General features: G+C 39.8%; 2 protein-coding genes across 3 annotated transcripts; both read left to right on the top strand.

The window, feature by feature from the left end:
* Positions 1 to 2,758: 2,758 nt before the first annotated feature.
* slc2a11l (solute carrier family 2 member 11, like) lies at positions 2,759 to 19,634 on the top strand. The gene is made up of 12 exons (XM_088319782.1): positions 2,759 to 2,797; positions 2,889 to 2,987; positions 3,052 to 3,212; positions 3,275 to 3,399; positions 8,903 to 9,032; positions 9,415 to 9,563; positions 10,984 to 11,171; positions 12,679 to 12,789; positions 15,747 to 15,848; positions 15,939 to 16,014; positions 19,236 to 19,363; positions 19,425 to 19,634. The coding sequence occupies exons 1-12, from the start codon at positions 2,759 to 2,761 to the stop codon at positions 19,632 to 19,634; spliced, it is 1,518 nt and encodes a 505-aa protein (XP_088175908.1).
* A 2,583-nt stretch (positions 19,635 to 22,217) lies between these two features.
* On the top strand, positions 22,218 to 40,118 carry nt5c2l1 (5'-nucleotidase, cytosolic II, like 1). Of its 2 annotated transcripts, XM_088355778.1 has the most exons (19): positions 22,354 to 22,424; positions 24,722 to 24,795; positions 30,633 to 30,687; positions 30,967 to 31,084; positions 31,165 to 31,260; positions 31,327 to 31,418; positions 31,656 to 31,713; positions 31,802 to 31,895; positions 31,977 to 32,030; positions 33,293 to 33,376; positions 33,444 to 33,479; positions 33,584 to 33,688; positions 35,490 to 35,556; positions 35,637 to 35,807; positions 35,890 to 35,941; positions 36,148 to 36,208; positions 37,639 to 37,815; positions 37,892 to 37,965; positions 39,947 to 40,118. In XM_088355778.1, the coding sequence occupies exons 4-19, from the start codon at positions 31,020 to 31,022 to the stop codon at positions 39,966 to 39,968; spliced, it is 1,308 nt and encodes a 435-aa protein (XP_088211904.1). In that variant the 5' UTR covers positions 22,354 to 22,424; positions 24,722 to 24,795; positions 30,633 to 30,687; positions 30,967 to 31,019; the 3' UTR covers positions 39,969 to 40,118. The 2 variants fall into 2 exon arrangements, with proteins under 2 accessions (XP_088211903.1, XP_088211904.1); XM_088355777.1 differs by lacking the exon at positions 30,633 to 30,687 and having other exon boundaries at positions 22,218 to 22,424.
* Positions 40,119 to 60,948: the final 20,830 nt, after the last annotated feature.

The raw sequence follows: 60,948 nt of genomic DNA, 5'->3' as shown, positions 1-60,948 counted from the left end.
CCAAGATCGGGCCGTCCCCCTAAACTTTCAGCTCATACAAGGAGAAAACTGATCAGAGATGCAGCCACTGTATCTTTCCCTCTAAGTACTGGGTGCTCCCATTTTCTCCCATTTTCTCTCGCCACTATTCGCTCCATATTGTATCGGATACTTGAAATCCAGTTTGCGTTTGGCGGTGTTGCAACCGACGTGACGGCCATTTACAACTGTTTTGAGCGAGAGATTTACAATCAATCGACCCTAAATGTCTCGCTCAAGGCTATGATGGCGGCATGCAGGATTTGAACTCGCATTTTTACATCCGCTGTCAGACTGATGTATGGCCGCTCTGCTGATGTGTTGCTAAATTCAAGACGCTCAAAGAGATGCTTGAGGCGTGTCCCATCACTGAACTCGGATTTTATGTATCTATTGATACTTTGGCAATGATTATTTACTCCGTATCTTTTACTTACTACTCAGGTTTTGTAATAACACAAACTGTTTCTATGTATAGTCCCAAACCTGACTTGACCTCCAATTTGAAGTTTACATTTTTCCTATCTAGAAACCTTTTGTTTTTTTGGCAGTCAGTGTCACTCATCCCTGAGAGTATAAACTCTTAATGGGTTTAATCATTACCTGGAACCTGGAGAGGGCAATTTGGGACACAAGTCAGGGGACGGATTGTTCTTATTTTCTCTGGTCACTGACTTGAAATACGCAGCAGCGGGGGAGAGTGTAAAACAACATCTTACATTAAATATAAGCGCCGTTTCGCAGTAAACACTTTGATGCCTTCGCATTTTTATTTGGGGAGCTCCAGAAAATGTCGGCTTGACTCCACAATGTAAGAGGGCCTTCTTTTATCTGCTTTAAAAGTGCATGCTCGGCAGAGCCTGCAGCATCGAGATGGCTTCAGCGGCGGTGGTTACGGGCAAACGGGGAACATTTAAGAGAGCACAGCATTTTGTATGTGGGCGGCTGATAATAACTATCTTAATAGTTCTTAAATTGACTTGCATGTTAATGCGTACACTGTGTGGTTATAACACTGATGTTTTTGACATGGTTTTCTGAGGACAGTTGGGTTTAATTTTGGCATGTCTTTGCCTGGTTAAGGACACATATCCATCACTACCCTAAACAAGCACACAAGACATTCAAAACATATATATCTTGCTCATGTATGGAAAAATGGGTTTTGCTATCCTAATAAAGATTTCGACTTACCGTAAATTACGGACTATAGAGCGCACCTGATTATAAGCCGCACCCACCACATTTTAGGAGGACAACTGCTTTTGTACTTACACAAGCCGCACCTGTGTATAAGCCGCATGCGCCCACATTAAAACATGTAACACAATCACAAAATTGATCCAAACCTGCCTTTAAGTCCCACGATTGTAACTGAATATAAAGTGCACAGTCTAAAATCCACAGTCGGCAAACCATACGGAAAATTATACCGGTACTTAAAGTTTGATGCACACCTGCAGAGTCCAGGTCCCGTTGAAAGTAATCCAAGGCATTCCAGCGCGTCAGATGATTACCCCAGGTGGCTCCATTTAGGTAATCATGACAGTGGACTGGTTGTTGGAAAAAAGGAAACCCCTTTGAATCAATCTATTGCAATGAATTTAGTCCTCAGCCGAATTCACACATCCGAAAATTACAAAACAATTATTGAGAAGCAACTTTCAACTTGGGCCACTCTACAAGCACTATCTTTTAAATATTTTGCCTATTAATACATTTATTCCGTTTTTAATATTGCACACCGGCAAAGGAGTAACTATTATGAACCGTTCACATGATTGTCACTATTGGCCAATCATGTTGCTGTTTTTTGAATCCCCGACCTTCAGAGCCGATCTGCTTATGAGAACTAGGTTTAATGAAACAAGAGGGGTCAAGGAAAGGACTTTAGAACAGGGTGGAATCTCTAATCTGAGGGTTTGCCTTTCGCCCTGTCCTGCTTGCAAGTTCGAAATCCATTGATGTCTTCTCTCCTTAGTTCTAGTGTGTTCTAAACTTTAAACTTATCACCTATTTATCCTGACATTCTATTTTCATCTTATTGTTCTCTTTTTAGTATTTATTACGTATTTATCCCGGACTGCCATGTCTAAAGAGGCTGCTCTATTTAATTCTATTCTATTCTATTCTATTCTATTCTATTCTATTCTATTCTATTCTATTCTATTCTATATGTTCTGTTCTATTCTATTAAAACAAGTTGTTTTTTCCCCGCTCTCTCATATAGATCTACTTTTATTTACTACTACTACTTTTATTGTCTTTTAGGCATTGAGTACGTAATTATCCTCGACTGTCATGTCTAATTCTTTTTGCAAACAACGTTCATATTTTTATCAGAAACTATACAAACTATTCTCTTCTATTCTATTCTGTTCTGTTTATTATATTCTGTATATTCTATTTTGTTTTTTCTATTCTATTCTATTTAAAAAATGTGGGGTTTTTTCAACTCTCATCTAGATTCACATGCCTTGACAAACAGAAAAAAAGAAGTGACTTTTTCACCTAAATACATAATTTTCATTTATGTATTTGTGGTTTTTAACGAACAGGATCGGTTTTTGTGTACACAACATTGAATCTAACAAGTTTGTCTTGTTTTTTTTTTACCAGTTGTACAGCCCGCCCAAAAAGGTGCTCATCATCCACGCACAAACAATTGTGAACCCGGCGAGGTTAATCATTCAAAATGTGGAACACCAGATTAGCATGTCAGTGATTCGTCAGGTTGGCCATGAACAGACCGAGGATGCTACAGCACGCCTCACTTCTGGTAGGCTCTCGTACGGAATGAGATTTTAAAAGACATTCGATGTTATCTTTTTGTACATCAGAGAGTCAAATTACTTTTTTTTTCTTGTCAGCTGGACTGTCCTGTTGTTATCGCTGTCATTTTTGTTTCGGGCATCGGTGGGACTTTTCAGTATGGCTTTGGAGTATCCTCGGTGACGGCCCCATCTGCTGTAAGTAGAGCGATTTCCATTTGAGCTATGAAAGGATGTGAGAGAGTGGGATCATGTGTTGCAGTACATCAAGGAGCTGGTGAACCAAACATGTATACAGAGGTACCAAGTCTACCTCCAAAATTGGCAGATCTCGCTCATTTGGTCCTTCACCGTCTCCATTTTTTGCATTGGCGGCTTGCTGGGCTCATTCATGGCAACTCCGTGTTACTCCGTGGCTGGCAGGTTTGTGAGCAAATTAAGACCTTGCTCTCATGAGGGGATTTAAAATTCTCCATCTGATTTAGGAAAAAATGTTTGTTGCTCAACAATTTTGTGGCCGTCATTGGAGCTGTGCTGATTCTCCTGAGCCGAAAAGCTATGTCCTTTGAGATGATCATGGTGGGGAGGTTGCTGTATGGCATTAACGCAGGTAATGTTGACAAGCGTAATTTTCGGACTGTAAGTCGCTCCGGAGTATAAGTCGCTTCAGCCAAAAAATACATAATTAAGAAGGTAAAAGCATATACAGTGGAACCTCGGTTCTCGACCATAATCCGTTCCAGAACCCTGTTCGAAGACCGATTTGTTCGATCACCGAAAATCGTTTTTCCCATTAAAAGTAATGTAAAATCGTTTTAATCCGTTCCAACACCCTGAATGTTTACAATGGACGTAAACATGAAGCTAACCCAGGCTAATCGTACGTTGGCGTTAGCGTAATCTTCCGTACGAAAGATTACGCTAACATGAACGTGTAAAAATTAAAATAAGGATTATGAATAGGATTTCTTACCTTTGTGGTGGACGGTGGGGAGAGAAAAATCATCAAAAGTTTTTCAACCTCTTCCAAAACTTGCGGCAGTTGCTTGCTTATAGGGCTAACTTCCTTAGCCGCATCATTCGATTTCACAGCCTCCTTATTCTTTATTATCGTACTGATAGTAGATTTAGCCATGCTGTATTCACTAGCAAGATCGGAAATTCGTACACCTCTTTCATATTTAGCTACTATGTCTTTCTTAAAGGCAATAGTTTTACGAACAATTTGTCTTTTTTCACCTGTCCTGCTTGCACCGACCTTCTTCGGAGGCATAATTAGGGGCTAAAACACCCGTACGCTGCTCAGCATCGCACCGTAGCGTACCGGCGTTCGAACTCCGATTTTTTGACCGAAAAGCGAAACAAGAATTTCTCGAAATTTTTGGTCGAACACCGATTTGTCCGAACTGAGAGGCGTTCGAAAACAGAGGTTCCACTGTATGAGTCGGAACAGGAGTAAAAATCGCATTTTGGGGGGAAATTTACTTGATCAAAACCAACACTAAAAACACACGTAACATCTTGAAAGGCAATTAAGTGATTGGTATACTAACGTCACACGGATGTGCATATCATCCTCGATTACTTCAGTAACGACGTAACATATTGAGAGATATTCAGATAACTCTGGCATAAAAAATATACTTACCAAACTATCAGCTTCACTCCAAATCACCCAATCCAATGTCCAAATATAAAACCAATTCATCCACTGTGTCACTTTTACCAGTAAAGAACTCCTCCAACTCAGGATGTGGTAGACCATAAGCCGCTTCCTTGCTCCGCTTCGATAAATATCTTTGTCACAGGGGAAGGTTGAAAATATCAACACAGGCCTAGAGCGCCCTCTTACCAATACCAGGTATCTTATCAGTACAGATACTGATTCGAGATACTCACAATGATGGCTGATACCAGTATCGGCTGCTTACTTGTGGTTAGAGGTAAGATCGGGCCTAAAAAAATCCAACCCGACCCAGGTATAAAAGGCCAAACCAGCCCGAGCCCGATCGATTTACCGTAAATTCCGGACTATAGGGCGCACCTGATTATAAGCCGCACCCACCACTTTTTAGGTGATTTGCCACTTTTGTTATTACACAAGCCGCACCCATGTATAAGCCGCGTGCGCCCGCATCAAAACTTGTGGCACGATCACAACTTTAACCCAGACCAGACTGTAAATTCCGCAATTGTAACTGCATAGATAGTATATAACTCTAGATCCTCAGTTGGCATCATGAATGGAAAATTATACCAGTAATTAAGGTATGATGCAGACTTGTAAAGTCCGGGTCCCGTTGAAAGTAATCCAAAGAAACAAAATGTATATTTCCAAAGTTTACCCCAATTCCCGTCAGCCCGCGTTTGCTCCGCCCCTTCTTTTTGATTCATCCGTAGAACACATAACAGAATAAATCTCTAAAATAAATACATTACAAAAATATACAGTTGCAAATACCTATTATACATGGTTACACATATTTCCGAAGAAAGACGGTACACCGAGAGAGTTTTCAAAGCTTTAATAATAATAATATAACTTTCATCCCAAACCGTGCCTTTGAAAGGTACCAACACGCTAGTAGGATCACGCTAGCAATGTATCCAACGTGCCTGTTAAAAAAAAAAGCATCCCGTAATTGTGAAATTCACGGAAGATCGTCCTCAACTTCCGCCTCAAAACTGTCGCCATCAAGGGCGTCTTCCGCATTAACGTACCTTAACTTTACAGACGATGTATGCTTAAACTTAGAGGTTGCAGTCTTTCTTGGCGCACATATTCTACTGGCCTTACACTTACCTTTTATACTCCAGCGCTGCTGGTGGCCGTTAGAAAAATTCCATAAATTGGCCGCTTCACTGAATAAGCCGCAGGGCTGGACATTTGGGAAAAAAATGGCGGCTTATAGTCCGGAATCTACGGTAATTAATTCAAGGGGCCGAGCCCGAAGCAAGCCCGAATTTACCATTTTGTATTTGGGAGGGGGAAAGATGACTTGGATGTCTCTGACGATTTCACATGCGTTTGAAGGTACCTGTAGCAGCAAGATGGCAGAAAATCGTTTCAGTTTCTTTTAGGTGAGCTTCATATTATGTAAAAAAAATGTAAAAAGGATTAACCTACAAGAATTTTAAAAAAATGCACGCTCATATGACAGTTTATGTAATTGTGCTTGTTATTCAAAAACATTTTTTTTATTTGAAGTTTTAGGTTTTATTTTTATCACTAGTAGGCGCTGAATAATACCCAATGTCCCCTTAAGATACTCACAATGGTTGATGATTTCAGTATCACCTGCTTCTAGTGGCCTTTTACTAATCAAGATCCCAAAATTAGAGAAATGGCCGTGCTATTAAATAGAGGCTAACTCAAGAAAGAATATTATTTTTGGACTAAAGGATTGTTCTTAAATGCATATTCAAGATTTAAGGAATTGTTGAAGGTTATTGTTGAGTCCATTACATTACATCTCTGAATAAAACACACAACGAGAGAGACAAGCGACACCAATGCAGCAGCTTCTCTTCTCATGCTAATGGTTGAGATTCAGAAGGTGATAAATCTCTTTTAAGCAAGGAAAATATTTTACTCAATTGTAGGAACCCTAGATAATTAATTGTAATTCTAACATTGAGGTAAATGAATAATAAATGTATTTACAATTATCCCATCAGTTATCGATACTAGCCTTGTTTAAGACATTAGTACTCACAATGGTAGCCAACATCAATATTGGCTGCTTTCCAAAACTAAGGGAATGATAAATGGGCAATAAATACTAAAAGCAATCTTCAGGAAAAATATTATTATGGGATTTAAGGGTTTTTTTTTTGTCTAAAAAGGATGAGTCATTTTTTTTAAGCGAAAAGGGAACTTGTTGTAGTAATGATATATTCATTGATGACTACTCAATATTTGGGGCTTGGTATTAGTTATTTGTCTAAAGGCAGATAAAATATATCCCAGCTGGCTAATATGGTTTAATAGATTTAATACAAATCCTCTTACTTTTCAGGAAAAGGCTATTTTATTACTTGTCGACAGACCCGTTTTCTGAGTTTGTTTAAGTAAAGTTTCCAAACTAAACAGGTATGGTTTGTTACCTGAGCCTTAAGCAACAGTAGCTGCATTTCAATTAAAGATATTTCCACAAAAAGACGACATTTGCATGAATTCAGTTTTTAAAAAAATAGTACTTTTAGTTCTATACGGTAAAGAGTCACTTTCCATGAAAATGTAGAAGAAGGTGGCAGCCAGGGAAAACAACGTGAGAGCTTGTGCTTACACTAATTGGCGACCATTCATTTTTTTCTTTTGTTTTGAAGAATCACTGCAGTGTTGTTCATAAAAAATAAAAGTACATTCGATTGTAGTGACACAAAGTCCGAGCATAAGTCAGCAAAATGCAGCCATGGCCGTTATTCAAAAACCATGAAACAGGACTGTTAGTTTTGTTATATTTCCAGGTATTTATTTTTGTTTATAGATTCAAGTTTTTTTTTTATCGTATCTATCTTCATATTCATAGAAATGTGTCTGCGTGGAAATTCTTCTGACTTACGTGCGTCGTCGGAATGGAATTGCGAAAAAAAAAAGGTTCCTAATACATAAAAGTAATTTGACATCATGTCTCAAAACTCAAACGTTTTTGAGATCTATTCAACTATTTTTTTTCTGAAGGGGCAGTGTGTATCATTAAGCGTCACCAACCATTTTGAAACTGAGAGCTGCTTTTTGTTACTGATTGACACTTCTATAAGGATCATGTTATTACTATGTTGTTAGTATGTCATTACAAGCTAGTAATTATTAGAAGTTGAGTTAAAATGGGCTCAACCACGAAAACATCATGCCTGTTAAGAAATTGAATTTCCTGGTAAATTACAATGACTCATTAGTGGTGAGGTATTTTCAGAACCTGTCTGTGGACCAATCAGGTTTTCTTTGAGGGCCTCTTAGTGCCTGCGGGCACCACGTTGGAGACCCATGATTTAGCGCCTCCTAGAGGTAAAAAAAAAAAACAAAAAAAAAAAACCTCCATTCAATGAAATATAGATTAAAAAAGGCAAAAATACATGAGCAACATAAACTTGCACTTTTAAAACTACTCGTAGGTTGAGAATTTAGCGTTCATTTTACATAAAATGAGTTAACCTGGAACAGGGTTCTCCATCATGGTGCCGGCAGTACCAGGGTCACTGATGATGGGTCATGATAATTATCTAGTAAAATTATTATTTATTATTTTAATGGCTGACTAACATAACTTCCAAAAAATGACCTGGTAATAATATAGTAGCAACATAGTAATAACATGTTAAGTTGTTGTTTTAGAAATGATTATCAACCTGGGTGCCCTTTGCGCTTATTAATACTAAAAAGTAGCTCTCAGTTTCCTTAAGTTTGAAGACCCCTGACCCAGACGGACGTGACATAATAGTCCATCATCTTGCTGCTTTGGGTACTCAAAAAACAAAAACATCAAAAAAGGCTGGTCAAAGAAATGAGAACAAATAGGGTGCAGTCTCATCACTTTGAGTCTCCGTAGTTTGTACAATTCCTTGTGATTTTTAGTAAAAATGAAATGAAAATGAAATGATCTGCATTTATATAGCGCTTTTTCAAGTCAATGACTTCCCAAAGCGCTTTACAATGTGGTCCACATTTCCCAATAGCGGCCTTGCAGCCATGTAAAGCGCTAACTTGATTATTGGGGGTATTAGGGGTTCAGTGTCTTACCCAAGGACACTTTGACATGTGACGAGCCGGGATTCGAAATGGGATCCCTTGATCCCAAGACGAGCGCTCTACCCTCTGAGCTACTGCCGGCCCGTTTTCAGTTGCACGACACAACAGAAACATCTAGTGGTCAAAAAATAAACACTGTGTATTTAAGTTTTACATTTACCGAAAGTAACAGGTTTACTTTCATGCAACTTGCATTTCGTGAAAAGATAGTGTAATGGAAACATTGTGATGTCATTTTCAGTCGACAACAAGCACCAAAATGGCCACCCGTTTGGGGGGGTGGATATAAACAGGCGCATTTGGCACGGAGCTTATACTCAAGAGCGATATCAATAAAAAATGTTCGTGTGTGTACTTGCAGGAATTGGTTTATCTGCTCACTCCCTGTACCTTGTTGAATGCAGTCCAAGGATTCTGCAAGGCATGGTGGGGGTCACTATTGCCGGCTTCCTTGCCTTAGGAAAGCTCTGCGGTCAGATTTTGGGGCTCAGGTGAAACGTTCTGATGGATGCTAACACATATCTGCCCATATTTAACCAATACTTCAAGAGTGAATCCAATAGAATAAGTCGGAAAAAAACGTTTTTGTTATTTATGAAAAAAACCCTACTACACACTCGTAAGTTTTGCAAGGATGTTTGTGCAGAAGATGTAACTGTGATCTTACTGAGAATGAAGGTGACCCATCAAAATGGATGAATGGGTTTGAAAGCTCTTTGGCTTCGCACGTATTGAAATTGGCACCACAGAAAGAAGATTTACATGGTCAATATTTTGTCTCCGAGCCAGATGAACTCATGAAAAGAGCCGTATCTGTCTCGCAAGCGATAGTTTCCATAACCCTGCGCTAACTCACGGACACTCTCAATGCAGGGAGCTGCTTGGCACTGAGGATAGATGGCCGTATCTTCTTGGCTTCAGTGGTCTCGCCGCTCTGTTTCAAGTTCTCACCCTCCCTTTCCTGCCGGAGTCTCCCAAGTACCTGCTTTTGAACCAAGGAGACCAGGAGGCCTGCGAGAAAGGTTTAACATCACATTCTGTTGTCAAGCACAACCGCCAAGTCACTTCTCATCTCATCTTGATGATTTGAGTATCACCTGCTTCTAGTGGCCTTTTACTGATCAAGACCCCAAAATTAGAGAAATGGCCGTGCCATTAAATAGAGGCTAAGTCTCATCTCATCTCATCTCATTAGCTGCACCGCTTATCCTCAGTAGGGTCGCGGGGGTGCTGGAGCCCATCCCAGCAATCATCGGGCAGCGGGCAGGGGACACCCTGAACTGGTTGCCAGCCAATCGCAGGGTCAAGTCACTTCTGTTTCTAGACAATGTTGGGCATGCTACTTTAAAAAAGTCATTATAGTTATAGTCACTCACTACTTCTTTAAACAGGTAACTGAGTTAGTTACTGAATTAAAAGTAAAAGGAATTAGGTACCAGGGAAGGTAACTATTTATGTAATTTAAAAAAAATAATGTGAAACTTTCTGAGCAGTATTTGAGTCAGTTGAGTAGAGAAGAACGGACATATAAGTTGTGTACGAGATTTATCCTACACTTGTCTGATTGGATTGCACGGCGGCTGGGTGGTTAGTGAGCAGATGTTCAAGGGTTCGAGTCCAGCTATCGCATCCTCCCCATGTGGATTTTGCATGTTCTCCCCATGCCTCCATGGGTTTCCTCCAGGCCCTCCGGTTTCCTTCCACATTCCAAAAACATGCAAATCAGGTTAATTAGCCGGCCCAAATTGCCCCTAGGTGTGAATGAGCGAGTGAGTTGTCTGTCTCTGTGTGCCCTGCGACTGGCTGGCAACCAGCCCACTGCCTGAGGACCGCTGGGATGGGCTCCAGCACCCCCGCGACCCTACTGAGGATAAGAGGTGCAGATAATGGATGGATATAAACAGTATATATATATCTATACATACATGAAGCTACAGCTATATACACTGCGCATACACCCCAGTAAAAAAAAGCAAAATCCTCAAACTGATCACAAGTGCCACCTGGTGGTTGTTTGGGTAACTGGTCAAATTTAAATAGAAGAAACGAGGGGATTTAAGTAACAGGTTCAATGACGCCTAATGTAGATGAGAAAGAGTACCGTTTTTTTCTTCACAAATCTACTGAAGTAAAAGTAAAATGTATATTGATTTAAAAATAGTACTAGAAGTACAAAATGTCCCAAAACGTACTAATGTAAATGTAATGGAGTATACACAACTCATTACTACCCATCTATAGTCATGACCTATATTTCATGTTGATGATGTCTGTGTACTGTCTGTTCATTCTCCTCATGCTGATGTTTTGGAATTTTCCCTTGCGCTCATGTGGGAATTAGATCAGGGGATGATGCAATAGTAGTGTGTAGTCTGTACAGCTATTTGAGACCTCTTGTGATTAATGGCTATACAAATACAAATAACTTGACCTCTCTATTAGCTATGAAGAAGCTTTGGGGAAACCTGGACCGGAGAAGAGCGATCGAAGAGATGCTGGCCGAGAAAGCTGCGCAACAGAACATCCAAAGTCGATCTGTGATGGAGTTGTTTCAGGAAAGAAGCTTTCGGTGGCAGTTGATTACCATCATTGTGATCTTCAGTTCGCTGCAACTTTGCGGCCTCAACGCAGTGAGTTTGGTCTTGCAATGCAATGCTTATTAACCTTTTTTCGTTGATGTACTCCCAATAAAATATTTGTTTTCAGTCAAATACTGTCGCTCACCAGAGTTGTATTGAGGATTTTGATATTAAAAGGACCGTGTGCATTATTTCTGCACTAGATGTCTGTAAGGAGTTTTGCTTCAATATATTTAGCTTTGGAATGCACTGTTACGGCAAATGGTGCAGTAGTCAACCGAGTCGCTTTCCCATTTTAAAGGGCCACAGTGACATGTTGTTAAAATCACACCTCAGGGTTGTGAATTTGGTAAGGGGAGAACCTTTCCCTGTCCGCTCGAGTGTGAACCGGTAGAAACGTACCGTAAGATTGTTTTTGAAGTCGATGGGGCGGATCTTTCGAACTGAGTAAGCTTGTATGCCATGAATGTTTTATTTACAACCACACACTTCGTATTATCAGACTTTGTTGTAACTCTCTGAAGGTTTGTGGTTTCTGTTTTGAGACCTGTGTACGTCTGTCTACAATAGGGTGTAGTCATTCCACCTTTTCCATAGGCCTGAGATGGTTTAAATTTACGTAAACGGAGAGGAAATTAAAATGTTCAGTTCGTTCTTCTTGAAATCCATTCTGAAGCATGGATTGCTTATCCAGAAAAAAGGTTTGACTTCATTCTGTCTGTGGTTGTGAACAAAAGGAAAAATAAACAGTGGAAAATGTTGTCCTGACAATTAAAGGCGTAGGTAGTCCAATAATCCAATAGGGAACAAAAAGACAGAGTCTTTGAATACAAATAGCTTCAAGTGTCCTTGGTTGGCATACAGGTAAGAAAGAGGTAGGCTCAAGAGGCAGTCGACCTGGCTGAGTGCTTCCTGCTGCACAGTGATCTGTTGGGAGCCTTGTCATGTGGAGTAGCATGAATTGGGAGTATCTCAAGATCTTCCTGAAACAAGGCACAGGGGAAAAAGAAGTGCCTTCTTATCCAGAGAGAGGTTTGGGCCGAGGTGGAGGAAGAGCACTGCAGCACTGCAAAAGGACAGTAAAAATGAGGCGGTTGGGAACATCGACCAGTTGGCAGCTGGCCGGAAGGGTTTGTGGACAGAGCTATGGCTATCTAAGCCATACCGGATCGATGGTCTGCATTTATATAGCGCTTTTCAACTCAATGAGGACCTCCCAAAGCTGCTGCCCACGAGCATTGGGGCACTTAAGATGCTGGGAGAGAAGGGGCTGCACAACAGGCAAGCCATCAGGAACACAAGCAACGCAGCAGAGAAGGCGTCCATATGGCTGTAGCTCTTAAGACACAACCCTGGCTGGGTCCTCTGGGCGAGGGTGTCTGTTGTGAGAACTGAAACACCCAGTGAACCCTGGTATCAACACTGATGATGTATCTTAATTTGCACAAAAAGTGTATTTCAGCACGAGTTGGGGTTTTTTTGTCTGTCGAAGTTGTGTAAGACGTAAACCCTTTGAAAGTTTTTGGGAGTAAAGAACATCTATTGTCTTTGGCTGCAGGTGTACTTCTATTCTTATGAAGTGTTTCGTGAGGCAGGCATCCACGAATCCCAGCTCGGTTACGCCTCCTTGGGTATGGGGCTCAGTGAACTGATCTTCTCCATAGTGTGTGTAAGTGTCATCCCTTAATATTATTGTTCTGGAATTGTACTCATCGGCATCAGTGATGGTGCAGTGACGTTCGTGTTTAGTAAGGCAAATACATGTAAATGAACCTACACTTTAATTGTCATAAACAGTAGCATAGAAACATATGTTTTATTGTTCAAACCATTTATAAATTAAGTTCAGAAATTGCTCCTTTTAAATAAAAGCATCAGAAGATGGGTAATCCTCTATTAAGAAAAAACAAGAAAAAATACTGGATGGCTTGGCATACTGTTAGCTTGTTAACACTATTACTAATTCTAATGTTTTGGGCTAAGGTGTGCTCCAATTCAGAATCCTTGGTTGTACTGTCATCCTTAACTTGAGAGAGAACTCTGTGCCCCAATCTGCACATGCAGATGCTCAGCACAGTAATACGTTGCACACAAATTGTATTAATAATACTAACCAGGAGGGACGTGAACATAGCAGTGAAATCAAATTTTAGACTCGCGCGCGCCAATTACTTGCATTTTCCTGTCTGCTTGTGAGACATGGACTCTCACAGCAAACCTGGAAAAGAACACCCAAGTCATGAAGATGCGAACCTACAGGAAACATCTAGGCATCAGCTACTTAGCCCATGTGACAAACAAAACGGTGCGCTAAACCATCAGAGCTAAACCCTACGAAGAACTGTTGTCAACTGTGCGCGGACAGAAAATTCAGTGGTATGGTCACGTCATAAGATCATCAGGACTGGCCAAGATTATTCTCCAGGGCACAGTCTAATGGGGCAGGAAGGGAGGAAGACCAGAAAGAACTAAGCAGACAACATTAAGGTGCCATCTTTGCCACGACCCAAAAACAGGCCAGGAACCGTCAGCAGTGGAGAAAGCTAGCCAGAGGTGTCCGACAACCCAGGCAGTTAAGGGATCTCTGAACTGTGACTGTGAAAATTCAGCAATTTTAAAAAATATAACCATTTGATATATTTGCAGTTGCATATTGTCATGAACTCTCCTCGTGTTCATGCTGAAGAACAATGCCGAAGCACAGATTAGTACAATAAAACGCTTGTCCTTTTTTTTGGGCACTGCTCATCACAAAAGCAGGCAGGCAGCATGGTAAATGTATCCAGTGAACCAAAGGCAAAGAAGTTTTACCAAATAGACAGGCGAAAAGTTTAGAGGTCCAAGCAGTGAATTCAACATCTCAAAAGTTTATTAGCCAATATCCGAAGTCCGAAAGGCAAGGTTTCGGTACACAGGAGAGACAAGAGTGCCCTGACAAGGGTACTTGGAACTTCACAAGAAAGGAAACAAGCCATGCGGGAAGAGGACAAGTTGTGATAGGAAGAAAAATGCAGGGAAATCAAGACAAGTGACAACACCTAGAAGGAGGAAAATAGAACCCAGAACTGTGCCAAAATAAGATAAGGTTCAGACTTATTTTATATTTCTTTGATGAGAGGTAAGCACAGCAACCCATGACTGCACGTCACTGATCGCCATTCATAAAGGTATGCAAGGCATCTTGGTTGTTGTATTTTTAACAATAATAATAATACATATAGCGCTCTTCAAAAACAAAAAAACAAACCACGTAAAGATTGTATCTTAATCCCGAAACAAGTGGAAATGTTTCCTGCGGTTGTAAGTCGAGTATTGTAAAAATAAACCCAAGAAATAAAAATTAAAATGCAAAAACACCAAACAGACTCGTTAACTGATCAATCAAACCCTCACTATTTAATTAGGTGAATAATCGATATTATCACTGCGCAATGATGATTATAGCCGAACGTCGCTTCATCAGCAATCTCGAGGACCGCATTAACTACACAGATGGCTCATTGGAAATCAATGGGAGGTCTTTCACTGCAGCAAAAAGTTTTAGGTGGGACTGCCTTTTGATAAGGATCCTGGACAACTGACTCTAATGCGTTTGGAGAAGAAAACCCTCCAACTTGCATCCATTTTATCATTATCTTGAGAAGTTTCATTTAGCACACATCAATCACAGGATTTTCGAGCTTATCAATTGATAGAATGTCTCTGGAGAGAAAGTGCTCATAGGCCAAATCCATCACATTGGACCTGAGAGGCGGCAGTGTAATTATATTGCCGCCTTGTGGTAGTTTTTATGTTATCCAGCAGTCTCAAACTTAATCGACATGGGGGGCCACCTGATGAGGCCAGGTCGAAACAGTTTTTTTCCACAAGAAAACCTCTGATAAAACAAATTCCAATGCTTTCAAATATTTACTCAAAATAAGCTCTAAAAATAAAAGATAAACCATCAAGAATATATATGAAAAACATAATTTGCGTGGGCTGCAATAACATTAAAGGGACAGTGTGTATTATTTGAACATTCTTTGTTGCTGTAAAACAAGGGCTAAAAAGGGAGGAAGGCAAACTAGAGAGACAGTGCAAACAAAGGAGAAAAGGAAAAAAGAAAAGGAAGAGTGGGGCAAAAGACAAAAAGGGTAAAAAAGAAAGAAAAGAGAAAACAAAAGAGAAAAGGGAAAAGAAGAATAAAAGGAATGAAAAATTAAAAGAAAGAGGAGAAAAGAAGCAAAAAATTAAAAAAAATAGATGAGAATAAAGTAAGAAAAGAGAGGGGGGAAACTCCTTTGTTTTGTTTTTGAGGGTACCCGTAGCAGCAAGAGTGCTCCAAATCATGTCATCTCTCTTTAGATTTTAAACGTCAAATAAATGCACATTTCTTGACCTACGAGCATTTTAAAACATACAACTTTATATCATAATTCATGTATTTGTGCTTATTTTATCACCATCATGATTCCCTAAATAATACATGCTGTCCCTTTAAAATGTCATATTGAGAGTGGGGCCTCAAGCTGTCATCCCAGAGGATGCTGTTGGCCCCCAGGCAGTGACTTTGAGACCCCTGATGTAATCTTTTTGTTCACCAACGCTCGCTAATGAAACACTTTACTGTGTTAATGACTGCAGTTCACGATCATTGAGAGTACCGGGAAAAAAGTGCTTCTCTTCGCAGGATATATGAGCATGTCTTTTTTACTATTCCTGCTCACCATCACGCTCTATCTGCAGGTGAGGCACACACACACACAACATGGATTTCTGCATTTTAACGCCTTCAAAGTAAAAGCCTAAATGGACACTTATGTCTTTCTCGCCCAGAATCAGGTCACCTGGTTGTCCTACTTCAGCATGACCTTTATTTTCTTATTCATTGCCAGTTTTTCTCTTGGACCAGGTAAGTTTTACACTTAGCGTAGCACAAACGGATAAAAGTATAAGACGAAAAAACAGGTGTCATGTAGTAAAAATACAGTGCCTAGCGAAATGATTGACCCCTGATCCCTTTGCAACCTTTTGTCATTTTGACACATTACAGGCTTATCACCAAAAACCAGAAATTATTTTCTAAGTATCAACAACATTTAAGATACAAAGTGAAACCAAATTATTTCAACATTTTATATTATATTAACAACAAAGTAACTGAAATGTAAGTGCTACAAAAATATTGCCCCCCTGTTATCTCAGTTCAGCCAACTTACTCCAGAAGTTCCCTGACGACTTTTGAATAATCCAATGTTGACCTAAATGACTAACAATGACAAACGGAGTGCATCTCACCATGAATGCACCTACTCTGCTGTAAGCTCAGAGGTCTGTGAATTACTCGAGAACCAACAGCATTATGACGACCAAGGAACACAACAGACAGGTCAGGGACAATATTGTGTAAAAGTTCAAAGCAGGAATGGATTACGGAAAGATTTTGCAACATTTACACATCTCCCAGAGTACTTTGCGAGCAATGATATAAAAATGGAGAGATCATAAAACCACTCCAAACCTACGAAGACCTGAACATCCCTCTAAACTCCACAAACAAGGAGAAAACTAATCAGAGAAGCAACCAAGAGTTTCATGATCACATCTGATGACCTGTAGGCATACACATCTGTGCAAAAGAAAACTATCAGTTGTACTCTGCATAAAGCTGCCCGTTATGAAAGAGGGGGCAAGAAGAAAACCCTTTCTAAGAAAATACCATAAAAAGACTTTTGGCTGTGATCGCAACAAAAAGAGGTTGTTATTACCTCTTAGGTGGCCAATATTTTTGCAGCGCCTACTTTTCAATTTTTCAATTCTTAGCGTAATATAAAATGTGAAAAAAAAATATGGTCTCCATTCAGTTTTTCCTTTTTACTTTTTTGCCCAGCCTCTCGCAAATGACAGAGAAAAAAAAAGAAAAAAGGAAAAGATTGAGAATGAAAGAAAAAAGAAATAATAGAAAATCAAAGTAAACAATAGAAAAGAGAAGAAAGGAGAGGAAGATGAAAGAGAGGAAACAGGAGACAAAAGGAGGGCAAAAATAATTAAAGAAAAATAAAAACTGAAAAAACACAGGTTTTTGTTTTTGAGAACACCTGGCATCAAGATGGCAGACAAATATGTCAGCTCCCTGTAGGTGATCTTAATATTATTATTATTATTATTATTCATCTTATGTTTGATATACACAAATGTATCCACTTAAGAGTATTTCTTTAAAGAAATGCATATTTATATTATAATTTATGTATTTTTGTGTATGATTTAAACCAAAATTGCTTTGAATAGATGATGTTTTATCCACTAGGAGGCACTCAATAATACACACCGTCCCCTCAAGGTTGTGTGTTTAGTTATCTTAAACTAATAATAATAATAATAATAGTAATAAAAATAACACACATTTTAAATGAAAATACAACATCAGCTTTCTTTTGTTAAACGATGCTAGCTCTAATGCATAAATCAATGTAACATGAAGAAAAAACTAATAATAATAATAATAATAGTAATAAAAATAACACACATTTTAAATGAAAATACAACATCAGCTCCCCGCGACCCTAATGAGGATAAGCGGTACGGCTAATGAGATGAGATGAGACAACATCAGCTTTTTTTTGTTAAACAATGCTAGCTCTAATGCATAAATCAATGTAACATGAAGAAAATCGAATAGGAAATGAAATGAAAACCAGAAATGTTCAGGCGAATGCAAGTTATGTATTGGAAAAATACACACAAGTAGTACTTGGCAAAAATATTCCCAATATGTGAAGTACAAGTGATAAAAATGTGAGCTAATTTTCATGTTTTCTCATTGTTGTGCATGAATACACAACGCAACACTGTCACCAAGAGGGCAGTCTTTCAACAACAGTTGATATGTTTTTTTTAAACCGCAACTCTTCGAACATATTCGTCTTTTTAATTGATTTATTTATTTATTGACTCCGTGATGAACTTCTACGAATCACTAAAAGCCCAAATACTTAAAATATATGTATAATAATAAACTATATAACACCAGAATGAAAACTATGTAAATAAATACAAAGTTATTCGATGCAGGCTTCTGATCGGCTGCTGAGTATGCTAATGGGCACTCCGGTTTCCTCCCACATTCCAAAAACATGCACGTCACATACCTGTCAACCTGTAAGTTTTTGCCGTACAAAGTATGTTTATTATGCATTTTAAGACGTGTGCGACGTACAAAAAATCTGTACAGAAAAACGCAAATTTGTCAATTATGGGTACAATCCGGTAAACTCCGACTATCACAAAACGGCAAATCAATCATGTCTAACGAGTTCGCCGCGGTAGCCTATATCTCGGTATTGTTTTTTTTTCGTTGCAAACGAAGCGAGCGGTTTGAAGCTACTGTGCGCATGCGTCTGCCGCCTGGGGGTTTCCCATCATGCATCATTCCGAAAAAAAAAATGGTGTAAGATTATTTTGTATTTTGTAAGCGTAAGGGAAAATACAACAGTTTGTACAGGCATGGAGCCGTGGAGGTTGACAGGTATGATGTCAGTTTAATTGGCCGGTCCAAATCGTCCCTAGGTGTGAATGAGAGAGTGAGTTGTCTGTCTCTGTCTGCCCTGCGATTGGCTGGCAACCAGTTCCGGGTGTCCCCTGCCCACTGCCTGTAAATAGCTGGGATGGGCTCCAGCACCCCCGCGACCCTACTGAGGATGAGCGGTGCAGATAATGGATGGATGGTTGGATGGATATTGCTGGAAAACTCATGCGATAGTGATAAGAGCGCTGTGACAGGGGTGCTTGGATAGCAACATACTAGCAAGGAACCATGGCGGCAGAGTACTAATAAAGGGAAGAGAACGAGCCGCGATAGGAGGCACAACGCAGGGAAGGTAATCTAAGTGACAACAGCTGTGAGGAGATAAAAAGAACCCGGAACAGTGACTAAAATAAGATAAGGTCCAGCGAAAGAGAGACAAAGAGAGAACTTACAGAGAAGCACAATTTAGAGAGCAGGATCGGGACATATATTTCCGCAGCCTCACCCGCCTCTCCTGACTGCACGTCACTGACAATCAGCCAAACTCTGCTGTTTCACTAATGTCCTGCCTGACCGAATCCTTCTTATGTGTTTTTGCCCCGTAGGCGGAACAATAGTTCCGATGCCGGCAGTCATTTTCAATCAGGCGTTCAAAGCAAGTGCCTTCACAGTCGGCAGTACATTCAACTGGTTAGCCATGTTTGTCGTAGGGATGACCTTCCCCGTAATAGTGGTAAGCTCATTCGCATCTTGGAACACAGTTGAGAGCGCTTCTAAAAGATGTTCCCTTCCAGGAGACGCTAAAGTCCTTCTGCTTTCTCATCTTCTTGCTGGTTTGCCTGACTTGTGGGCTGTACGTGTACCTCAACCTCCCCGAGACCAAGGATAAAAGCCCGATGGAAATAGCCGCCGATTTTGATCGGATGCACAGCGGATCCGGATGGTTAAAGAAGGGAAAACAGGAAAAGAGATCACTTGATGACTGTAAAATGACCAGATTTTAGCTTTTGGGTGAGGCTAAATCTGATTTGAATTAGGATCCTCCGAAAAGACCCCCCATCCCTCCAGCTGAGACACACTTTTTATGCCCCTGTGAGTTTTTTTCTACCATGTGGCCCCCAAGCTAAAACGAGTACACCCCAAATGTAAGAAAACAATAAATAGCATTTTGTTTGTGGCAAGATGTTGTTATTGGACTGTTAACACTGGCAACTTGTCATGCCTCACCAATCACATATCTTGAATTCCCTTACGTGTGGAACAAACTTCTTTACTTAGGTTCGGCCGTGCATTTTTACTCTTCTCGGTAAAATACAGAAAAGAAGCAATTTTTTAACAGGTCCAATACTGATTTTGATAATGCAAAAAGCAGATAACCATTGCTGATACTATCACTAATTCTAAGGCACAGGTGCTAAACAGGCGGCCCACGGGCCAGATCAGGCCCGCTGAGGGATTGAATCCGGCCCGGGAGACAACACTCAGAGAAGCGCAAGAGAAAAACAAGCTGCAGGTTGAAATATGTCAACTTGATGTTGCCGAAGCCAGGTGCCTCGAACAAAGACTCTGTGCTTGTATCTCTCTCTCTCTCTCTCTCTCTCTCTCACTCTCTCTCTCTCTCTCTTTCTCTCTCTCTCTCTCTCTTTCTTTTCCACCCCTTTTCTCCCACTCTGTCTCCTTCACTCTCTGTCTCTCTTTTTCTCTTCCTTTGTTGCTCTTTGTCTCTTTCTCTCTCTGTGTCTTCTAACCTCTTTTGCTCTAACTTCCTTTTTTCCTTTTCTCTCTTTTCTCTTTCTCTCTACCTACCCTTCGCGCTTTCTTTTCTCTTTTCTCTCCTTCTGTCTTTCTATTTCCCTTTGGATTTCTTTCTTCCTCTCCCTTTCTTTACCCCCCTCTCTCACGACTTTTTATCTTTTGTTCCTCACGCTCTCTCCCTCTCTTTTTTTTCTTTCTTTGTCCCACCCTCTCTCCTTTTCCTTCCTTATTTCTCTTATTTCTTTATCCCTCTCTTTTTCTTTCTCTTGAATCTACTAGTCCTTCCCCCGACAGAATGTTTGTTCTATCGTGTGGCGCCCGAGTTAAAATGAGTTTGACACCCCTGTTCTAAGGGCTGAGGTGTGCGCCAAATCAGAACCGATGGTCGAAATACCGCCCTCTATCATGAGGCAAGAGAATTGCGTGCCTCACTCTACATCTGCAGACGCTCAGCACAGTAATGTTAAATACTAATTCCATTCATAATATTCATAATGTGTAAATTTGGCAATTTGATCAAGAAAATTAAAAAAATTAAGACATTGAATGAGAAAAAAAACTTGAACACTAAATTAATAAAACATTTAATATATTCTTAACTACATTTTGTAAATTATAGCCACTGTTCTTTTTCACAATAGAGCAAAATTGCTCTAAAAAAATAAAAGCACTCACTAACATGTTAGTAAATTTAAACTACGTATTGAAAAACTTTTGAATATTTTATTTTGTTTAATATTTCACAATATTTTTGTTTGCCCCCTCTGTAGTTGGGGTTGAGGGACAGCCAAATAGGGTCAGGTTTAGTAAGACGCGGGAGGGGGAGAATTTTTGTATGCATTCTTGATTTTGGAGTAGACGCGTTGAATGTATTAATCCAACAAAAGTTCCAAGGACTTCATTTGCATACTGTAAGCATGTGAAATTAATAAAAAAAAAAATACATGAAACAAGTAAAGGTACTTTTCGGAAATATTCATGAAAAAAAACAACTATACAAAATAGCTAATCAAATTTAATATAAATATAACATCTCATCTCATTAGCTGCACCGCTTATCCTCAGTAGGGTCGCGGGGGTGCTGGAGCCCATCCCAGCAATCATCGGGCAGTGGGCAGGGGACACCCTGAACTGGTTGCCAGCCAATCGCAGGGCACACGGGACAGACAATTCGCTCGCTCATTCACACCTAGGGACAATCCACCTGAAAATGCATGTCTTTGGAATGTGGGAGGAAACCGGAGTGCGCGGGGAGAACATACAAACTCCGCACAGGAAGTCCGGTAGCTGGATTTGAACCCACACAGGAGGTTCCCAAAACCTTAGAACTGTGCCGCACACGCGCTAACCACTGCCCTGCCGTGCTGCCCTAATATTATCATAACTTATATTATTATAAACAAAATGAACACAATAGTTTCATTGCGTATTTGGAAAATCGATGCCAAATTTCGAGAAAATTATTCAATAAAATTTAAAACAAACTACATGAAACCAACTAAATAGATGAATAAAATACCAATATATTGTATAATGTAATAAACAAACTCAAAAATACATAACTATTTAAATAGTAATTTTACAAAAGTCCTATGCCACTATTTCACAGACTGATCAGTATCGGCACCGTTAACTGTCCTATAAACAGAACCAAAATGGAATCCCAATGGTCAACAAGAACATTTCAATATTTCAGTATTTGTTTTCGCAATGCTGTGCAGGCCCCCCATGAGGAAACTCTTCCCTCGAGTGGGTGCAGCCCCCCACCACGCCAGCATGTGCTCGCTTCAGATAACGCAATCGGATTTACCATCTGCAAGGACTCGCATCTCTCTCGCGCACCCGTAAACAAACCCGTAATAGGGATTCCGCAACTTTGGCGTCATTTCGACTTGGACTGAGGTCAACAACAAATGTAACCGCGACCCTCAGAGGAGGAACTTCAAAAGAGATATCGGGATGTCAGCCATTACGGATGCTACGGACACAGAAAGTTGTTCATGTGATGACTCCAAGCCCACCAGAGGCAATGAACAGAAGTGAGTTTGCTGCTTTTGGAGAGACTCTGAGTATTCCTAGGAATTGAATTTGCATTCCTTTAGGGTTTTTCAACCAGTGTGCCAGGAGACCTTGTCTAGTGTGCTGCAGGAAATGTCCCAATTTTTTTGTTTACGATCTTTGCTTTTTTCCAATCATCAACCGAGCAGCTAACATTTATCCGTATCAGCGGGGGAAGCAGATTTTTCTTTTTTTTTTTTTTTTATACAGTAATCCCTGCATCCACTTTTTGCAGTTTTGATACCTCTCGCAGATTTTCATTGTGTTCTGCTTTCTTATTGGCTAAACAGTCATCCTGCCCCTTTTCTGCCTGCGTTTGCCTGTGCGCCAAAAATGTTGCGGTTTAAGCCGTACACATTACTAAAACAGTTCAAGGAACCCACATTATGTACTAAAGGTCGATGGATTTTTAGGCGGGCCGACTGTCGGTATTGGCATTTTGATCTATGCGACGGGCTGATTATTTAGGCTCAGATGCAGCCATGGCTCTTCCTCTCTCCCTCTGTCTCAGCTGCTACCCACACCGCGTCTTCTGATTGGAAAATCGTCCAGGGGTAGAGCCACTGAAGCAGGAAGAGTAACGTCAGTGGGGAGTAAAAAACGGCAGCTCCGCTAACTCCTGAGTCCCGATATGCCTGTCAATCAACACCGCTGATAATTTCGAGATTTTAAAAAGTCCTTGGTAGATAAGTGTGTGTAAAAGTGGAGTTACTTTGTTTTAGGAAAGCACGTTCAAGTGGATACATATATATTAGCTCTTATCATAACACTAGGTTTTCAATCCAGCGTGTGTAGTTCATATAACTTTAAAATTGTACATATAATTTTGTGATTATAATTATTATTTTCTTACTTAACTAAAAATGATAGATCATAGCAAAAACAGTTCTTGTTCCACTGACAGATAATTCTGCTCATTTTAAGGACGTTCTAAGGAAAACAAGAGAAAAATGTGGTGAAACATTAAAAAAAGTTACACAAACAGTGTCTATTTAACCATCGATTAGTGTCAAATGTGAAATCTACATTTTTGACCAAGTCCTCCTGGGTGATATTACATTTGTCAAGCTTCAGAGCAGTGTTTCAGAACAAGTCACAATATTGAGCTGGACAAAAAATAGCATTTCAATTCTTTCAGGGTTAAAACTTAAGAAATTAAGTGACATCCCTCTTATCTTAGTGAGGCAGGCCTACTAATTTCTGAAATTTAATGGAGCGACTCCTCCATTGACAGATGCAGTTGAGTGTCATCTGCATAGCAATGGAAACTGATATTATACTAGTGGATTATGTAACATAGCAGGTTTTTAGCTACCGTGATTACTACAAGTAAGATATGTTTTTTTAACAGTGCCGTTTACTGTGTTGCGAGCGTATTCGTAGTAGCGTTTTGCTACCCGTCACAGGCACAGTTTGGGATGAAAGTTATAATATTATTATTAAAGCTTTGAAAACTCTCTCGGTGTACCGTCTTTCTTTGTAAATATGTGTAACCATGTATAATATGTATTTGCAACTGTATATTTGTGTAATGTATTTATTTTAGAGACTTATTCTGATATGTTTTCCACGGGCTAAACAAAAAGAAGGGGCGAAAACAACGGGGGCTGACGGGAAGTGGAGTAAAGGTGAGTCGTGTTTGTGGACGCAGCGGATAATAGTGTATATATATTTTTCCCACCCTTACCTTTGGAAATATACATTTTTTTTCCTTGGATTATTTTCAACGGGACCCGGACTCTGCAGGTCTGCATCAAACTTTAAGTACCGGTATCATTTTCCGTTCATTTTGCCGGCTGTGGTTTTTGGACTGTGTACTTTATATTCAGTTACAATCGCGGGACTCAAAGTCGGATTTGGGTTGAATTTGTGATTGTGTTACATGTTTTAATGTGGGCGCATGCGGCTTATGTACAGGTGCGCCTTGTGTAATTACAAAAGCGGTTAACCTTTTAAAATGTGGTGGGTGCGGCTTATAATCAGGTGCGCTCTATAGTCCGGAATTTACAGTATGTACAAATGTTTTTTCCTTATAATGTATCGGGTAAGGTTTAAAGTAAATTGTGGCTTACAGTCCGAAAAGAACTGTAGTTATCCTAGCTTGGACCTATTCAAACAAAATGTGACTAGAGATATAATGTTTCCAACCCCACAAAGCACAATTTTAAATCCCAATAAATGGGAAAACAGTTGGGAATCGACTGGAGTCCTTTGTTTTCCAAACCGTCACCAGTCACGTTGTGTGATGTTCTTGTGATGTTCTTGTGTTCCGTCACAGGATTTTTGTCAACAGAAGCTTGACTCTGGAGAACATCCAATGTTACGGCTTCGACATGGACTACACGCTGGCAAGTAAGTGTAGACACGCCCCCAAAATCCCAAGACAATTGTCCATCATTGCAAGCACAATTATCATGGGCCTCTTATTATTCTTTGTTTAGGGCCGTAATCACAAATGTATAACTGGAGACTTATAAGGACATCTGAACTCTACATTGTAAAGATTTTTTCCGATTCACCCTGACAGTCTTTAATCTTATTTTTCCCTTTAAGATCCTTACTACGTGTTTCTCTTGTTTATACTGGAGTGCCATGTCTAATCTTATTGCTTAAAATGTTTCACTATGTTGTTATCAATGACAATAAAGTCAAGTCACATTTACTAGTATAGACCTTAATTTTAACATATTACCTATTGTTTTCTATTATTAATGTTCATTTTTTGTGTGTGTACTGTTCCAAAAAAGACTATTTAAATCAATTTTAGCACACTCAAAGAAATTTATTGGTAGTGAGAAACTTACATACAAGCTAAACTTTGCATACTATGTCCTAGCTGTTTACATTGTAAAAATTGAATTCTTGTTTCACTGTCACATTGATATTATATAACTCTTATTTTGTATTAATTTTTACTTGGTTGACTAATGAAATGAGAAAATAAACATTAATCAATAAGCAGCAGTAGATAATTGTGCAGATTATAAGTGTATTTTAGTTATATTACAAAAAATAATTATTAAAATAAAAAACATGTAGTTAAAATGAGCAGCATAGAAAACTGTATATTTTTAGTATATTTTATACCACACTAAAATATCTCTTGAAATAGTTCTGAAAATACAAAAGATCATAAACAATTACAAATTAATTAAAGAGATATTTGTATAATATTTAGTGCCTCCTAGTGGTTAAAAAAACACATTGATTTGAATACGAGGGAAAATATATTAACTATCATAATAATGTTAATTTTTACTAAAGAATATAGGTCAGAACATTTCATTTCTTTTACACTGGAATCCCCACATAGATTGGCGCTATTTTTGTCCGGCATCTTGCTGCCAGGCTGTGCTATGCATCACAGACCCTCGCTCGTACCAGACGGCACAGTGCCATCTGATGGTCAAATATTCCACATTGGGGTTTTATAATAGGCAGATATTATACAGTTAATTTTAAGTATAGTTTTCTTACTATACTAAAGGTATTTATTGAAATAAGTCTAACACAAAAACAAAAGATTTAAAATGAACAGTAGTATACGTATTTTTGCTCATTTTCCATTAAGCTTTATTATTCTTATTATTAACTCAAAAGAAGTGAAAAAAAAATCTGTATTATTCTGTATAAGGAGAAAAACTATTTCTATATGTCAGTTTTTTTACCCCAAAAATTAAATCAAGCATTATTTCAAAACATCATTACATTTTAAAAAAGAGTGGAAGAGGAAAGTGTACCAAGAGGACTTTTTGCAGTGTCAGAAAAAAAAATGGTTGGCAAATTTTGAATTCTTAAAAAAAAATAGTGTCTATTATTTATTTATTTACCGCCTCCCATAAAAACAATATTGACATAAGAAAAAATACAGGAACTATCATATAAACATGTGCTTTTTTTAAATACTCATAGGTCGAAAAAATGTGCACTTAATTTATAAACATGAGCTCCATGGAGCTGACATGATTGTTTGCCATCTTGCTGCTATGGGTACCCTCAAAAACCAAAAACCTCACAAAAGGATGGACAAAAAAATGACAATAATAATAGTGCAGTTTGGTGACTGAGTCTCTGTATACTTCCTTTTGCTTTTTAGTACTCGTTTTGACAACATCTAGTGTGCAAAATATTACACAGTGTCCCTTTAAGTCTAATTAGGATCTAATTGGTAAGTCCAAGCTAAACTTTAAAGGTAAAACCATGTAGTTGATAAAATTCACATTTTGAGCACAAATGCTGCTATAGTCATGAAAGTCAAGTCAAGTCAAGTCAAGTCATTTTTATTTGTATAGCCCTAAATCACGAAGAGTCTCAAAGGGCTTCACAGATTGTTACACTATATTACACAAACTATTTTCAACCGACAAGAGGAGTAGGTTATTCGTATGCAATGGAGTAGAAGTGAGTTTTAAGTTTAGATTTAAACATTTCCACTGAGGTTGCAGATCGAATCTCAGGGGGAAGAGCATTCCACAGCACCGGTGCCCGGATGGAGAACGCTCTCGAACCAGCAGAAGACTTCTTTGCTCTCGGGATCATTAAGACAAACTTTTTTTTTTTTAATTAAAAGCATAACTATTAAAACTGGTGCAAAACAGAATATACAATAAAATATGAAAAAAGAAAAAGTTGTACATTCAGAAAGGCTGAATGATCTCACATCGCGGGCCTCCCTCGATGACAGAATCTTCCTGATGTAATTCAGCTTTGATTCGTAAGAGGGCCCTGATGCAAAACGGCGTTGACGGAACAGAGCTGGGTACGACAATGATTATGATGAAGGTCCGTGGCTAGAGTGGTTTTCAGTGTGGCCAACAGTCCATTGAAACAAGTGTCTTAGTAAAAATTGCCTTGGTACGGCTGGTTCCATGGTTTTTGATTCCAGAACCCTTGCTGCCAGCTCTGGTTGAAGGCTTGGGCCTTGTCCATGCCGTTTCTGTTGCCGAACCCGCCACCGTTCCTGTGGTTGTTGAAATTGCTGTTCTTGTTACCAAAGTTGCCCCTGCCGCCTCCTCCTCTCTGCTGGAACTGGTTGTGATGTCCTCTGTTCCCGCCGCGATTCATTCCGACGCCTGGGCTCATGTTCCCTCTGTTCATGTGCCCGCCTCGGTTCATTGGCCCGCCTCGGTTCATTGGCACGCCCCTGTTCATTGGCACGCCCCTGTTCATTGGCATCCCTCGGTGGCCCATGTTACCCCTCATCAGCCCGCCTCTAGGGGACCCGCCCATATTGGGCAGGAGACTGCCGCTGCGATTGAAGCCACCACCGTGTGTGTTGTAGTTGCCTCTAAAAGACTGCTGTGGCATGAAGCCCCGAGGGGGACGGTTGAAGCTGCCGCCGCGAGGACTGGGAGCTCCTCTGAAGTTGCCCCGGCCTTGGAGTCCATAGTCAGTGGAAAAATAAATAAAATAATAAATGAAGAGAAAATTGCTTTAAATCTTATTTATTTGGTTCCGAATCTCATTCTGTGGTTACCTATTTGACAGTAGGTGGAGCTCACGGTTTCCCACCCGAATAATTTGAAATAGCCCCATATTGTGTCTAGCATTTATCGTGAAAGAAGCAATACTCTAAAAATATCTTATTTTTGTCACGAGGCGTGGTGGCGTGAAGGGATGAACTCAAATGCGTTGACGATCCATAAGTTTTATCAAAATAAAAGTCGCCCAATACTCCGGGGCAAAACAGAACAATACAGAGTTCCTCCGGCACGAACTCAACAGGACATGGCATAACAGACTAAAACATGACAAGGCATAACAGACTAAAACAGGACAAGCATAACAGACCGGGATTGTGTATAAGAGTAATGAACCAGCAACCGCAGAGCCCAAAATGCAGCCTTAAATACAGACCCACAATTAGTGGAACTGCTTTCAGCTGTTGCCCAGAGGGCAGGGCAGACTGGTCACCAAGGCGACCGTGACAGAGCCCCCCTCATAGCTCCCGAGGTCCCAAAAAGAAAAAATTACAACCTCACGCCCCGGAATGTTGACGCTCGCGATTGGGGCAACCCCGCTCCCTCCTCCGAACACGCAGGAACGGGGAGAGGCAGGCGCCATCTGCGTCGGGCGGATCGGAATCGGCGCTCGGCAGGGAGGGGTTCGGCAAAACAGGAGCAGCGGAGTCGGACTGGCACGCAGGCAGCGGAGTCGGACTGGCACGCAGGCAGCGGAGTCGGACTGGCACGCAGGCAGCGGAGTCGGACTGGCACGCAGGCAGCGGAGTCGGACTGGCAGGCAGCGGAGTCGGACTGGCACGCAGGGGAGACTGAATAGCAGGCAGTCGGCACGGGAGTCGGGCAGGCAGGCATCAGAGTCGGAGTCGGCTCGACGGGCAGCGGAGTCGGAGTCGGCCCGACGGGCAGCGGAGTCGGAGTCGGCCCGACGGGCAGCGGAGTCGGAGTCGGCCCGACGGGCAGCGGAGTCGGAGTCGGACTTGCACGCAGGGGAGAGGGAATAGCAGGCAATCGGCACGGGAGTCGGGCAGGCAGGCATCAGAGTCGGAGTCGGCCCGACGGGCAGCGGAGTCGGAGTCGGCCCGACGGGCAGCGGAGTCGGAGTCGGACTTGCACGCAGGGGAGAGGGAATAGCAGGCAATCGGCACGGGAGTCGGGCAGGCAGGCGTCAATTTTTCCTGGGACCCCATTCGAGGCACAGCAAGGGCCACGACGGGCGGGGCCGTGGTTCGAACGGGCAGGGAAGGCCAACTCAGTAGGCGCCTGCCAAACTGCGCTCTCCAGCTCTCCCCAAGTCGCGCTGGGATCGTTCGCTGAGTTCAATTGTTGGCTGGTTCATTCTGTCACGAGAGGTGGTGGCGTGGACGGTGACCGGACCAGAACGGAGGCAGGAGGCATGAAGGGAGAACTCAAATGCGTTGACGATCCATAAGTTTTATTTAATAAAATAAAAGTCGCCCAATACTCCGGGGCAAAACAGAACAATACAGAGTTCCTCCGGCACGAACTCAACCGGACATGGCATAACAGACTAAAACATGACAAGGCATAACAGACTAAAACAGGACAAGCATAACAGACCGGGATTGTGTATAAGAGTAATGAACCAGCAACCGCAGAGCCCAAAATGCAGCCTTAAATACAGACCCACAATTAGTGGAACTGCTTTCAGCTGTTGCCCAGAGGGCGGGGCAGACTGGTCACCAAGGCGACCGTGACATTTTTAGCTTTAAATTATCGATTTTTCAATTCTTTGATATGGATAATTGATCAGTCCAGAAGGAAAATAATATCGACACACAAATAAATAATGCAAGTGTTTGATTCTACAAACTATGTTTTATTTACATGACAGGGAAAAATTATTCAAACGAAACAATGAGCACTTTGAGCAAACTAGCACTTGCCGTCGTAGAAAAGTGGTATAGGGGGAAGAAATTTGATAGCAATGATGAAAGTACTGATCCATAAACCTGGTTTAAAGATAATCATTTAAATTTAAATGATCAGGAATTGTTTTCATAGCGTGTCCCGATGATATTTAAACCCAGAACCCAATCCTCTCTTGCCTACCTTTGGGTCTGACAAAGTCTCGCGTGGGATATAGAAAATCCAAGTTACGAGAATTTCGAGTCATTACCAATAGAGATCGGAGCTTTAAAGTCATTTTTTTTTTATCATTTTATTTATCTTATTACTGTACTTTTGTGTTCATTTACTGTTTGAATGTGTTTTAGTGATGAAGATGTGTTTCACAGCTATTTTGGGTTAACTTGGATGCTTTTTGGAGGCTGGGAACAGATTAATTGGTTTTCAGTTCTTTTGCATCAGGAAAATGTATTCAGGATACAAACAATTCTAAATACGAGAAAAATACAGGACACATTAATCTTGTGTGTGGAGGTATCACTGTTTAAAAGCAATAGTATTGAAATACTAGTGTGCTTAGCTGTCACTTCGTAGAGATCGACAGGCATTGTGGGAAATGTAGTTTTTGAATAAAGTACTCTTTTGACCCGTTTATTTAAGACACTCAGACATTTTAAGCTCCTGCAGGCGGGTGACATTTGACACATGTGCTGTATTGTCTAGTGCATCTAAAAACGAGTGCTGTAAAGCACAAAGAAGAATACAAACTACGTAGACTCAATGTGACTAAAATGCACTATTCTACTAATTTGCTTACCCAGCCTTGTCAGACTATACAGCACACAACCATAATGTTTTCAGGTCTTTGGGCACCCATGGCATCAAGATAGTGGACAATCATGTCAGCTTCCTCTAGGTGAGCCTCATGTTACATTAAATAAATACAAATTTCTCGGTCTAGAGCTTTTTTTTAAAATGCAGGTTTATATGATAGTTCATGTATTTGTGCTTATTATAAAAATCAATATTGATTTTGTATGACTGTTTTTTTTTGTTTTGTTTTTTTACTAAAATACACAATGTCCCTTTGACACTATACTAATTCTGTCTTTGAGTTTCTTAGACATTTCCAAGATGTTCAAAGTAAAGATTTCAATTGACATTTTTACGGTAAAACTGTCACATTTGTGTGTAGTCTACAAGTCTCCAGACTATGAGAGCCTGGGGTTTGAGCTCATAAGGGACAGGATGGTGTCTGTTGGCTACCCTCACGAGATTTTGCGCTACACCTATGACCCAAGTTTCCCTACCAGGTAGAGTTTTTTAATCCAAAGTAAAGAAATTTGAAACATTCTTTAGTGGTAAGTAACTGAAATCCAAAACTTCCTTCCAGAGGCTTAGTGATCGACACCAAGTACGGCAATCTCCTGAAGGTGGACTCCAACGGCAACATTCTACTGTGCAGTCACGGCTTTTGGTTCCTCACAGGGTAAACAAAGGAACTGAAATAGATTATCCAACATTTATAATCTTTCGTTCTGTTTGTGCCTTACAGCGAGGAGATACACCGTTATTACCCCAACAAGTTCATCCAGAGAGATGACACGGACCGTTTCTACACTCTTAACACGCTCTTCAACCTTTCAGGTGTCATGGTTATGGCTATTAGACATCTTTCTTTTTGTAAATGTAAATGTGCACCCAGTGCAATGGTTATGAACGATCAGTATTTAATAAATCTATTAACATTTTGACATTGCGGGTTTTGACTATTGCGGGTCCTTTTTGGAACGTAAAACTCCGCGAAAAACGAAGATTTACTGTATTTTGAAATAGGACGAGGAAATACAGACCAAATAAACGAAACCGCGCTTTGTCTTTCAGAAACCTATCTCTACTCTTGCCTCGTGGACTTCTTCACCAAGTGTACTCGATACAAAACGTGAGCACGCCCTTTGTATTAACCCCACTGCTTGTATCTTCCTTTGCAAAGCAAATGATAGACGATTGAAACGTCCCCTTTCCCCCAGTGTGCAAGAAGGTCACCACTACGGAGACCTGTTCATTTCCTACAGGAGCGTTTTCCAGGATGTTCGAAATGCGATGGACTATATTCACGACACGGTAACCATTTACGCAACAACTACGTTCTTTTTTTCTCCTGTTGCATAGTAAATATTAGTTACGTCCTCTTTGTTTATACAGGGCACTCTCAAAGAGCAGACCATCAAGAATATTGAGAAATATATTATCCAAGATGTAAGTAATAATAATAAGAATGAAATGAAATGTTCTGCATTTATATAGCGCTTTTCAAGTCAAGACTTCCCAAAGCGCTTTACAGTGTGCTTCACATTTCCCAATAGCGGCCGTGCAGCCATGTAAGGCGCTAATTGGGGGTATTAGGGGTTCAGTGTCTTACCCAAGGACACTTCGACATGTAACACGGAGGAGCCGGGAATCGAACTGCGATCTCTCGATCCCAAGACGAGCACTCTACCTCCTGAGCCACTGCCGCTCCGAAGAAATATTACGTTTAGTTTGTGCCCCTCTTTTCGCGCCTAGTGGTTAAAAAAAATAGTAAAAAATTCAATATTTAGTTGAATAACGAGCAAAAATACATGAACTATCATACACACGTGGTTTAATGGCAGGGGTCTGACATGATTGTCCGCTATCTTTCTGCTAAGGGACCCCCCCTAAAGAAACCTTAATTAATTAAAAAAAGAACATTTATTTGAAAAATAAGGGAAATTACATGAACTATGATAAAAACATGCGTTTCCCTTTAAAAATACTGTCCTCATAAGTTGAGAAATGTGCAATTTACATAAAAATCACCTGGAGGGATTTGGCATGATTGTCTGTCATGTTGCAAGGGAGAACTGTTTTCTAAAAATGGGACAACCAAATAGAGAGCCAAAACAAACAAAACCGCATATTACCGTAAATTCCGGACTATAGAGCGCACCTGGTTATAAGCCGCACCCACCACATTTTGAAAGGAAAACCGATTTTGTACATACAAAGCCGCACCTGTATATAAGCCGCATGCACCCACATTTAAACATGTAACACAAACACAAAATTAACCCAAACCCGACTTTAAGTCCCGCGATTAAAACTTAATGTCCTTCATCAAAGTCCACAGTCCAAAAATCACAGCCGGCAAAATGAACGGAAAATGATACCGGTACTTAAGGTTTGATGCAGACCTGCAGAGTCCAGGTCCCGTTGAAAGTAATCCAAGGGAAAATGTGTATATTTCCAAAGGTAAGGGTGGGAAAAATATAGTAGATAAACACATTTATTTTTCTTTAACCAACTTTTTACCCCCTTTTTTTTCCTTGTCTGTCCCTCACCTTTAGCGGTCCCCACTTAAACTTGGCACCCCGCGTCTTTGAGTTCCTCTTATTTGTACTCTTTCTTGAGCTTCATGCCACTCATTCTTGGGTGCCGTGACGTCTTGCAGTCAAAGATTTCACAGTGTCCCTTTAACATGATAAATATGTTTTTTATAGCCCAATATCACTGTCCTCTTGACCCGGATTAAAAAGGTGGCCAAGATTTTTCTCGCCACCAACAGCGACTACAAATACACCGAGGTAGGCTCAAAAACACTCAAAACACCTCATCGACAACGACTAACAACCACTTCTTTGCTTCATCAAGGCCGTAATGACATACCTTCTTGGAAACGGGACCAAAGTGAGATCATTTAGCTTGAATTTGCACAACTAAAACAAAGATTTGATTCTTAGATGAGTTGTCGTTTTGAGGCCCCTAAAAACTGTCTAACTTTTCCGATCCAGATGTCTGGAGATTCCTCATGGCGCTCTTTCTTTGACCTGATCGTGGTGGATACGAAGAAGCCACTTTTCTTTGCCGGGGGCACGGTGCTGAGACAAGTTGACACGGTATGATATCATTTTTGCCGTGAATCAGGAACTTCATTACACAATTTTTATACTGTTAGAGGTGGTGTGTATCGTTTCAGGTGTCCGGAAAGAATTGAAACGTTTTCTCTATCAAGTACAGTGCTATCCAAAATAATCAGAGTACAATGTGACTAACCAGAATATCCCTGGTTTTTAGAATATTTGTTATTGTTACATGCCAGACAATTTACCAGTAGATGCAGTAGACTCTCAGAAAACAAACAAGACCCAGCATTCATAATAAGCATGTGCTGAAGGCTGTGCAATTGGGCAAATAGTTTAAAGTGGTGTATTCAAAAAATAGCAGTGTGGCAACCAATCTCTGAGTTCATCAATTTTGCGTAAGTAAATAAAAACAAAACAGGTGTGAATCGGGTGGCGCCTATTTAATGATGATGAAGCCATCTCAGGTTGAACATGCATTTGAGGAAAATGGGTCGTTGAAGACACTGCTCTGGAGAACGGCGTTCTATGATCGAAAAGTTGATTGAAGAGGGAAGAACACATAAATAAATGCCAAAAAATGATTGTCTCTATAGCTGAAATTGTAAAATTGGTAGCAAAAAAACAGAAACACATGGAAGAAAATGGAAACGACTATTAAAATGGACCTCAGAATAACCAGAATCGCAAAAGGCTCAGCCAATGATCAGCTCCAGGAAGATCATACACAGTCTGCAATTACCTGAAAGTGCTGTGACAGTTAGGAGATGTCAGTGTGAAGCAAATATGTTTTCAAGAATCCCACATAAAGTCCCTCCGTTAAAAAAAAAGGCATGTGGAGAAGAGGTTACAATTTGTCAAAGATCAAATCAACTGGCCTACAGAAAGATGGAGGAATATTTTGTGGACCGATGAGAGTAAAACTGTCTTTTTTGGGTCCAGGGTCCAAAGACCGTGTGTGAGATGACCCCCAAACTCCGAATTCAAACCTCAGTACACATTGAAGACAGTGAAGCATTGTGGTGCAAATATCATGCTCTGGGCATGTTTCTTCTACTCTGGTGTTGGGCCCATTTTTTGCATACCAGGGATCATGGATCTGTTTTTTTTATGTCAAGAAACTTGAAGAGGTTTTGTTGCCTTACGCTGAAGAGGACATGCCTTTGAAATAGGTGTTTCAAAGACAACAGCCCTAAACACACCTGTAGAGGAGCAAAGTCTTGGTCCAAAACCAATAAAATTATCATTGTGGAGTGGCCAGCCCAATCCCCAAATCTCAATCCAACCGGGAACTTATGGGGTGACATCATTCTTGTGCCTGTTTTTTTTTTTTCTAGTTTATACTTCTTGTATTTGGAAGTGTTGCATAATATTGTTGAAAGTAAAGCCTGCTTCAAATAGGGTCCAAATGCCAACCCAAGAAAGAAAAAAGAAGAGTTCATTCGAGCACGTCTAAGAAATGCACGTACTTGCACGCTCATCATCAATGAGCTGACTAAGGCTGCAATGATCACTCATCTTCCATAGCTCAAACGAGACGCTTTTTGTATTGCTCCGTGTTATCTCAAACCACACCGGATTATCATTCTATGCTCCTTTTGCTCCTTTTTTTGATATCCATCTATTGAAATCTATAATATATACCAGCTCAGAATATTTTCTGTTTTTTGCTTTATTATAATATAAATCTCAACAGAACTATTTCAGTGCAGCGATTGTTTCGAATGTCTATTCCCGCGACCCGTATGTTGATGAGAGCACGCAAAAGAGAAACAATCTCACCCTCCTTGAAAACATACATTAAACTTTGGAAATATTTACTGTTTTTGGCGTAAAGGACTCGGGAAAACTTCGGATCGGGACATACACCGGCGCGCTCCAGCATGGAACCGTGTACTCCGGAGGTGAAACATTCGAGCACCTGCCCTTTGTAAAATCGTCTCTCGAGCTGTATTTTAATCCGGGATTCATTTCGCTGCCTCAGGTTCGTCAAACCTCGTGTCTGAACTTCTGGACGTCAAAGGCAAAGACATCCTCTACGTGGGGGATCACATCTTCGGCGACATACTTAAGTCAAAGAAGCGCCAAGGTTGGAAAACCTTCCTGGTGGTTCCAGAGCTCACAAAAGAGCTTGAAGTGTGGGAAAACAAGAAATGTATGTCACTTTCCCTCTCACAATTCTACTCCTCCAATTAATACTCACTAGTAGATTCTTGACGGCTCGCTTGTTTCTTCAGATTGGTTTGAAGAGCTGAAACGTCTGGACATTTTCCTAGCTGATATCTATAAGTATGTATAAACCGTGGTCACAGCCACAGACTGATTTTTGAAGGGTATTCTGGGTTTTTACAATGGAACCTTGATTCCCTTTCTATGAATTTGATATCCAGCTGTTAGGTTTCAGTAGTTTTTGCACAACTCGGAGATAAAACACAAAATCAAGGATTGATGTATTGAATTGTTTGTTTGTTTTTTATTTAAAATTTGGCATGCAGGCACTTGGACAGTGGCAGTGAAAACGTTCCTGACATCAGTAGCATTCAATACAGGATGAAGGTAAGGAACTCTACCTTTGAATGTATTGAAAAAACAAAAAACAAATATGTATTTCAAAATAGTAACCTCTATATACAAGCTGCTCGAGATGCAAGGAATTCAAAATATGATATGTGTCAGGAACCAGAACAGGATAAGGACGTCCTCACACAAGCCTTCTATTTTACGGGAAATGTGGAGTCATGCACGTTAGACAGCAGTCTGGCCTGGAAAGACAGGAAGCCAGAGACTGACGAGATCGATTCCAATTGCCCGAGTTGTTATCGGACAGATGGGGTCGATACCGGACAGGACGGGACCGACAGGATAGATAATGAATCAGGATATCGAAAATAAACAGGAGAAACTAGACGGGAACGAAAACTGGAGAAAATAATTAACAGGACAAAGATAGACGAAAACAAAACTGGGAACCGAAATAAAACAGGACAAAATAAACGGGAACAATACCGGACAGGAAATACCAACAGGAACGGGACCGAGTCGAAACCCACGTCTTGCAGGGCAGAAGTTTGTTGACGGGCTGACGAGCTTGAAATAGACCGAAAGCCAATCTGTCAATGAGCTGCAGCTGGCGCCACACGGGCGGGGCCAATTGGGCGCCATGGAAACCGTGACAATATGGGAAACATCTACCATGACATACAAGAGAAAATCCAATTCACGAGAATTTCCAAACGTCACCACTGAAGACTGCTCAAGACTGCTCACTGCCAGCATCAGCTCGTCCCAGTTAGCGCATGTGTTTCCTACAATAAGACAGTTGATCCGAAGTGATGCAAGAGTTTAAGGGGAAAATAAATGATGATGTGTTTTCTGAGAAAAAAGAGAGAATAATGTCAATTCAGCAATGGACATGGCAAGCTAGCTGGCTGCTAACGGGGGCTAAGCTGGAGCAAACAAACCTGGAAACCTTCGGCAGCTCCGATGCTCACATGAGGCTCGCTGGACAATATTATGCCAACCCCAAGATGCGGCAAAAAGCACAAATGAAAAGCCGCAATTGCCTACCTAAAAAAATGCGAAGGCAAAAAAGGAACGCATGCTGGCACAGCGGCAGGTACACTCACTCTACAAAGCTTAGGTTGAACCACCCAACTCCAGATAAACAGTCACAAGTCCCCCAGCTACAAAGTAAACTAAGTTCCAATTCCTCCAAGCAGAAATGAGATGTTCACTGCAATTGCTGTCTCCTTCGGAGCTGCCTTACATGTTGTGTTAATGTGATTTGCCATTTTAAAAGTCTTGTGGTCATGCAATGACATCACAGCTCTACAGGATTTGAGCCAAATCAACCTTAAGATTAAATTTCTCGAGTATCCAAGTGTGTGGAATATTTTATAACGTACCGGTATTTGAATGGTCATGGGGGGAGGGACACTACACATTCTGCACCTAATTTAAAAAATATATTTTTGAATCCCTTTAAGATTGTGACCCAATGGATGGACATGTGTTATGGCCGTATGGGCAGCCTCCTCCGGAGCGGCTCCAGGCAGACGCTTTTCGCTAGCCAGCTCATCCGTTATGCCGACCTCTACGCTGCCAGTTGCCTCAACCTGCTGCACTATCCGCTCAATTACCTCTTCATGGCGCCTGCCGTGCTGGTCAGTGCCCCGTTTACTCACTTTTGACCTCCTTTTTGTGTACGTGTGAACATCGAGCACCTCTTCTTTTCCCTAGATGGCCCACGAAGCCCCGACGCCAAGCTCCGACGAATTGTTGCCTCTCAACTGTCAGTGCGGAAAGGCAAAAACGTTAGCTTTTTGTTTCGTTTCACTGTACAGTGGTACCTCTTCAGACGAGCTTTATTTTGTTCCGTTATTGTGCTTGTAACTCAAATTGCTTGTGTAACGAGCGAATTTTCCCAATATGAAATACTTTAAAACAAATTGGGCTCTTACCGACTACCCAAAAGCAGTAAATAGAACTAAAAATAGCTATACTGTACCTGTCATGAACCGGAACAGGACCCAAATGCGTGACGTTTCTCACACAAGCCTTTTATTTTACGGGAAATGGGGAGTCATGCACGTTAGGCAGCAGTCTAGCACGGAATGATAGGAAGCCAGAGGCCGACGAGATCGATACCAATTGCCCGAGCAGATATCGGACGGATGGGGTCGATACTGAACAGGACGGGAAAGACAGGATTGATAGCATATCAGGATATTGAAAATAAACAGGACAAACTAGACGGGAACGAAACTGGAAACCAATATTAAACAGGACAAAATAAACGGGAACAATACCGGACAGGAAATACCAACAGGAAACAGGACCGAGTCAAAACCCATGTCTTGCGGGGCTGAGGTTCCTTGACGGACTGACAAAGGAAGAGTGAGAGCACTGAGCCTAAATAGAAGGAAAGCCAACCTGTCAACGAGACGCAGCTGGCGCCACACGGGCGGGGCCAATTGGGCGCCATGGCAACCATGACAGTACCACACATCTTCCAGATAACTTAAACACATACAAATAGTACCAATAATTGAAAATACAAAGAAAAAAAGATAAATAAGAGAAAAATTATGAAATTAAATGTGACTTAAATATGAGCACTGACCTCAGGGGCAGTAGTGGGTGGGGGGGTGCAAAGGGGTTATTTTCAAGGAAGAGTGACAAAAATTGCATACCTGTCAATGTCATGGTTGCCATGGCGCCCAATTGGTCCCCGCCGTATGGCGCCAGGTTCTGTCACAATTGCCACGGCGCCCAATTGGCCCTGCCCACTGACACCAGCTGAAACGCGTTGACAGATTGCTGCCGGACTACTTAAACGCGGTCTTGCGAGTTGCCTGGTGTCAGAGAGTCTACGAAACTCCTGCTAGACTCTGTGTGATATGCCTAGTCCCATGAATCTCCGTTTTTGCCTGTGTTTTGATCCCATTTTATTTTTGGCCCGATCTGTTTGATTCCAATCTACTTCCGCGACCATCGATCCCCGGATTGAGTGTGCGCGCATTCCTTTTCTCCCCAATAAATTGTGAGTAACGTTGCGCGATTGGGTTCTCATTCCTGTTTCCTGTCCTGGTTCGTGACAGTCAATTCATACGTGTGTCCCGTGTTGAATAAGTTTTTTGAATTTGAACTAAATTTTATATGCCGTATAACAATTTTTATACAGAATTTTTTTAATTTTTTCAAGGATTGATCTTGTCTGGGCCATTGCAGCGCTTATCTGGATGGTCACTAGTAGCAGACAAAAACGTCTTCCTAGATTGCTAAAATTGTCGTGATATTATACTAAGTCTGTCCAGCTGTGAGTAAATAGGTGCCGCGTTGTGTTTGTAAGGTTTATTATCGCTTTATAAGGAGGATTTACAATTATTATTAGGGGAGAAATTGGGTTGAGTTTGATGAGATAGAGGGAATGTTGATTCGTAAGCACTTACTTTAGACTAAAAATTCAAGTTACAGTAACTGAACGTAAAGAACGTACACACAAAACATTTTTACAGCACTTTTTTTTCTATGCTTTTAGTAGTTTGCATTTGCTAACTGGACAAGCTAATTCGCACAGTGAGAAATCACGAGCGGTGAGCGGTCTTGAGCAGTCTCCAGTGGTAGCTTCTGTGAACTGGACTTTCCTGCGTGTAGCAAGCAAGATTTTTGTTGCAAATCAAACTTGTATACTGAAATATTCGTGTTTAGAGACGCTCATATAATGAGGTACCACTGTAAATCCATAAAATGTTGGTAAAAGTCAAACCGTGAATATTTTTGTCTCAATTGCAGCGGTAAAAACAAGAGAACTTAGGAGAGATACTTCCTCAAGAGTCTGTGCATTTTGGAGGAGGACTTTCACAGCCTTGAGGAGACGTGTTGCCTATATGTACGGCTCCCTCTTCTGGAAGGGAGTTGCTATGCACCCAACGTTGAGTCGAGGCCTGATGCAGCACAATAAAGTGTTAATATGGCACGAAAAAAAAAATTCTCAATAGTTTCTATTCTGTTTCACTTAAAATCCGTATTATGAAAATATCAAATACAATTGAGGTGAACTGTATGAAATCTCAAATCTATATTTAAACCTATGACAAGAGGGTAACTTTAAAATTGACACTTAAACCATCAATGGCACCATTTTTATAGTGGGTCAATAACACAGTTCAGATATTAGGTTTTTATGTGTTGAAATGTAAGATGAAAAGAAATATCATTCGCAATCATTAGGGTCAATAATGTTGTGTAAAGCTAGAAAAAGACTATTTAAAATATTTAAGAGATAATAGGATTGCACGACTGACAAGTCTTATTTTAAAGGACCACGCAATGTGTGACACGTAAAGCCTGTCCTGTGTAGCGAAATCTTAAACAGAACGTTATAAACAGACAATGAACTATGACGAGTGGATAATTTAAAAAAAAAAAAAGTCAGGAAGAAGCTTGGCTTGACCCCAACGTACCAACCTGGCCCGAGATAGGGATTGGGTCAGGCTTGGACAAAACCTTTTTCTGCTTGCGAAAGGCTTGCTTGCCTTGGAGTCATCTGACCTTTCGCCATTAAATTAACACAACAGTTCTTGTTCAAAGGATGGATTACCACCCACTAGTCAGCCATAGTTTGTGAAACAGGTGACATTTCTCAAGCCCCTCTAGAGGGCTTTCAGATGCCAACTCGGAATTTTATTGGCTAAACCAACATCTCACTCAAATACTGATTTCCTGGGCCAGGGCCTTCCAATTTGTTGAAAAGGCTTCCGAGTAGATTTCTGAGCCTAGCAGCAATTATTGGCTTAAATGTGATTGCTTAAATGCTTAAATATGAAAACACACATCTGGAAGCAGCACAGACAGGGAGAAGCTATGAAGGGAAGCTGACAGACACTTTGGAATTATTTAAATAGTATTGATGGACAAAATCTAATCAACATCACATGAATCCGATATTTTGTCGGCCCTCACAGCTCACCACTGAGTAATACACACCCTTAAAGCTCCTGGGTCACTCAGATGTCTTCAAGTCTTCTTTCTGACAACCAATTTGTATTTATTTTGCCTCGGAATAAAAATAATTTTCTTCCCGAATAAGTTTTATCGCTTAAATAGTAAATAATAGAATTACCGTAAATTCCGGACTATAGAGCGCACCTGATTATAAGCCGGAGGAAAACCAATTTTGTACTTAAACAAGCCGCACCTGTATATAAGCCGCATGCGCCCACATTAAAAAATGTAACACAAACACAAAATTAACCCAAACCCGACTTTAAGTCCCGCGATTGAAACTGAATGTCCTTCATAAAAGTACACAGTCCAAAAATCATAGCCGGCAAAATGAACGGAAAATGATAACGGTACATAAGGTTTGATGCAGACCTGCAGAGTCCGGGTCTCGTTGAAAGTAATCCAAGGGAAAAAGTGTATATTTCCAAAGGTAAGGGTGGGAAAATATATATATCCACTATTGTCCGCCGCGTCCACAAACAAACAAGTCTCGCCTTTACCCCACTTCCCGTCAGCCCTCGTTTGTTTCGCCCCTTCTTTTTTATTCGCCCGTGCAAAGCATTTCAGAATAAGTGTCTGAAATAAATACATTTCAAAAATATACAATTGCAAATACATATTATACATGCTTACACATATTTACAAAGAAAGACGGTACACCGAGAGAGTTTTCAAATCTTTAATAATAATAATAATATAACTTCCATCCCAAACTGTGCCTGTGACAGGGCAGTTAATGGTAGCAACACACTCGCAACACAGTAAGCGGGTCTGTTAAAAAAAAATACGGTACTTGTAGACGGTAAACCGTTCTCATCTTCCTCCTTAGAACTGAAGCCATCAAAGTCGTCTTCCTCAGTGTCGGAAAGAAACTTTGTCATGTAGATGTCGTCCCACGCTCCCTTATTCCGAAACACGCTAGCAACACGCTCCTTCTTTATGGGACTGCTCGATTGCTTTTAGCTTGAAAGCTGCGTCATGTGACTTTCTTTTTGCATTTTGCATGATGAGAGTATGTTTACGCTAATTTAATTAATGCACAAGCCAAGAAGTTGCAGTCTTCCTCTGCGCATATATTCCACCGGTCTAAATCTTACCTTTTGTACTCGAGCGCCGCTGGCGACCGTTAGAAAAATTACATAAATTGGCCGCATCACTAAATAGGCCGCAGGGTTGAACGTTTGGGGAAAAAGTAGCGGCTTATAGTCCGGAATTTCCGGTATACACTTTATGCCTTTTAAACATTTCCTAAAATTAGTGCTTGGGTAGGTGAAGTTCATCAAAGTGAACTCGGATAGTAAGCACATATATTTATTGGGTAGTTGGGTAGTTTCAAGTTTTCAATAAATGAAACCCAACTCACAAGTTGGAACGTGGAAGGGAAACAGAAGCAAGCAGGAAGGAACATGCAGATACAAGCTGATTTTGAAACCTTTGACTTTCCGTAGGATAATTGAGTTAATGCAAATATAAAATCTTCAAGATTATTCACACATTTTCTGATGTACAGGGATTATAACAGGATAGTGCAATTGGAAAACCTCCAAATTAGATTTTTCTACATTGCTAACACACAATGAGAATCATTTACTGATGCTGGTCAATGACCACTGGGTGGCAGTATACCCCATTGAATTAATAGCACCACATTTACACAGGTAATCTGAGTGAAGAACAACTAGAATTATTTGCTCCTACGCGAATCTAATCCCAATACTGTCTGAGTTTAGTATTGTACTAGTTTTTTGGTTTGAACAATTTTATTGACACTATTGACAGAAAATAAACAATGTGTGGTTTGAACAATTTTTCTCGACAATTTTAACAGCAATTAAGCATATTCACAATTTCGTTATATCTGACAGTATGACGTTTTAACATTTTTTTTTCCGACATTTTTAACAGCAATTAAACACACAATTTCATGATATCATATCCCAACAATATGAGTTTTTATCGACACTTTTAACAGCAATTAAATACATTCACAATTTCATTATATCATTTGAACAATTTTTATCTAGTACAATTACACAAAAGGGGGAGAAATATCAGATGTACCAGGACGGGTCAATTACGACACTTGCCGCCCGTTGAAAATGACATGAACGTTTCAGAGCATTAGAAAACAGGTTAGCCATGATTGGTTGTCATAGAAATAATGAATTGGAACAGCGAGGTTGCTTCCGTCCATAGAGTGAGTGACGTCAATCTGTGTAATATTTAAAGAAAAGGTTTGTTTTTCTCATCTAAAAATGGGCTTAATATTCCCTTAACATTTCAAATACTGCATGATCAAGAGGAGTGGTCTCAATTGTCCTGACTTCAGGACAAGTACAAGCCACGACGCAAATCAAGAGAAAATGTTCTGTCCACCAAAAAGTGAACTACGCTCGTCCAGCCGCATTCCAATAGCAACATGCAAGAGGGGACCAGCAGAGCTCACTTTGTCAGGCCTGGCGGCTTCTTTTTTGTTGTTATTTCTACCTAAAATGAACTGCACCTATGTGGCTGCAATTCATTATACCTAATACCCTTATTGCTGCAAGCAGAGACCAGCAGAGGGCATTTTTGTTGTGAAGCATGCCAATCTGGCAAGGGTAAAATGAAAGTCACAGTTATGCGCAGAGTCCATTATCCCTGGTCGACCATTGCTAAGATCAGGGGTCGGCAGAGCAGTTTTCTTTTCGGTTAACGTGTGCCGTTGAGGTCAGCCTAGAATGAACTCCACTGTTTTTGGCACGATCTATTATCCGCAGTCTACTATTGCTGAAGGAAGGGTCCGAGAGAACAATTTTATCACTTTTAAACTGCCATTTTCCACAATTCTTTCTGGCTAACATGAATAAACGTCCATTGTTAACTATTGCTACGAGTATGGGGCAGGGGGGAGCGAGTTGGCGTTAGAGTGCATGTTAAAAATGAGAAGGCTACATTTTTATTTTCGTAGCATTATTTTGCCAAGAGAAATGCCTTTAAAAACTGATCCGCCGCTCACGTTTGGTTTGCAAGCCGCCAGTTGAAAAACACTGGTCTTGAGCAGGGGTCTCCAACGTAGTGAAAACCGTGTTTCCACCAGTTGCCATGGTTACAAACGAATCACTAGGACTTCCTGTGTGTGCGTCATCAATTAATCATACCGTATTTTCCGTACTATAAGTCGCAGTTTTTCTCATAGTTTGGCCAGGGGTGCGACTTATAGTCCACTGTGACTTGTGTGTGAAATAAGTCTCAGGTTTAGTGTTACTTTCACACTAAACCTTATGTGGGAAATTGTTAACACAATATTATATTATTTCACATGTTTTTTCATACTAAACCGCAAGGGGGCACTCCAGGCCTGTGTTGATCATTTTGACATTTCCAGTAACTTATACGAACAACTGGAAAGAGCTAGACAAAAATGGCACGGAAACGAAAATCAAATTTTCCAGATAACAGGCAGCAAATAGTGAAATATGAAGCCAAAAAGAGTCGTATACCTCCCGAGTTGGGGGAGTTGTTTACCGTTAAAATGGACACAGAGGATTTCGTTGGATTTAGTAAATTGGAGTGAAACTGATGGTTTGGTAACCATGTTCTTTATGCTAGAGTTATCTTAATATGTAAAGCCATTCCTGACATTACCAGGCATGTCATGTAACGTACACTTTTTCAGTCTGTTGTTTTTGTTTTCATTTTAAATTTCCTTTCAAGAGGACATGAGTTTTTTTTGGTGTTGGATTTTATCATTTAAATTTCCTCCCAAAATGCATATTATACTCCAGGTGAGACTCAAATATGTTTTTAATCCCTTCTTAATTATTTTTGGGGCTGGTCAAGTCAAGTCATGTTTATTTGTGATGCCCTTAATCACAAAGAGTCGCAAAGGGCTGCACAGACCACAGGTTATTGCAAACCACAGACTATTATGACAGCATCCCCTGATCTAAAACCTACACGAGGGCAAGGAAAAACTCAAAAACTTCAACATGAGGAAAATGAAGTAACCTTGAGAAAGGACTGCACATGAGGTTATTCCTCTTCCAGGAAGACCAGGCTGCAGGGTCAAATAGGACACCTAAATTTTTGACTGAGTCACTCTTGGTGATCCTACATTTGTCAATATTTAGAGCAATTTTTGAAAAACAGGTTACTGCATTTAGATGGACCAATAGTTTACATTTCAGTTTTTTGTCACGACCGGAACGGAATCAGGACCCAATTGCGTAACGTTTCTCACAAGTTTTATTAAAGGAAAGAGGAAGGGCTGCGCCCACGATCCAGTGCTCGCTGGACGCGGGAAGTAAGTCGCTCTTGCAATCGGATTGTGATGCGAATACGGAAGTGGATCTTCCATAGCGGACGATGGCGATGTCAGGGACGGAAAACAGGACGATAGCTGGGACAGGAGAGCAAAAACGTGGTCGGGATCATTACAGGTCGTAGCTGGAGACAAACGGGAGCAAAAACGGGACAGTTGGTAGTCAGGGTCAAAAAAGACTTGCCTTGTATCAACAGAGGTTCGCAGACGGACTGACAACAGGAGAGTGACAGGACTGGGTTTAAATAGGGACAGGGAGCCAATCAGAGCCCGCAGTGGTTGACGCCAAATGAGCGGGCACTGGTGATTCCGATCGGTAATCATGACATCTTTCCAGAGCTCAGGCGCAAGAAGTTGAGTGTCATCCATCTTTTTATCTCAGTGAGACAGGCCTCCAAATTTCCACAGTTTAGTGTGGCAGTGTCCTGCATCGGACGATATAGTTGAGTGTCATCTATGTAGCAATGGAAGCTGATATTATACTTTCAAATAATATCAACTAACGGAGGCATGTAAATGCTGAAAAGAAGGGGGCCAAGTACTGAACCCTGCGGAACACCACAGGTAACACTAAAGGTCTCAGATTTCATTTCACCATATTTAACACAGTGCGTCCTATCTGAGAGGTAGGATCTGAACCATGAGAGGACGGTTCCTGAGAGACCAATCCATTTTACCAACTGGTTTAGCAAGATATTATGGTCCAAGGTGTCAAAGGTAGCACTACGATGTATATACTACATGAAATCATCATCAACAGAAATGAGTTCACATTATTTTTCAGACATTTCTATTCGGTGTAAAATATAAGCCTTAACTCTGATTGATGGATTATAAAAACAGACAGGGCATAATATGTCATATTTGCCAATTATGTTAATATTTACACTTAGAATGTTCTTCTCGGGGAAAAAGACAGTGAAAATATTATGGACAAATTATAGCAAGGCAGACAGACGGAGGGAGGGGTTGAGACGTTCCTTTCCTTTTTTTTTTTTTTTTGCATGTGCTGCAAAACTTCACCAGACAAGTTTGAAGAGCTGGTTGAGTGCTTGAGAGGAATGTGTCTCTTCTACGGGAGTCACCAACGCATGCATGAAAAAGTTTGTTTTGTCTTATTAAATAATAAATAACAGGGAGGGAGAATTTAAGCAGGGGTTCCTCGGCATGGACAGCTGAGATGCCCGCGAAACTGTTCTGAATATAGCTCACCAGTGCTGGGTCATTGTGATTTTCCGGTAAAACGATGTTTGCATTAGAGGCTGAATGAGTCTATTTAACCGTACTTCCAAGAATTGACCTGGTAATAACATAGTTACAACATTGTAATAACATACATTGTTGGTTTAGAAATGCATATAAAACTGTGTGCTCTTTGCGCTACTTAGTAACAAAAGTTTGGACACCCCTGATTTAAAGGGACAGTATATTTGAGCACCAGATGTGCAGGGATTGGCAACCCAAAACGTTGACAGAGTCATCTTGGAACAAAATAAGAGCTGCAAAAAAATAAATGCTTCATAAAAGCCTCACAAGGAAGGCAACATGTACTTACACTTCCATATAAAGCGCCAGGGAATCACTAGGGAGCGCCGAAGGGCCGCGTGAGGCTCCAAGCCGCTTGTTGATGACCCCTGTATAGTGCAACTGATAAACAAGTGCTAAAAAGCACAAGGAAGAATACAACCCACGTAGAATCAAGCACATTTTTCTTCTCATTTTGTCATCATTTTTGTTAAACCTTTTGTCAACAAAAAAGAGGGGGAAAGCAAGGAAGCCGAAAGGAGAAAGAGGAGAAAAAACATGAAAAAAGAGTTAAAAACAGAAAAAAAGAAGTAACTCGATTAAAAACAAGAAAAAAGAAAAATAACCAACCAGGAGAAAAATGAAAAAGAAAGGGGGAAGACAAATAAAAAGAAGAAAATTAAAGAGATGAAAAGGAGAAGAAGAAAAAAGAAGAAAACAAAAAAGACAATAGAAAAATAAAAGAAAAACAAAAAAAGGAGAAAAAAGTAAACAGAACATAGGAAGAAAAAGAATGAAACATGAAAACAGACAGAGGAAAAAAGTAAGAAGAAAAAGAAAAAACAAAAAAAAACAGACAGATGACAGACGATACTGTAATGTCAGTTCCCTCGAGGTGAGCCTCGCGTTATGCAAAAGAGACACGCATTTTTTTAACCTTACGACTATTCAAGAAATGCTGTTTAAATGATAATTCATGTATACTGGCTTATTATTTAAACCCATTTTCTTTAATAACCCAATTTTTTAACACTAGACAGCAATAAATACTACGCACTACCCCTTTAAAGAATGAGCATCACAGTAATAAGAGGAAGGAGCGTACAAAAAATGTGGATGGGATTTTAAAAATAGTTGCTGGATTAACAAAAATAAAATTGATCCAAATGATTTAGTATTGTTTATAGTTAGAATCATGAAGTGGCCGCTTTTATTGTTTATTAAAACACAAAAAAACAAGATTTAATTCGCTTCTTTCGCCTCTAACGTGAGAGGGAAAAGTCCGGAAGAGAACACGCCCCCTATTTTATTGTCCCCGCCCCTTTACACAACCACTCACATGCCAGACACACGCACACTTCCCAGATGATTTCATTTCCTGTATTGGGAAGTAGTTCGGTTTATTTGGATTTACCCTTTTCATTGTCCGCTTGTCTGCGGGGTTTATTATTTTTAATGTTTTTTGGGTTCTTTGTTGCTCGTTTTTTTTTTTTTTTTTTTTTTTATGTTTTGTTTATTTAATTGTGCTGCTCCTTTTGTCGTTTGTATTGAGTAAATGCCATATATAATGATAATTTGTTATCGTCTCATCTCATCTCATTAGCCGTACCGCTTATCCTCATTAGGATAATAATAATAATAATAATAATAATTTCCTTTGTATTGTCATTCTTTGTAACAATGTACACAGAACGAAATGTCGATACACCTGACCCGTTGTAGCGAGTCGATGCAGCCGCAGCCAACAGAGGGCGCCGCCATTATACCAATTAGGTATGTCTCGGCCGAGGCGCGAACCAGCGACCTCCCAGTCTCAAAGCGGGCACACTACCATCTAGGCCCGCGGGGGGGGCTGGAGCCCATCCCAGCCATCTCCGGGCAGTGGGCAGGGAACACCCTGAACTGGTTGCCAGCCAATCGCAGGGCACACAGGGACAGACAACTCATTCGCTCATTCACACCTAGGGACAATTTTGGACCGGCCAATTCACCTGAAATGCATGTTTTTGGAACGTGGGAGGAAACCGGAGTGCCCGGAGGAAACCCACGCAAGCACGGGGAGAACATACAAACTCCGCACAGGAAGTCTGGAGCTGGATTTGAACCCACGACAGGTTCCCATGACATGAACTGTGCCGCACAAGCGCTAACCACTGCGCCGCCGTGCTGCCCATTTGTTATCATAATAAAATCAATTAATAGACAATCATTTTCAGTCATTAAACTACAAGGAAACCTAATTACATTCTTTGAACTTCTTAATAGGGGGAAAATATTCAACTGTAAACTAGTTAAAAAGATGTTTTTTCCTTTAAATCTGCTTGGGGTCAAAATGACCCGCTACTGTGTTGTTAAATACTAAGGATCGACCAATATGCGGTTTTCAGGGCCGATACTGATTATCAGTATTAAGAGGAGGCCGATAACTGGTATTAGGGTACTCATTTGCTGTAGAAGCTTAAAATTGGTGTAAGAAAATTTTAATAATGCAAAAAACAAAAGAATAAAAACGGATTATTTGTTATGAATTCAAAACAAACGTTAAAAGCTCTTCGACACATTTTACAGTAAAAAAAAAAAATCAGAATTCCACACAACTGTCATGATTAATCCTTCGCTTATACTAAAAACTAACAACGCAGGTAATAAAATTGAGCTTATCAGGAACTCAGGTACATAAAATACCATATATATATATATATATATATATATATATATATATATATATATATATATATATATATATATATATATAGCGTTTTACAATGTGCTTCACAATTACCCATTTACACACACTCACTCACCGATAGCGGTGTCAGCCATGGAAGGCGCCTACCTGCTAATTGGGGGCATTAGGGATTCAGTGCCTTGCCCAAGGACACTTCGACATATAACACAGAGGAGCCGGGTATCAAACCTGCTATCTCTTTATCCCGAGATGAGCTACTGCTGCCCAGATGTGAATAGGAAAAAAAATTGTATTTATAATTTAACTTGCTTTTAATTGTCTTTTATCTGGCAGTTGATAGATCATTTTTGTATTCACTCATTTTGTCATTGCTTATTTCAAAATGGGATACTAGAGGGCAGCAAATGCTGCCATGGTTACATGTATTGATACCTTAAAGGGACAGTGTGTATCATTTGACTACTGGTCTTCTCTGTGTGGTATTGTGCAACCGAAAATGAATGCCCGAAGCCTAAAGAAGAATACAAAGTATGGACACTCAAAGTGACCAACCTGCAACATTTTTGTTTTTGGGCTTACACAAGGTTTGTTTTACGAGGTACCCGTAGAAGCAAGATGGCCCACAATTATTTCAGCTACCCCTAGGTGAGCCTCATGTCTAATTTATGCATATTTCGTTAGCTTAAGTGTATTTAAAATAAATGCATGTTTAAATCATAGTTAAGGTATATTTGGTTATTATTTACATCAAAATTGTTGTTTTGTTTTTTACCATTAGGTGACGCTAATAAAGCGCTGTAAATAAATCATTTCCTTTGGTTGTTTCATCAAGGCAAGATTTTCAATCAAGTACATTGAATTCATAGTATTCACAAGAGATAATTTCTTGTGCTTTTGAAAATCTTCATAATACACGTCAGCCATTTTGTCATGATTACCGATGAGATGCACCTGGTGCCAACTGCCTCAGACTCTGATTGGCTCCCCGTCACTATTTAAACCCACTCATTTCTGTCACCTGTCAGTCTGTCTGCGAACCTCAGGTTACTCCAGGCTAGCTTTTTTGTATCCTGACCACGTCTACTCTCCTCTCCTGGCTTTCGACTCGTGCCTGATCCCGACCATGTTTTTTTGCTCTCCTGTCTCTCGGCTACTGACCCATTTTTCCATTCCCGACACCGCCATCGCTCGCCACAGAAGTCCCAGTTCCGTGTTCAGAGCGACCTGCTTCCCGCGACCACCGGATCGTTGGTGCAATCCTTTCCCTTCTTCCCAATGAAACTGAGAGAAACGTAACGCAAGTGGGTCCTGTCTCCGTTCTGGTCCTGACACTTTTTCTTTATAGAGTACTTTTGCTTGCCATTTGATTGGCCATTAAAAGAAAATAAATTCCATTATCTAAATGAGTCAGGGTCTTTGACAGTTTATTTCAATGAATAAATTATTTTTGGTGTATCAACACCGCAATTATTGTTTTGATAAATCGGTGTTGTTTTTTTTCTCAATTTCAAAACCTTTTTAATATACTGTATGTTCTTATTTCCCTTTTTCCTAGTTAACAGGGTTTTTAGGAGCGTAGAGCTGCAAAACATGAGGAAAAATATAATAAAAATAGCAAATAATGTAGGGGAAAATGTATATTGAAATAGAATAATAAAATGGAGGAAGAGCACTAATTTCAGACAATTCATATTACCTGTAAGTTCATTTCACTATTTTATTCTCAAACTAGGGTTTTGAGAGGAACACCAAAACTTGTGAAAATTGTAGTAAAAAAAAAAGATCGTGTAGAGGAAACTCTACTGTATATTAAAATAGAATAGTAAAATTGAGGAAATACACTAAGGAAAATGCAGTAGTACTTTTGTAATATTTCAATAGGACAATTTTTCAGTGTTTCCATGGTAGATTTTTCGTAGTATATCTGACATTATATTTCTTTGGTAGAATTTCTGTCTTGATATGTCTGTAGTAGTATTTCTGTTGTAATATTTTTGTATTATAGTATTACTGTAGTGGTATTTCGGTAAAAATATTTTTGAATTATTTCCATAGTATTGTTTTTTTAGTACTTCTTTAGTATTTCTATTGTAGTATTTTGAAGTATTTCCATAGTAGAATCTTTGTAGTATTTCCGTATTAGATTTTTAGTGGTATTTCTGTAGATGTATTTTTGAAGTATTTCTATAGTAGTATTTTTAAGTAGTTCTTTAAAATTTCTATTGTAGTGTTTTGAAGTATTTCCATAGTAGAATCTTTGTAGTATTTCCGTATTAGATTTTTAGTAGCATTTCTGTAGATGTATTGTTGAAGTATTTCCATAGTAGTATTTTTAGTAGTTCTTTAATATTTCTATTGTAGTATTTTGAAGTATTTCCACAGAAGAATCTTTGTAGTATTTCCGTATTAGATTTTTAGTGGTATTTCTGTAGATGTATTTCCATAGTAGTATTTTTTAGTAGTTCTTTAAAATTTCAATTGAAGTGTTTTGAAGTATTTCCATAGAAGAATCTTTGTAGTATTTTCGTATTGGATTTTTAGTAGTATTTCTGTAGATGTATTTTTGAAGTATTTCCATAGTAGTATTTTTTGGGTAGTTCTTTAATATTTCTATTGTAGTATTTTGAAACATTTCTATTGTAGTATTTTGGAGTATTTCCGTAGAAGAATCTTTGTAGTATTTCCGTATTAGATTTTTAATAGTATTTCTGTAGATGTTTTGTTGAAGTATTTCCATAGTAGTATTTTTATAGTATTGCTATAGTATTTCCATAGTATTTTTGTAGTATTTTTGTAAGTATTTACAGGTAGAGGAAATTCTATATTGAAATAGAATAGTAAATTTGAGGAGAAACACTAAGAGAATTCCTATTACTTGTATGTTCATTTTTTCTTCTTTCCTCAAAAGTTAACTGGGTTTTTGGGATTTTGGAGATACTAAACTCGAGTAAAAAAGGCAGATTGTGTAGAGGAAATGTAATATTGTATTAGAAAACACAAAAACAACCGATTTCATAGTAAAGCCCCAGTGTCTAATACTTGACCATTAGGTGACAATGTGTTGTCTAATGTAAAGGAAAACCGGCGTAGCAGCAAGTTGGCAGACAAACATGGTAGCGACCTAAGGATTCCAAATTTCTCGACCTATAATTTGTTTTAAATAAAATTGGTATGAAAGTTCAGGTATATGATTGAGAACTAGTACTTTTAAGGCATTATCCAGCAATACACATAAATACAAGTTTTTCTTCTCTCCAAACCATGAATTTTTCACCATTTTTTTTTTTTTGCACTTGCGTATTTTAGCAGCCATGTGCGTCTCTCACGGGTAGATACTGAGCTCTGTTGTGCAGCTCGCAGATGCAGAGGCACCAGCGTCCCCCATTCCACACATTCCAGGATTTCCCAGCAAGCATTGCAAGCGAGCCCAAACAAGTCACGTTCTTGCGCTGGGGCGGAATTTCACACAGTCAAGTGACTCCGGGCAGCTTCTTTTTTTTTCGGGGGCCCCTTCTGCAGACGATTCACGCGCCCGTGCACAAAGACAGTACCGAGTAAATGACGCACTTTTTTGTCTTTTGCAAAATCAAATCTAGGATTGGTTCTTCTCACAGGAGCACTGATACCTAAACTTAACCCAGGTTAGGGAGTAACGGAATACATGAAACAGCGATATGGAGACCCCCAAAAAATTTATTCTCAATTTTGTTTTAAATTGTCTTGGGCAAGTACAGCCTGGCGGTGCCCATTCCTAGAATTTGTTGGACATTTAGAAAGGGAACACTTGGTGTGTTTAAAACAATATTGGGTTCTTAATGTGCTCAAAATGTGAAGTAAAACAAAGTATATCTTACCCGCCATATGAAAGAGAACGTTTTAATTTTTTCTTAATAAACTATACTTTTTTGTTGGAACACATGCATTTGACACTGGTTTCCCTCAATTTTTTTCAAGGATACATTGTTCATTTATCTCCAACAAATTTGATTTCGACTTTTATTAGCATATTTGATATCGGAGTAATTGAAAAGTAATCGAGTCACATTACAGCAATATTATAGTATTCGGATCAGGTTACTGATTACATTTTTCAACAGGTAACCAGTAACTGTTTGGGATTACACTTTGAAAGTAACCCTCCCGACCCGGATCGCAAAATAACCTGCAAGGGAAGAGCAGGACGTTCCTCCTGGGGGGAATGCGAGGGGCCTACATTCCTTTCCGAACATTCCCACCCTCCCTAGAAAGGATGCTAAAAAACACAGAAGCTCGCCCTCACCCATGTCCTCTTCCTTTTAACGCAGAGGTGGGCTACCATTTGAAGTCGGGGGCCCGCGTTGGCTTCGGAAAATGTGATCAAGGGGCCGATCCAATTTTGTCACTTGACTAACATGCAGACAAGTTGTATTTCTTTTTAGAATTTTATACTATAAATCTCATCAAAATGGTTTTGAATCGCTCACAGTTAAAGCAAAACATATGTGGGTCATTTCAAGCACTAAATTTGAAATTTAGTCGTGTAGTATTTGTGTAGTATTTTGGTTGTATTTCCAAAATGTTTTTTTTTAGTATGTTTTCATTATAGCATGACTGCAAGGGTGTTTTTTTTTATTTCTGCAGTAGTACTTTTGTAATATTTCAATAGGACATTTTTTAAGTATTTCCATTGTAGGTTTTTTGTAGTATACCTAATGTATTTCTGATGTAAAAAATTCTCTGGTAGAATTTGTTTTGTAATATTGTATTTGTATTAAAGTATTACTGTAGTGGTTTTTCTGTCAAAGTATATTTGAAGTATTTCCATAGTAGAATCTTTGTAGTATTTCCGTATTAGATTTTTACTGGTATTTCTGTAGATGTATTTTTGAAGTATTTCCATAGTAGTATTTTTAGTAGTTCTTTAATATTTCTATTGAAGTATTTCCATAGTAGAATCTTTGTAGTATTTCCTTATAAGATTCTTAGGAGCATTTCTGTAGATGTATTGTTGAAATATTTCCAAAGTAGTCTTTTTAAGTAGTTCTTTAATATTTCTATTGTAGTATTTTGAAACATTTTTAGTATTCCCATATTAGATTTTAGTAGTATTTCTGTAGATGTATTTTTGGAGTATATCCATAGTGGTATTACTTCAGTATTTCCATAATAGTAAATCCATAATACATTTTTGTGGTATTTTTGTAGATGTATTTTAAGTATTAACATGGTAGTATTTATTCTGTATTCCTCTTGCAATAATTCTGTAATAGTATTGTTGTATTATAGTATTTTCTTTTCAAAATGAAAGCAAAATAACACATTAGGTCCCAGTTTCAACCACTAAATTTAATATTTAGTGTTGCAGCAATTTTGACATATTTTTGTAGAAATTCTGTAGTAATTTTTTGCTGTATACAAATAAACATGACTTGACCAGACACACAGTGGTACAATTGTGCAACGTTGTGACCCCCTCAAAAAAAGTATTTTTCATTGGTAGTACTTTACCATTATATATAGTCACATTATGAGCAGTTACATGTGGCGGGCCAGATAGGCTGCTTATGGCCTGCAGGCCGTAGTTTGCTCACCCGTGTTTTAACGTAAGCCCACGTGTTTGATGACACAACACGCGGCTGCAGAGGACGCTTGGTGTAAATAAACTTTGTGTCACCGTTTAATGGAAGGAAACGCAACTGTTACCTCAGCTAGGGAGGTTATGTTTGCACGGTGTGTGGAGGTAAGGCCCCTTCAAAGTACTTCCAGTTGTGCTCATTTTTTATTTTTGTGGTGTATATTCCCATACACTCACGAAAACCAAAACCCGTAAAACCCACATTCTTCTTAAAATGTGACTAAGTGGGACTTTTCTGGTTATATTTAATTTCCCTTTTTTACCTGGTATTTTACAGACACATTCATGCTTAGTTTTGATTGACATTTTTATTGTTTTTTTGCCACTCTTCATCAGATACAAGGTTACAATGAATTCAAAATCAACATTTTTGATAAACAATTGACAAAAGGGAAAAAAAGGACCAACCAGAAAAAGCCTGAGCTTATCTTGGCCCTTTAACAGTCCAAACACTCGACAAATCATCTAACCAGAATTCTATAACAATCACTTATCATAGAATATACTTTTATTGTCATTGTTACAACATGGGTTGAATATATTGTGACAACGAAATTGAACATAGCACTCCAGTTCCACATTTTACAGTGAGGATAAAGAAAACAAAGAGATAAAGGAAAAAAGATGTTTGTACTGTCCTTGATTGGATAGGCTTTGTTTTCCTCCGGAGGGGGGTGAGGGACAGACAGAGATGGCCGGATCCCACTAGATGTTTGATCTTACTGTACACACGGTCCAGTGTTTTTTCCCTAATTGCTCAGTCCACGTATCGAATGAATTTGGGAAGTATAGTCCTTAAGCATGCCCGATTAAAGTCGCCGGCGACGATAAAAGCTCCGTCAGGGTGTGCAAGAGAAAAGGAAATACACATGAACACTTGATTTAAAAAAAAAAACTTGCTAGTAAATGTAGAAATATATATTTTTTCAGATACAAAAATAAAATATCTAATAATAAATGTATAGTTAGATTTTTCTTTACTCAAACTTTTTGATTAAGCACAGACAAACAGAAATCATATCAAACAATTTAAATAAATGAATATATACATGTTTATGTTGTTTTCACTCTTTCTCTCCTCTGTTTCCTCCTCATTTGGATCATGTCTCCATTTTTGTTTTAAATTTGTTGCTTCCAGAAAAGCCAAGATAAATATAAAGATAGTCAATTAGTTTGAAGCAAAACCTACTTAAGTGCATCAAAGAGAGCTATGGTTTTGTTCATTATACACAAGTGTTGAGACATTTTCCAACTACTTTTTGTGGCCAGATAAAACAAAACGACTATTTTTGATCACTTTTTTGACTAAATCACCAGATTCAGCCCAAACTTAACATCGAATCGTTACTTATTCGTTTATTACAAACTTTAATTGTTTGATTTGAGTACTCTAGTGAAAATCCTGGAAAGGGCTTTCAAAGATTTTTTTTGCATTTTAAGTTCAGCAGGAATCATTAATTTTGAAATTCACTTCGCCATAGTCCAGCCATTCCTTCGCCATAATGGTCAACTCTAAAGCTGGGATGCAATTTCATACCATTTTTTCCTCTATTCTAATAAATAGATGTATATTCAGATAAAATCCTCCATGCCCCTTGCAGGTGGATTTATTATAGTAGAGGATAAGTCATCCTCAAAAATGGCTCTTGACAATAACACATGCTGCAGAACTTTTCTCGTTTAAACACGGCGCTCTAAACAAAACCACGGTGGTGCAATATGAATAAAGAATAAAAATCAACACTTTTTTTACACAGGCAGTGGCAAAATTTACTGTTAATTGAAAATGTCATTAAAACAAGAGGGCAATTTTCAAATGAGATAATTAAAACAGTCACATCAGGATAACTTTGGTTATTTACAAGGTAATGATGGTTTTATGATTATTATTATAACTTTGAACTGTATGGATACAAGTCTAAACAATCAAGACACTTGAAGGATGCTTATTAAGCGTGAGTTGTTGTATTTTAGTTGAAGCCTGATTTCTATGCATGCACTAAAAAGGTCAATTTGATTTTATGTTAAGCAAATAAACCACTTAACGGAAGGGTTAAAGAATGGTTGATGAAAGAGTTTTATCAATGTACCATGATTCTGGCCTTTTAAGTTATTGATACACATTATGATACCAGATAAACAGGAATTGCCATTAACTGTACTAATTCAATACTGACTGCTATGTTTGGAAATGTATACACTGCAGGGATTTCTTAGATTTGTCATGTTTTTCCAGAATTATGAAAACCTGTGCACCTTGGTGGATTTTTCACGACTTCTATCACATTTTTCTTTAAATCTCATTTTGTTGGGATGAAAAAACAGGTTAACAGTGCAGGGGGCTCCACCACCTGCCATGGGGCGTCCCGTGCAAGTGAACAAGTCCACTTCTACTGGTCAGTTCTGAGGCCAAATGCTATGACAATACTATTGCACTGCTAGAATGGATGGTACAGTAGTGCAACATTGTCAAAGCAGCTGACCTCAGCATGTGTCAGCACATGGACTGAATAAAGAGATGGGGAGGAGGGTTTTGGGGGAGGGGTTTTAGGCAGTATTTTTGCGGTCAATCTACATTGAAATAGGTTCAGTAGGAAATTAACATCTTTACATAGTGGGGGGCAATTAGGGTGGTTAAGGAGGGGGAGGATATTCAATCAGAGCATCAGAGATCACCACATAGGAAAAATATATAAATTTTTAGTAAATGTGAACCAACATTACCCAAATGTAAGACTTCTGATCCAATATATTACACCATTCATGTTAAAATGTTGTCTATTATTTGTTCAATTTTTGGATTCTAGTGTTTCCTCGATTAATATTACCACTCGCCAAACCTAGAACTAGTCCAGTAGCTATTCTTCCATCTGCCTAAAAGCACAAGTGCCACAATTAGTCATTGCTGCTAAATGTTATTGCATTTTTTCATTTATCTATTGTTTAATCCATTATCCTTTTTCATTCATAACATTGCACTATTGTTGTTACTGGGGCCAGTCTCTAAGCACTACTTTGTAAATGTTTTTCTGCCTTTAATCCTGATAGCCTTTTGTCTTTTATAGTCTTTATTCCATGTTTACCTTGGAATACCATGTCTAATCTTGTTGCATACATTGTTTTTCACAAAGTTGGTATCAATGACAATCAAGACCATTCAGTTAAAATTGTATACTGTGATTTTAATTGAACAAAATTGCAGTTTTATTTTTTGTAATAGTTGGCCATTCCCACCCCAGTACACAATAAAATCTTACTTTTTATTTTATGCACAGGTCAAAGAGTGGTGTGGGTCCATCAACCAATGCCCTTTTAATATTGCACTGCTCATCCCCAATGGCCAGTAGTGCAACAGAAAAAGGGCAGTGGTCAACAACCATTGAGCCTCCATTGCACAAAATAGTAGGACCAACACATTACATACATGAAGATTTTTTTAAGCGTTTAAAGTGTGGTTAAGGAGGGGCCCGATTACAAAAAGAGCTGCTCGAGTGTTGAATTAACTTCCTAAATTTACCAGCTTTGCATCTCACTCGCCCTGGGAGAATGGGGAATTTCCCAGCATGTGGGCCCATACTATTCTCTTCAGTCAATGACATGCATTCTAATTTGGGCAAGAGGAGGAGGGGAGGAAGAAGAGGCGGAGTGTGGTTGGGGGTTAAAGAGAGGAAGAAAAGGAACGCAAAGGGAGGGGTGGGGGCACATTAAAAGCCTCCCACACCTTGATTATCAAAGTATTGGTTCGACAAGATACCAAGTTGGAGTTCCAAGTGTCTATAGCGAGGTGGGAGGAAGGGGAAAGTTGGAAAAAGAGAGAAAAACAGGTGGAAATGGTGTTTGCGCAACGCCGTCCGCGGCTGTTACACAACGTACACAATCCATAGCATGACGCCGGCCATTAGGCGCCTGAAAAGGAGAACATCATGTGGTCGCATGGTGCAGTTTACCTGCTTCCCCCTCACTCTCTCCGCCATGTCTACAAAAAGAGGAGGAGAAGGCCTTTGCACCTCCTCCATTCCACGCCAAGCATGCAAGCAGCCATCACGGAGTGGCTTTCCTGCCAGCTCAACGGCGCAACACTGACGACTTGTTACATTGCACAACAGGCTTGGCTGCACGCACACGCCCGCAACGTGAAAATGTAACCCCACACCCACCAAACCCCCCCTCCTTCTCACTCCCACCGCTTCCTCCCAATCATCGGATACCTATTAGGTGGCCAAATAAGGTGCACTTTATCCTCTTCGAGACCCCCGCTCCACCCACGCAACCTCGGTGTGTCTTCCACGCGTGGAATCAAGTTTGCGCGCAAGATTTACCCATAAAAAGAAGCTACAACTCACCGTGGACACCCTCTTTCCTTCACACATAACACCCCCTCCCTCCTTTTTTTCCTCTACCTCTCTTCTTCCCACGGAGTACTATCAGCAGGAGAATCCGTGCATGAGCCACGAAAAACATCGAAGACAAGAGAAGAGCGAGCCTCTTTCCTCGAAATCACGCCGCGTGGAAGAAGGGGGTAAAGGAGGGGGAGGCTTTGCCTTCGGTACTCGTTGTCCCCGCGTCGTTGATAACCGCACAGAACGGAGACGAAAAGCTTTCGGGAAACGAGCGTGAAAATCCCACACAAACCTCTTCTTCTTCCTCCTCGCAAGGCGGAAAAAGTCTTCCACGCACACTTAACGCGCACGGCCCTCGAGCATACCGGACTCCATCTTTGACTACTTGACATTCACAGGCTGGCGAGGCTGGAGTCGCCGCTTTTGCATTGCCACGCGCCTATTGGCTGCCTCCTGCGCTAGTCCGCGACAATTGGCCAATTGATGAGTCCGCCCTGCTTTTTGCGCGCCACTCATTGGCCGAGCGCGATGACGTGTCACCCAGCGCAGCGAATCCGTGATTAAATGTATCCCATTCACAAAATTTCACACAAGCTCCTCCTCCTCTCTGTTGCGCTATCTTAATTATTTTATTCACATTTTTTCTCCCTGGGCGCGCCTTAAAACAAGGAGGGTGGTTTGTGATATTTTGCAATCAGTCCTTAATTGAGATTTGTTTGACTTTTTTTTCTTTTAACCTGTAGACTTTCTTTCTATCACTCCCGAACTTCAACCAGACAATTCGATTAAAATAAATATCAAAATGAAACCGCTACTATTCTTGCTTAATTGTGCGCAATTAAGACGTCGCCATGGTTACAAAATGTATCAATCAAATTCTGAACTTATCATAATAGTCAGCGCACAAATGGAAGCACGGTCAGTCTTTCTTCCCCCCCCCCCTTTTTGATTGACGCCCAGAGAAGAGAAGCGGCCTGTGGAATTTAACATTCCTGGCCCAGAGGAGCTGAAATAATGGCATTATCCCGCGCCCCCAGTCCACCCCCTCCCAGATCTGATGGTGCAAACACTCAGTAAATTTTTTTCAAATGTATCAATTCTATAAAAGTTTGATTTGTCTTCCTCCCCCCTCCCAAACGTCTCCTGTCAAGACACACAAGTTAATTTAAGCCCCGGAAATGACCCGCTCCCTTTCTCAATCTCGTTCGGATAATAAGATCTGATAGTGACGGCTGGTGGTCCACGACGCCCTGCTGCTAATGTACAAACATTTCCAGTACAGAGTATTAATACTGCAAACGCCTGGTTAGCCTTTTTTGAGGTGAACACACACAAAGAAACAATCAACTAAAAACAACACAAGCCACTGTCATAATGGGGGAGGTTAAAAGTATGACATTTAATTTCATGCACAAAAAAAATTGTCCCATACATAAAATTGTGTCAACGAAGTAAAATAAAAAATTAGAAAAGCTCTACAAAATATCCCAACAAAACTGTTAAAAAGGTGTGATAGTTAAATGAGTATAGTTTTACAATAGAAATATGAGATTTGCAACAAAATGAAACAACTTATGTAATTCTTTAGTGTTAATAACA

This window comes from Urocampus carinirostris, chromosome 16 (assembly GCF_059441175.1).
Source record: "Urocampus carinirostris isolate Australia breed hairy pipefish chromosome 16, RoL_Ucar_1.0, whole genome shotgun sequence".
Taxonomy (NCBI): Eukaryota; Metazoa; Chordata; class Actinopteri; order Syngnathiformes; family Syngnathidae; genus Urocampus; species Urocampus carinirostris.
The sequence above is the reverse complement of the archived record's forward strand: the minus strand, read 5'-3'. Positions and strand labels throughout refer to the sequence as shown.

Bases quoted from the DNA above. Each gene is read 5' to 3' on its own strand.
- slc2a11l (XM_088319782.1), top strand. From the start codon at position 2,759: ATGAACAGACCGAGGATGCTACAGCACGCCTCACTTCTG. The intron at 9,033-9,414 runs GTGAAACGTTCT...CTCTCAATGCAG, and splicing joins GGTCAGATTTTGGGGCTCAG to GGAGCTGCTTGGCACTGAGG. The intron at 12,790-15,746 runs GTAAGTGTCATC...TAATGACTGCAG, and splicing joins TGATCTTCTCCATAGTGTGT to TTCACGATCATTGAGAGTAC.
- nt5c2l1 (XM_088355777.1), top strand. From the start codon at position 22,345: ATGTCAGCCATTACGGATGCTACGGACACAGAAAGTTGTTCATGTGAT. The intron at 31,714-31,801 runs GTGAGCACGCCC...CCTTTCCCCCAG, and splicing joins AAGTGTACTCGATACAAAAC to TGTGCAAGAAGGTCACCACT. The intron at 33,689-35,489 runs GTATGATATCAT...TTTGGCGTAAAG, and splicing joins TGCTGAGACAAGTTGACACG to GACTCGGGAAAACTTCGGAT.